This window comes from Salvia splendens, chromosome 8, assembly GCF_004379255.2.
Source record: "Salvia splendens isolate huo1 chromosome 8, SspV2, whole genome shotgun sequence".
In the NCBI taxonomy this organism is placed as follows: Eukaryota; Viridiplantae; Streptophyta; class Magnoliopsida; order Lamiales; family Lamiaceae; genus Salvia; species Salvia splendens.
In genome coordinates this window covers 30,437,917-30,509,626 of record NC_056039.1, presented here as the reverse complement: position 1 = coordinate 30,509,626, position 71,710 = coordinate 30,437,917, and the positions used below count along the sequence as shown (strand labels likewise).

The 71,710-nt window shown below is 40.0% G+C and overlaps 4 protein-coding genes across 11 annotated transcripts; 1 reads left to right on the top strand and 3 right to left on the bottom strand.

The window, feature by feature from the left end:
* Window positions 1-33,847: 33,847 nt before the first annotated feature.
* LOC121745573 (receptor-like protein 4) lies at window positions 33,848-40,187 on the bottom strand. The gene is made up of 9 exons (XM_042139529.1): window positions 39,871-40,187; window positions 38,265-39,323; window positions 36,998-37,145; window positions 36,071-36,142; window positions 35,772-35,843; window positions 34,977-35,048; window positions 34,820-34,897; window positions 34,396-34,577; window positions 33,848-34,297 (listed from the first exon to the last, which is right to left on the bottom strand). The coding sequence occupies exons 1-9, from the start codon at window positions 39,938-39,940 to the stop codon at window positions 34,176-34,178; spliced, it is 1,875 nt and encodes a 624-aa protein (XP_041995463.1). The 5' UTR covers window positions 39,941-40,187; the 3' UTR covers window positions 33,848-34,175.
* Window positions 40,188-44,829: 4,642 nt separating this feature from the next.
* Window positions 44,830-56,722, top strand: LOC121744489. Of its 8 annotated transcripts, none has more exons than XR_006038629.1 (9): window positions 44,830-45,245; window positions 46,964-47,101; window positions 47,256-47,463; window positions 47,596-47,789; window positions 47,903-48,864; window positions 48,959-49,051; window positions 54,470-54,615; window positions 55,411-55,727; window positions 55,811-56,165. XR_006038629.1 is itself a non-coding variant. In XM_042138035.1 (6 exons), the coding sequence occupies exons 1-6, from the start codon at window positions 44,918-44,920 to the stop codon at window positions 48,986-48,988; spliced, it is 1,860 nt and encodes a 619-aa protein (XP_041993969.1). In that variant the 5' UTR covers window positions 44,831-44,917; the 3' UTR covers window positions 48,989-49,179. The 8 variants fall into 8 exon arrangements, 1 of the variants encoding a protein (XP_041993969.1); XR_006038628.1 differs by lacking the exon at window positions 54,470-54,615 and adding an exon at window positions 49,132-49,164; XR_006038627.1 differs by lacking the exon at window positions 54,470-54,615 and adding an exon at window positions 56,171-56,722 and having other exon boundaries at window positions 44,831-45,245; window positions 48,959-49,164; window positions 55,811-55,996.
* LOC121746059 (protein MAIN-LIKE 1-like) lies at window positions 56,570-66,081 on the bottom strand. The gene is made up of 3 exons (XM_042139990.1): window positions 65,807-66,081; window positions 64,401-65,269; window positions 56,570-56,580 (listed from the first exon to the last, which is right to left on the bottom strand). The coding sequence occupies exons 2-3, from the start codon at window positions 65,260-65,262 to the stop codon at window positions 56,570-56,572; spliced, it is 873 nt and encodes a 290-aa protein (XP_041995924.1). The 5' UTR covers window positions 65,263-65,269; window positions 65,807-66,081.
* Window positions 66,082-66,820: 739 nt separating this feature from the next.
* On the bottom strand, window positions 66,821-71,116 carry LOC121743114 (putative E3 ubiquitin-protein ligase RING1a). Its single transcript, XM_042136301.1, has 10 exons — window positions 70,874-71,116; window positions 70,685-70,727; window positions 69,364-69,422; window positions 69,062-69,143; window positions 68,864-68,984; window positions 68,737-68,778; window positions 67,930-68,445; window positions 67,512-67,619; window positions 67,213-67,407; window positions 66,821-67,011 (listed from the first exon to the last, which is right to left on the bottom strand). Exons 1-10 carry the CDS (start codon window positions 71,007-71,009, stop codon window positions 66,970-66,972), a joined length of 1,344 nt encoding a protein of 447 aa, XP_041992235.1. The 5' UTR covers window positions 71,010-71,116; the 3' UTR covers window positions 66,821-66,969.
* Between the last annotated feature and the right edge of the window lie 594 nt (window positions 71,117-71,710).

The following is a 71,710-nucleotide window of genomic DNA, read 5'->3' as shown; positions in this document are numbered from 1 at the left end:
GATACTGTGATATCCTTACACGAAAAATATTTTTTTCCTGGGGGGAAGGTTGCGATTCCCGACGACCTTCATAGGGCTGACTCGCCGCCGGAGGGTTACGCCACCGTTTATGAAGCCGGCTTGGAATGCGGGCTTCGTTTCCCTCTTCCCCCTGCCTTTGTAGAGCTGCTAGATTTTTTTCAACTCCCTTTAGGTCAGGTGACTCCGAATTCTTGGAGGCACTTATCGGCCTTTGCTGCCGAACTGCGTAGGCTAGATAAGGATCTGTCTCTGAGGGCAATCCTTAATTTTTTCCAGTTTAAGAGGAAGGGATCTTGGTTTTACTTGATCCCTTTACAGCCCTTTAGAGCCTTTTGTAAAACCAAATGGCCGAAATGGCAAAATCGCTTCTTTTTTTATAATAGGACTTCGGCTTCGGACTTTTCCTGGAGAGGGCCGAAGTCCGTTATTCCTCATCCTCGGGTAGAACCGTTGGACGAGCTCGAGGCCGAGCTCAATAAGATTCCCATGATTAGGAAGCAGTACTCGGAGTCTGAGCTCGTCAAGGGCAACTTCGTGTTCGACTCCTCGTCTTCGGACGAAGAGACTGAGGGTGAGGATTTCTTTTTTATGCATTACTGCCTTGACGACGAAAACTAACCTTGTTTTCTTGCTTTTTGGCAGTGAACTTGCTAAACAAGATTAGCCGCAAATCCTCCGAGCTTAAGAAGCCGGAGAAAGAGAAGGCTACCAGCTCGGCGCCTGATGTCGAGAAGAATCCGAAGAGGCAAAAGACCTCTTCTTCGGATCCAAAAAAGCCGGAGTCGACTTCGGCAAAGGGGAAGGGGAAGACCCAGAAGCCCCCAAGAGCGCCAGAGAAAGACGTGGTCTTGGCGCCTCCTTCGGAACATATCTGTGAGCCATTTTTATGGCCCACGGATTTTGCCGAGGTGAATTCTCTTCTTGATTTTCTGGCCTTGCTTTTTTCCTGTATTTTTTTGGTGGCCCCTGTTGACTCTTTCCTTTTTCCATTTTCAGAGGAACGATATGCTCTCGAAGCTCGTCGCCGTTGAACTCTCCAAAGCGTCCAACGATTATGCTGAGATGCAGAGGAAGTTGGCGGCTGCTCGTCACCAGGCCGAACAGGCTAAGGCAGACTTTGAGAAGGCCAGAGCTGCTAGGATCTCGGCCCAGGATGAAGCCCAGTTTGCCAAAAACCAGCTCGTCATCCAGCGAGAGCAGACGAAACGGAGGGATGCTGCCGCCGTGGTTGCCCAAGGGGAGGTTCTCCGTGCTTTCGCGGAGAAACTCTTTCTGAGCAATCAATTTTCGGCCTTTGTCGGTGATCTGCTGAAACTGATGACCGATAATGCCGAGCAGGGGCCCGAAGTCGTTCTGCCGCTGTACGGCCGAGAGATAGCAGCTCGTCTCCAGAGTCTGCCGCTCCTTGAGGAGCTTGCTTCGTCCTCGGTCCTGCTTTCTGCTGACCGAGTTCGTAGTTGCCGAGCTGACCGGGACGAGAATATGGAGGCTATCTTTGCCTCCTTAGGGCCAGTTTCACCCGCTCCAATTTTCCACGGAGAGGGTGAGACCGAGCAGCCTGATCAGTAGACCGGAGACAGGCAGGCCGAGCAAGAGGTGCTGCTGATCGGTGATGGGGGCACCGAGCAGGCTGGGAGGAGCAGGGAGGCCGAGGTTGAAGCTGAGGCAGACAAGGAGAAGGAAGCTGAACCTCACCGAGGAGCCGGAGACGAAGCTGGCGGAGTATGATTTCGTCTCCCTTCTCTTAGTTTAGTTTCTTCCTTGTTGTAAAATGGCCTTGAAGCCCTCGTGTAAAAAAAATTTTTTCTTATGAATGAAAAAATTCTTCTTTCTGCACTTGTGTCTTCGTATAGCTTTTCGTACTCTCTTTTACTCCTGTTGTGGTTTACTACCTGCTCGGTAAAATGAAATGCCGAACTGATATAGCAGCTTTGTATTCTTAACTCTTAAGGAGCTGGAGGTACTTCACTGGAAGCGGCTGTACTCTTCCGCTTTAGACGAAGCTGAGAAAAAAGCCATAGCTGACCAGATGAAGAATGACGAACTCTTGGCTTGTTTAGTGAAGCTGGAGGCCGACAATAAGGACTTAGAGTCCGAAAAGAAAGATCTGGAGGCCGAGCTGAATACTGCCGTCGCTGAGAGGACTGCGTATGAGGATTTCATCAGCAGGCGCGGGGGAATGACCATCTCTGAAGTTCAGGAACGAGTTGACGAACTGTGGGAGGAATATCATGTACTCCGGAGGAACAATGCGCTGGAGAGCTCGGCTTGCCAACAAGTTGTGAAATCATTGCGGCGCTGGGCTTCTCGGTACGACATCGTTCTTTCCCGGCGTCCTTCAATCGAGAGATTCCTCAGGCATTTCCCGCCAACAGATGCTCATACTCCAGCTCAAACCTCTGATTCACTTGCTCAAAATCCTACTCCAAATCAGCAACGAACTCAGGAGCAACCGGAAACGTCAAGACGAGAACGTACTCAGGAGCAACCGGAAACGTCAAGACAAGGACGGACTGAAGTTCGTAGAGGAGCTGTGATTATGAGTGAGCAAGATCAACAAATGCTTCGTGAAGAGACTCTTCGCCGCCGAGGTGCCAGAACTTCCCGGGCTCAGGGAAGAGGCGGTAGGTCGATTAGAGCATCTCGTCGACCTGCTTATTCTTCAGCTGCCCGGAATGACCGAACTCGGCTTCACGAGGATTTTGTGAATAGATGGCTCAACTTTAGCAACCAGGGACAGTAGAATAGTCCTTTGTAATGGCGTAACGCCTTCTTCTAGGGCAGCAGAATTATATGCCGAACAAGATTTAATAAATGAAATTTTCATTTCGCTTCTATCACTGCGTATTTACAGCTCAGCGAAAAAATTTCATCGTGCTCGTCCTCGGTCTTATGAAGTAAACTTCTTTGACCGGACTCGTCCTCGGTCTTATGAAGTAAGCTTCTTTGACCGGACTCGTCTTTGGTCTTATGAAGTAAACTTCTTTGACCGGACTTGGTCCTCGGTCTTATGAAATAAACTTCTTTGACCGGACTCGTCTTTGGTCTTATGAAGTAAACTTCTTTGACCGGACTCGTCTTTGGTCTTATGAAGTAAATTTCTTTGACCGGACTAAGCTTGTGTCCTAATTTGGCGAGTTTTATCGCGTGGATCGGACTTTCCCTTGTCCTAATTCGGCGAGTTTTATCGCGTGGATCGGACTTTCCCTTTGTTGCAGTTCGTTTCAGACGGACTGCTTGTTTCTTAAGCTGAATTGTGGTCTTGTATCCTCCTTAGAAGCTTGGACTCACAATCGTTGGCTTATATATGTTCTAAAAAGGGGATCAGCCTTCGAAGAACAAGATACCTCAGTAACATTTGTAAGAGACGACACGCACATAGACAGACAAAACGCACATAGACAAATAAAAAGGACGAACAAGATTTTAAACTTTTATAAAACAAGCACAAAGAACAAGTAAAAAACAAAGAAAGCACATACCTCTAGGACCGAACTAGACACAAGACTGACTGACCGGACTGTCTCTTACAAATGGAACTTCTTAAGGTTGGAAATGTGCCATGTTCGGGGTACTTGTTCTCCTGACACGTGAGTCAATTTGTAAGACCCTTTGCCGAGGACTTCTGACACCCGATATGGACCTTCCCATGTGGGTTCGAGTTTGCCCAGCTTTTCTGCTCGGCTTACTTCGTTGTTTCTCAAGACGAGATCTCCCACTTGAAATTGCAGCTTTTTCACCCTTTGGTTATAATACCGGGCTACTTGCTCCTTGTACTTGGCTGCTTTTATGCAGGCCAATTCTCTTCTTTCTTCGGCCAGATCTAGTTCGGCTCTCAGTCCATCATCATTCATTTCTGAAGAGAAATTTAGAGTTCGGGGACTGGGTACGCCGATCTCAACCGGAATCACGGCTTCAGTGCCGTACACCAGACTGTACGGAGTTTCACCGTTGGATTTTTTGGGTGTAGTTCGGTAGGACCATAGGACTTGAGGGAGATTTTCTACCCATTGTCCCTTGGCTTGTTCTAACCGAGCTTTTAACCCTTTCACCAAGATACGGTTTGTTACCTCCGTTTGTCCATTTGCTTGTGGGTGGGAGACCGAAGTGAACCGCTGTTGAATATTCAGCTCTTGGCACCAATTCTTGAATGTCTTGTCGGTGAACTGAGTCCCATTATCCGAAATGAGGATGTGGGGTATGCCAAATCGGCACACTATGTTCTTCCAGACGAAATCCAATGCCTTCGAGCTCGTTATCGTAGCTAATGGTTCAGCCTCCACCCACTTCGTGAAGTAATCCACGGCAACGATAAGGAATTTCATTTGCCGAGGAGCTTGTGGTAGTGGTCCTACTATGTCTATGCCCCATTGCATAAAAGGCCAAGGGCTTTGCATAGCACATAGATCGGTCTGCGGCATCCTTGGGATATTTGCATGGATTTGGCACTTCGTACATGTCTTGACGAGCTGCACTGCTTCTTGTACCAAAGTTGGCCAATAATATCCCCATCTCAGAACTTTTTTAGCTAAAGCTCTAGCTCCGATGTGGCTACCGCAAGATCCTTCATGGACTTCTCTAAGGATGTAGTCCGTCTCTTCTGGTCCTACACATCGCAATAACGGTTGAAGGTAGGACTTTCTGTATAGGACTCCTGCATGAAGTTCATACCGAAGTGCTCGGCATGTGATTTTCCGAGCTTCTCTCTTATCCTCGGGCAGTTGTCCTTGATCTAGATACTGTAAGATCGGCGTCATCCAGTTCGGCGAGCTGGTTACTGAATATACCTCAGCTTCATCAATGCTTCGGTGTAGTAATTCCTCCACCTTTGAGCTCGGATATGAGGCCAACTTACTTAAAGTATCTGCTCGGCTGTTTTCCGCTCTGGGAATGCGGATTATCCGAAAATAAGAGAAACTTCGGCTAATGCTTTGCGCTTTGTCCAAGTATTTTTTCATCCTCTCATCTCGGGCTTCACTTGTACCCAGCATGTGATTCACTATGACTTGTGAATCACAATGGATTTTGAGAGATTTGACAAATAGACTTTGCGCTAATTGAAGTCCGGCAAGGAGGGCTTCGTATTCGGCTTCGTTATTAGTAGTTGGGAATAAGAACCGAAGTGAATAAGTTACCTCGTGTCCGTCGGGAGCGATAAGTAGAATACCAGCTCCACTTCCCGTCTTATTCGAAGCTCCATCTACGAATCCACTCCAGCAGTCCGGCGGTTCTACTTCGGATTCTTGGGGCTGTGTTAGTTCGTCATTGGCAGGATTTTTCTGTTCGGCAATAACAGGGATTGCTTGATCGAACTTTGCTTCTGCAAGAAAATCTGCCAAGGCTTGTCCCTTGATGGCTTTCCGAGGTAGATATTCTATTGAGTGTTCTCCCAACTCTATGGCCCATTTGGCGATTCTGCCTGATGCTTCTGGCTTGGTCAAAACTTGCCGAAGTGGCAGATCGGTTAAGACGCATACCTTGTGAGCATAGAAGTATGGCCGCAGTCTCCTTGCTGCATTTACTAACGCCAGAGCAATTTTTTCCAGAGGTTGATACCTTGTTTTTGGACCTCTTAATGCTCGGCTTGTAAAGTAGATGGGAAGCTGCTTTAGGCCTTCTTCTCGTACAAGCACCGCGCTAATGGTTTGATCTGATGCCGCTAAGTATAAGAATATCACTTCGGCATCTGTTGGAGCAGAGAGAATTGGAAGCTTGGCTAAATAACTTTTGAGCTCGTCAAAAGCCTTTTTCTGCTCGGCTCCCCACTCAAACTTTGGTGCCTTTTTCAACACTTTGAAGAACGGTAGTTGCTTTTCGGCTGCTTGGGAAAGGAATCTATTCAGTGCGGCTAGACATCCAGTTAGCCTTTGCACATCATGTATGGACTTCGGCATCGCCATGTTCTGAACAACTTGAACTTTTGAGGGATTTGCCTTGAGTCCGTCCTTTGAAACCCAACAACCCAGAAACTTTCCCGAATCTACCAAAAAGGTACATTTTTGGGGATTGAGTTTGAGGTTGGCTTTTTTGAGCACGTCGAGGGTGGATTTGAGGTTGTCTTCGTACTCCGAAGTGCTTCTGCTTTTGACGACTATGTCGTCGACATACACTTCAACCTCTTTTCCTATCAAATGCCGAAAAAGCTTATCTACCATCCTTTGATATGTGGCTCCGGCATTCTTTAAACCGAATGGCATCTTTTTATAAGCAAAGATGCCGAAGTCAGTAATGAAAGCCGTTTTTTAAGCATCATTCTCATCCATTAAAACTTGGTGGTAGCCTTTGTATAAATCAAGAAAACAGAAAATTTCGAAGCCGATCAAAGCTTCTACTTTTTTATCTATGTTCGGAAGGGGATAGCAATCTTTAGGACAGTGCTTGTTTAGATCGGTAAAATCTATGCACATCCGCCATCCTCCTTCTTTTTTCTTGATCATCACAGGATTGGCCACCCAAGAAGGATATTTCACCTCGAATAATACATCCGCTTTCAATAATTGGCGGACTTCGTCATGGATGACTTGATTTCTTTCTGCCGCAAAGAGTCTTTGCTTCTGTTTTATTGGCCGGACTGAAGGATCAATATTTAATCGATGAGTGATTACCTCAGGGGGCACTCCGGTCATGTCCAACGGAGACCATGCAAAGACATCTTTGTACTCCTTGAGGAGCTGGATGGTCTTTTCCCGGAGTAGGGGCGTTCCCGCGAAACCGATCTTGACCGTTCTGGATGGATCATCTTCGTATAACTGAACGGTCATTGAGTTCGACTCTGGTATGACTTCGGTCATTTCGCTTGCCTCTGACTCCGGCTGCTGTGATTGCTATGCTTGATGATGCCGATCTGATTGCTCGGCACTTTTAAGCGCAATCTGCAGACACTCTTTTGCTCTCTTTTGATCACCTCGGATGACCGCTATCCCACCTTTAGTGGGAATCTTGATGGTGAGGTGATAAGTAGAGCAAACGGCCCGAACTGCGTTGAGCCAGTCTCTTCCCAAGATGATGTTGTACGGGGACCGAGCTTTTACCACAAAGAACTCGATCATCGTACTGGAGCTTGTAGGCGCTTTTCCCACCGTGATCGGAAGGCTGATAATACCTTCAGGGCGGGTGTCCTCCTGGGCGAAACTTTTCAGAGGAAGCGGAGCCGGACTGAGCCGAGCTGGATCCACTTCTAGTTTATCGAAACATTCTTTAAAAAGAATGCTGACTGACGCTCCGGTATCCACAAACACTCTGTGGATCAGTTTGTTTGCCACTCCAGCTTGGATGACAATAGCGTCTTGATGAGGAGAGATGGCCGGGACGGGATCTGCATCTGAAAATGTAATCACTTCGTCCTGCTTCAGCCTTTTATGCGTTGGCTCCTCTCGATTGAAGTCTCTGCGCTCTGACTTCAGGGACGATTTAGTCTTCCCGGCAGGGAGAGCATCAATAGTCAGGATTACTCCATCATATTGCAGCTCGTCATCTTCTTCGGGGTCCTGTTGCTTTTTCAGATCCTGAGGAGCGCAGTTTGCACCTCTCTGCTTTTTGTTCTTTTTCGGCTGCTTGCTTTGGTATTTTTTTAACGTCCCTGCTTTCACAAGAGCGTCAATACCTGCAGCCAAATGTCGGCACTCCTCGGTATCGTGACCGTGGTCTTGATGGAAGGAGCAATATTGATCCTGAGGTCGACGCGCGGCCGATTTCGTCATCCGCTTTGGTTTTTCGAACATATCGGAATGCAGTTCGAAAATTTCCGCTCTCGGCTTGTTCAATGGTACGAACTGGGCGGGCGGCTTCTCGGGATTGAGACGTGGCCCCAATCGGTCTTGCACCGGAGTCCTTTGAATCCTTTCAAAAGGAGTTCGACGAGGATGTCCTTGATCGCCAAAAGGAGTTCGGCGAGGATGTCCCTGATCGCTATGATCGGGCTTCCTCCTGTCTCCTCGGGATGAGCTGTCTAAAGACCGTTTGCGACGGTCTGCCTCATCGGCACGGGAGAACTGGTCCGCAATGTCCCACATCTCTTGAGCTGTTTTCGGACTGCATTCCACGAGCTTTCTGTAGAGAGCTCCGGGCAGGATTCCATTTTGGAACGCCGAAATGACAAGTAGATCATTGAGATCATCTACTTGTAGGCATTCCTTATGGAATCTCGTCATAAAGTCGCTGATCTTTTCGTCGCGACCTTGACGTATAGAAAGCAGCTGAGCCGAAGTGATTCGGGCTTCCGCTTTCTGAAAGAACCTCCTGTGGAAAGCATCCATTAGATCTCGGTAAGATCTAATGCTGCCTTGGGGGAGGCTATCGAACCACCTTCTTGCGTTCCCGATAAGCAGCTCGGGAAACAGCTTACACATGTGAACCTCATTGAGACCTTGGTTCGCCATATTATACTGATAGCGTCCCAAGAAATCATGAGGATCCACTAACCCATCATAAGTCATCGACGGAGTTCGGTAGTTCTGTGGCAAGGGAGTTCGGGTGATATCGTCCGAGAACGGAGTCTTCAATGCTCCGTACATGGCGAACCCGACATCTCTTCGGTATGGAGGAGATGGAGTTCTCCTGTGATTCCGGTACCGAGGAGGAACAGGAACATGTCGGGGTTGAGGATTCTTTTTCCTGGAAGACACGGCACTACTGCGGTAGTGATTGGTCGGCTTTTCCCGAGCCGTAGGCTGGGGCCGAACTCTTTGGTAATGCCGAACTGATTGGTCGGCTTTTACCGAGCTGTAGGCTAGGGCCGAACTCTTTGGTAATGCCGAACTGATACTCTTCCTTGGGCTTTGGGCTGATGGGCCGTCACTGCTATTGGGTTTGTTTAGTACGTACCCCATCACTACCCCCCCCGAAAAGCGAAGTGAATCACTTCGGCGAAGCGAGTCACTTCGGCATTCTGGATAAAGGTACGGGGGAGGCTGAGGTCAGGGGACGTGCCTTGCGCGTGACTGCATTAAATGCGACAGTAAAATCCGGCCGTTGAATCCTGAAAAGGTGGGATTCGAAACGGTGCGATGATTTTGAAATCTTCTCCGAATCTGATAAATACGTCCTTTCTTCATCAGTTGAACACTTTTGCTATTGCTTCTTCTGCATTCTCTCTCTTTTGCGTAAAAATTTCCTTCCGCTTTCAAGAATTTCTTCAGAATGGTAGTAAATGCAGGTAAGGAATATAGATCACGACACAAAGAATTACGTGGTTCGATTTACTGAGGTAAATCTACGTCCACGGGGAGAAAGGAGGGCAAGATTGTATTGCTTGATCTGGTTTACAGCTTACAAATACAGACTTGCTATATGATCTTTTATGTCTAGAGAGCTCCCTTTCCTTCTGATCTAAGTTCTATTTATACATTGAACTAAGATCGTGGCTTGCATCACCAATAACTAGGTCGTGGCTTACATCACCACTAACTAGGTCGTGGCTTACATCACCACTAACTAGGTCGTGGCTTACATCACCACTAAGTATGTCGTGGATGTCGTGGAGGTCATGAGATCCTGCATGGGTCCACCACGAAATAGATCGTGTAGTGGAGGTCGTGGAGGTTCTGCATGGGTCCACTATCTCCCAGTTCGGTCGAATACTGAGACCGAACTGCTGAACTATTGCCGAGCAGCTTTTGCCGATCTGAGAGTAGAGCTTGATTGGTCGGCTTTTCCCGAGCCGTAGGCTGGGGCCGAACTCTTTGGTAATGCCGAACTGATTGGTCGGCTTTTACCGAGCTGTAGGCTAGGGCCGAACTCTTTGGTAATGCCGAACTGATACTCTTCCTTGGGCTTTGGGCTGATGGGCCGTCACTGCTATTGGGCTTGTTTAGTACGTACCCCATCACAAGGTTTTTTAATTTTTCTCCATAATTGTAAATTCAGTTCTTCATGACCAAATAATTAATGATTGAGCTTTGGTAAATGAACTATATTGAGAAAGTTGGATCCATTTAGTAACGCACAACATAAATTACATCATAAACTGGAGTGGTATAATTATCGTTTTTATTTATTTAGAGCATCCACAATGACACCTAGCGCACCGCCTAGCCGAGCGCCGGCGCTAGGCGGTCGCTATGCGAACCATTGGAGGATCCGAAAACCGCCGAGCGATTTTCCGGATATCAATTTCGCCTAGCGCTAGGCGGTCAAAAACCGCTGGGCTATGCGCTGGGCGATCCGCTCGGCTCCATTGCAGCGCCCGGATCGCCCAGCACATAGCCCAGCGGATTTTTTATTTTTTATTTTTAATTTTCGAAACACTATCTATATATACGCGATTTACACTTCATTTTCATTCGCACCACTTGTATTAACGAATACTCTCTCTATCTTAATTTCTGTACAAGATCAACACCGAGAAATGGATCTGAACAACGAGCCTGGTTCAGGGACGAGCGGTTCTCAAACTCCGTATGATCTTAATTTTAATTTCTGTACTTTTTCGATTTTGAATGTAATTTTTTTTATTAACGTACTTTTTTAAATTTTTTGTACTTTTTTTAATTTATTGTACTTTTTTTAAAAATTAAAATAGTATTATTAATGTTTCCCGTATATGTCTCGTAAATTAAATTTCGTATATTGTGTTATTAGTGATGTGGCTATTGATGTGGTTGGGCTATTTATGATGTGGCTAGGCTATGGCTGGGCTATTTATGACGTGGCAGGAGGATTTTTAGTATTGATGATGTGGCAGGAGGAGTTTGTGGCTAGGCTATGGTTGGGCTATTGCTGTGTTATTCCTATAGTGGATGCTCTTATGTGTTCTAATTAAATACGTACTACTACTAAAGTAGTGGACGGTGTCCGTCCAATCAATTATTTTAAAAAAATTTCCAGGCATTAACTTAATATTTTATTTTAGAATAAATACAGAAGCACAAAATCAATCGGCCACCGACCGTCATTAGTTAATTGACTCGGATATTAATTTCTGTTCGTATTTTAATCGTAGAGTTAATCCACAGCAGTGCAGTGCAGTGCAGCACATGATAAAATCGGGCATTGGATGTGAAGTCCACGCCGCCACGCTATCGAATAAAAGAAGGATAAAAACACGTCTCTCTGTTCCTCTCTCCCTTTTGTCCATCTTCAACATTAAGCTGCGTACAGACAAGACGCGAAACTATGCTGGAGTTGTTCCTGCTCGGGTGCACCGGAGTTGTGGTGTTCCTTCACGGAGCCTATTTTTTCTTCCGAGCTCTCTATTCGCCTTTCTCCCTCCGCCATATCAGGTGCTTCTTCATCTATATCTTTCCATCTCATTTTATCCATTTCTAATTTTCTGTCTGATGGGGTACGGACTAAACAAGCCCAATAGCAGTGACGGCCCATCAGCCCAAAGCCCAAGGAAGAGTATCAGTTCGGCATTACCAAAGAGTTCGGCCCCAGCCCACAGCTCGGTAAAAGCCGACCAATCAAGCTCCACTCTCAGATCGGCAAAAGCTACTCGGCAATAGTTCAGCAGTTCGGTCTCAGTATTCGACCGAACTGGAAGATAGTCAACTCATGCAGGATCACATGCAGGATAGTGGACCAAGCACAGAGATAGTGGACTCATGCAGGATCTCATGCAGGATAGTGGACCCATGCAGGATCTCCATGACCTCCACGACATTCACAACCATCATTAGTGGTGATGCAAGCCACGATCTTAGTTCAATGTATAAATAGAACTCAGATCAGATAAGGAAGGGTTAAGTTCTCTAGAGATCAAATATCAAATAGCAAGTCTGTATTGTAAGCTGTAGAAAACAGATCAAGCAATACAACTCTGCCCTCTTTTCTTCCCGTGGACGTAGATTTACCTCAGTAAATCGAACCACGTAAATCTCTGTGTCGTGATCTGTATTTTCCAGCATTCATCACCATCAAAAATTCGCCAAACCATCACTGGCGCCGTCTGTGGGAAACAGAGAACCAAATTTGTGATAAAGCGAATTTTTGACCCTTTTTCCACCCCAAAAAAATGCATACCAGATCACATACTACCCGTAATACCGTTCGTGAAAACCATGAGGAAGCTAGTCCAGCCCGCAGGTCCGGAAAACAGCCTCGGGAGACATCTACTTCCAGTTTTCACGATGAAGGAACAAGCCGCTCAAAAGGTCCACACACCGAGTCTTCCCAGCAGCCTGATTTGAATGAGGCTGTCAAGCTGTTCTTGGCTGAGAAGCAGGATGAGTTCTTAGCCTTCCTGCAAAAGAGCCAAGAACCGAAGACGAAAACGGTGGATTCTCCTTCCTCATCCAGACATGAAAGTCACTACCGCAGTAGTGCCGTGTCTTCCAGGAAGAAGAATCCTCAACCCCGACATGTTCCTGTTCCTCCTCGGTACCGGAATCACAGGAGATCTCCATCTCCTCCATACCGAAGAGATGTCGGGTTCGCCATGTACGGAGCATTGAAGACTCCGTTCTCGGACGATATCACCCGAACTCCCCTTCCACAGAACTACCGAACTCCGTCGATGACTTATGACGGGTTGGTGAATCCTCATGACTTCCTGGGACGCTATCAGTATAACATGGCGAACCAGGGTCTCAATGAGGTCCACATGTGCAAGCCGTTTCCCGAGCTGCTTATCGGGAACGCAAGAAGGTGGTTCGATAGCCTCCCCCAAGGCAGCATTAGATCTTACCGAGATCTAATGGATGCTTTCCACAGGAGGTTCTTTCAGAAAGCGGAAGCCCGAATCACTTCGGCTCAGCTGCTTTCTATACGTCAAGGTCGCGACGAAAAGATCAGCGACTTTATGACGAGATTCCACAAGGAATGCCTACAAGTAGATGATCTCAATGATCTACTTGTCATTTCGGCATTCCAAAATGGAATCCTGCCCGGAGCTCTCTACAGAAAGCTCGTGGAATGCAGTCCGCAAACAGCTCAACAGATGTGGGACATTGCGGACCAGTTCTCCCGTGCCGATGAGGCAGACCGTCGCAAACGGTCTTTAGACAGCTCATCCCGAGGAGACAGGAGGAAGCCCGATCACAGCGATCAGGGACAAACTCGCCGAACTCCTTTTGGCGATCAGGGACATCCTCGCCGAACTCCTTTTGAAAGGATTCAAAGGACTCCGGTGCAAGACCGATTGGGGCCACGTCTCAATTCTGAGAAGCCGCCCGCTCAGTTCGTACCATTGAACAAGTCAAGAGCGGAAATTTTCGAACTGCATTCCGATATGTTCGAAAAACCAAAGCGGATGACGAAATCGGTCGCGCGTCGACCTCAGGATCAATATTGCTCCTTCCATCAAGACCACGGTCACGATACCGAGGAGTGCCGACATTTGGCTGCAGGTATTGATGCTCTTGTGAAAGCAGGGACATTAAAAAAATACCAAAGCAAGCAGCCGAAAAAGAACAAAAAGCAGAGAGGTGCGAACTGCGCTCCTCAGGATCCGAAAAGGCAACAGGATCCCGAAGACGATGACGAGCAGCAATATGATGGAGTAATCCTGACTATTGATGCTCTCCCTGCCGGGAAGACTAAATCGTCCCTGAAGTCAGAGCGCAGAGGCTTCAATCGAGAGGAGCCAACGCATAAAAGGCTGAAGCAGGACGAAGTGATTACATTTTCAGATGCAGATCCCGTCCCGGCCATCTCTCCTCATCAAGACGCTATTGTCATCCAAGCCGGAGTGGCAAACAAACTGATCCACAGAGTGTTTGTGGATACAGGAGCGTCAGTCAGCATTCTTTTTAAAGAATGTTTCGATAAACTAGAAGTGGATCCAGCTCGGCTTAGTCCGGCACCACTTCCTCTGAAAAGTTTCGCCCAGGAGGACACCCGCCCTGAAGGTATTATCAGCCTTCCGATCACGGTGGGAAAAGCGCCTACAAGCTCCAGTACGATGATCGAGTTCTTTGTGGTAAAAGCTCGGTCTCCGTACAACATCATCCTGGGAAGAGACTGGCTCAACGCAGTTCGGGCCGTTTGCTCTACTTATCATCTCACCATCAAGCTCCCCACTAAAGGGGGGATAGCGGTCATCCGAGGTGATCAAAAGAGAGCAAAAGAGTGTCTGCAGATTGCGCTTAAAAGTGCCGAGCAATGAGATCGGCATCATCAAGCATAGCAATCACAACAGCCGGAGTCAGAGGCAAGCGAAATGACCGAAGTCACACCTGAGCCGAACTCAATGACCGTTCAGTTATACGAAGATGATCCATCCAGAACGGTCAAGATCGGTTTCGCGGGAACGCCTCTACTCCGGGAAAAGACCATCCAGCTCCTCAAGGAGTACAAAGATGTCTTTGCATGGTCTCCGTTGGACATGACCGGAGTGCCCTCTGAGGTAATCACTCATCGGTTAAATATTGATCCATCAGTCCGGCCTATAAAACAGAAGCAAAGACTCTTTGCGGCAGAAAGAAATCAAGTCATCCATGACGAAGTCCGCCAATTACTGAAAGCGGATGTATTATTCGAGGTGAAATATCCCTCTTGGGTGGCCAATCCTGTGATGATCAAGAAAAAAGAAGGAGGATGGCGGATGTGCATAGATTTTACCGATCTAAACAAGCACTGTCCTAAAGATTGCTATCCCCTTCCGAACATAGACAAAAAAGTAGAAGCTTTGATCGGCTTCGAAATTTTCTGTTTTCTTGATTTATACAAAGGCTACCACCAAGTCTTAATGGATGAGAATGATGCTCCAAAAACGGCTTTCATTACTGACTTCGGCATCTTTGCTTATAAAAAGATGCCGTTCGGTTTAAAGAATGCCGGAGCCACATATCAAAGGATGGTAGATAAGCTTTTTCGGCATTTGATCGGAAAGGAGGTTGAAGTGTATGTTGACGACATAGTCGTTAAAAGCAGAAGCACTTCGGAGTACGAAGACAATCTCAAGTCCACTCTCGACGTGCTCCGAAAAGCCAACCTCAAACTCAATCCCCAAAAATGTACCTTTTTGGTAGATTCGGGAAAGTTTCTAGGTTGTTGGGTTTCAAAGGAAGGACTCAAGGCAAATCCGCTAAAAGTTCAAGTTGTTCAGAACATGGCAATGCCGAAGTCCATACATGATGTGCAAAGGCTAACTGGATGTCTAGCCGCACTGAATAGATTCCTTTCCCAAGCAGCCGAAAAGCAAATGCCATTCTTCAAAGTGTTAAAGAAGGCACCAAAGTTTGAGTGGGGAGTCGAGCAGAAAAAGGCTTTTGACGAGCTCAAAGTTATTTAGCCGAGCTTCCTATTCTCTCTGCTCCAACAGATGCTGAAGTGATATTCTTATACTTAGCGGCATCGGATCAGACCATTAGCGCGGTGCTTGTACGAGAAGAAGGCCTAAAGCAGCTTCCCATCTACTTTACAAGCCGAGCATTAAGAGGTCCAGAAACAAGGTATCAACCTCTGGAAAAAATTGCTCTGGCATTAGTAAATGCAGCAAGGAGACTGCGGCCATATTTCTATGCTCACAAGGTATGCGTCTTAACCGATCTTCCACTTCGGCAAGTTTTGACCAAGCCAGAAGCATCAGGCAGAATCGCCAAATGGGCCATAGAGTTGGGAGAACACTCAATCGAATACCTACCTCGGAAAGCCATCAAGGGACAAGCCTTGGCAGATTTTCTTGCAGAAGCAAAGTTCGATCAAGCAATCCCTGTCATTGCCGAACAGAAAAATTCTACCAATGCCGAACTAGCACAGCCCCTGGAATCCGAAGTAGAGCCACCGGACTGCTGGAGCGGATTCGTAGATGGAGCTTCGAATAAAACGGGAAGTGGAGCTGGTATTTTACTTATCGCTCCCGACGGACACGAGGTAACTTACTCACTTCGGTTCTTATTCCCAACTACTAATAATGAAGCCGAATACGAAGCTCTCCTTGCCGGACTCAAGCTAGCGCAAAGTCTATTTATCAAGTCTCTCAAAATCCATTGTGATTCACAAGTCGTAGTGAATCACATGTTGGGTACAAGTGAAGCCCGTGATGAGAGGATGAGGAAATATTGGGACAAAGCGCAAAGCATTAGCCGAAGTTTCTCTTATTTTCGAATAATCCGCATTCCCAGAGCGGAAAACAGCCGAGCAGATATTTTAAGTAAGTTAGCCTCATATCCAAGTTCAAAGGTGGAGGAATTGATGCACAGAAGCATTGATGAAGCTGAGGTACTTTCAGTAGCCAGCTCGCCGAACTGGATGACGCCGATCTTACAGTATCTAGATCAAGGACAACTGCCCGAGGATAAGAGAGAAGCTCGGAAAATCACATGCCGAGCCCTTCGGTACGAACTTCATGAAGGAGTCCTATACAGAAAGTCCTACCTTCAGCCGTTATTGCGATGTGTAGGGCCAGAAGAGACGGACTACATCCTTAGAGAAGTTCATGAAGGATCTTGCGGTAGCCACATCGGAGCTAGAGCTTTAGCTAAAAAAGTTCTGAGATGGGGGTATTATTGGCCAACTTTGGTACAAGACGCAGTGCAGCTCGTCAAGACATGCACGAAGTGCCAAATCCATGCAAATATCCCAAAGATGCCGCAGACCGATCTATATGCTATGCAAAGCCCTTGGCCTTTTATGCAATGGGGCATAGACATAGTGGGACCACTACCACAAGCTCCTCGGCAAATGAAATTCCTTATCGTTGCCGTGGATTACTTTACAAAGTGGGTAGAAGCTGAACCATTAGCTACGATAACGAGCTCGAAGGCATTGGATTTCGTCTGGAAGAACATAGTGTGCCGATTTGGCTTACCCCACATCCTCATTTCGGATAACGGGACTCAGTTCACCGACAAGACATTCAAGAATTGGTGCCAAGAGCTGAATATTCAACAGCGGTTCACTTCGGTCTCCCACCCACAAGCAAACGGACAAACGGAGGGTAACAAACCGTATCTTGGTGAAAGGGTTGAAAGCTCGGTTAGAACAAGCCAAAGGACAATGGGTAGAAAATCTCCCTCAAGTCCTATGGTCCTACCGAACTACACCCAAAGCTTCCAACGGTGAAACTCCGTACAGTCTGGTGTACGGCGCTGAAGCCGTGATTCCGGTTGAGATCGGCGTACCCAGTCCCCGAACTCTAAATTTCTCCTCAGAAATGAATGATGACGGACTGAGAGCCGAACTAGATCTGGCCGAAGAAAGAAGAGAATTGGCCTGCATAAAAACAGCCAAGTACAAGGAGCAAGTAGCCCGGTATTATAACCAAAGGATGAAAAAGCTGCAATTTCAAGTGGGAGATCTTGTCTTGAGAAACAACGAAGTAAGCCGAGCAGAAAAGCTGGGCAAGCTCGAACCCACATGGGAAGGTCCATATCGGGTGTCAGAAGTCCTCGGCAAAGGGTCTTACAAATTGACTCACATGTCAGGAGAACAAGTACCCCGAACATGGCACATTTCCAACCTCAAGAAGTTCCATTTGTAAGAGACAGTCCGGTCAGTCCGTCTTGTGTCTAGTTCGGTCCTAGAGGTATGTGTTTTCTTTGTTTTTTTTACTTTGTCTATGTGCTTTTTGTTTGTCTATGTGCGTCTCGTTCGTTTATGTGCGTCTTGCTTGTCTAGGTGTGTTTTGTCTGTCTATGTGCGTGTCGTCTCTTACAAATGTTACTGAGGTATCTTGTTCTTCAAAGGCTGATCCCCTTTTTAGAACATATATAAGCCAACGATTGTGAGTCCAAGCTTCTAAGGAGGATACAAGACCACAATTCAGCTTAAAAAACAAGCAGTTCGTCTGAAACGAACTGCAACAATAAGCCAACGATTGTGAGTCCAAGCTTCTAAGGAGGATACAAGACCACAATTCGGCTTAAGAAACAAGCAGTTCGTCTGAAACGAACTGCAACAAAGGGAAAGTCCGATCCACGCGATAAAACTCGCCAAATTAGGACAAGGGAAAGTCCGATCCGAGCGATAAAACTCGCCAAATTAGGACACAAGCTTAGTCCGGTCAAAGAAGTTTACTTCATAAGACCAAAGACGAGTCCGGTCAAAGAAGTTTATTTCATAAGACCGAGGACTAAGTCCGGTCAAAGAAGTTTACTTCATAAGACCAAAGACGAGTCCGGTCAAAGAAGCTTACTTCATAAGACCGAGGACGAGTCCGGTCAAAGAAGTTTACTTCATAAGACCGAGGACGAGCACGATGAAATTTTTTCGCTGAGCTGTAAATACGCAGTGATAGAAGCGAAATGAAGATTTCATTTATTAAAACTTGTTCGGCATACAATTCTGCTGCCCTACGAGAAGGCGTTACGCCATTACAAAGGACTATTCTACTGTCCCTGGTTGCTAAAGTTGAGCCATCTATTCACAAAATCCTCGTGAAGCCGAGTTCGGGCGTTCTCGGCAGCTGAAGAATAAGCAGGTCGACGAGATGCTCTAATCGACCTACCGCCTCTTCCCTGAGCCCGGGAAGCTCTAGCACCTCGGCGGCGAAGAGTCTCTTCACGAAGCATTTGTTGATCTTGCTCACCCATAATCACAGCTCCTCTACGAACTTCAGTCCGTCCTTGTCTTGACGTTTCCGGTTGCTCCTGAGTCCGTTCTCGTCTTGACGTTTCCGGCTGTTCCTGAGTTCGTTGCTGACTTGGAGTAGGGTTTTGAGCAAGTGAATCAGGGGTTTGAGCTGGAGTGCGAGCATCTGTTGGCGGGAAATGCCTAAGGAATCTCTCGATTGAAGGACGCCGGGAAAGAATGATGTCGTACCGAGAAGCATAGCGCCGCAATGAATTCACGACTTGTTGGCAAACCGAACTCTCCAGCGCATTGTTCCTCCGGAGTACATGATATTCCTCCCACAGTTCGTCAACTCTTTCCTGAACTTCAGAGATGGTCATTCCCCCGCGCCTGCAGATGAAATCCTCATACGCAGTCCTCTCAGCGACGGCGGTATTCAGCTCGGCCTCCAGATCTTTCTTTTCGGACTCTAAGTCCTTATTGTCTGCCTCCAACTTCACTGAACGAGCCAAGAGTTCGTCATTCTTCACCTGGTCAGCTATGGCTCTTTTCTCAGCTTCGTCTAAAGCCGAAGAGTACAGCCGCTTCCAGTGAAGTACCTCCAGCTCCTTAAGAGTTCAGAATATAGAGCAGCTATGTCAGTTCGGCATTTCAGATTACTGAGCAAGTAGTAAACCACAACAGGAGTAAAAGAGAGTACGAAAGGCTATACGAAGACACAAGAGCAGAAAGAAGAATTTTTTCATTCATAAGAAAAAAAATTTTCTACACAAGGGCTTCAAGGCCGTTTTACAAGAAGGAAGAAACTAAACTAAGAGAAGGGAGACGAAATCATACTCCGCCAGCTTCGTCTCCGCCTTCTCGGTGAGGTTCAGCTTCCTTCTCCTTGTCTGCTTCAGCTTCAGCCTCGGCCTCCCTGCTCTCCCCAGCCTGCTCGGCGCCACCGTAGCCGATCTGCTGCGCCTCCTGCTCGGCCTGCTCATCGCCGGTCTGCCGCTCATGCTGCTCGGTATCACCCTCTCCATGGAAAATTGGAGCGGGTGAAACTGACCCTATGGAGGCAAAGATAGCCTCCATGTTCTCATCGCGGTCAGCTCGGCAACTACGAACTTGGTCTGCAGAAAGCAGGACCGAGGACGAAGCAAGCTCCTCAAGCACCGGCAGACTCTGAAGCCGAGCTGCTATCTCTCGGCCGTACAGCGGCAGGATGACTTCGGGACCCTGCTCGGCTTTATCGGTCATCAGTTTCAGCAGATCACCGACAAAGGCTGAAAATTGGTTGCTCAGAAAGAGTTTCTCCGCGAAAGCACGGAGAGCCTCTCCTTGGGCAACCACGGCGGCAGCATCCCTCCGTTTCGTCTGCTCTCGCTGGATGACGAGCTGGTTTTTGGCAAACTGAGCTTCATCCTGGGCCGAAATCCTAGCAGCTCTGGCTTTCTCAAAGTTTGCCTCAGCCTGCTCGGCCCGGTGACAAGCAGCCGCCAACTTCCTCTGCATCTCAGCATAGTCGTTGGACGCATTGGAGAGTTCAACGGCGACGAGCTTGGAGAGCATATCGTTCCTCTGAAAATGGAAAAAGCAAAAAGTCAACAGAGGGGCCACAAAAAATACAGGAAAAAAGCAAGGCCAGAAAATCAAGAAGAGAATTCACCTCGGCGAAGTCCGTGGGCCATAAAAAGGGCTCACAGATATGTTCCGAAGGAGGCGCCAAGACCACGTCTTTCTCTGGCGCTCTCGGGGGCTTCTGGGTCTTCCCCTTCCTACTTGCCGAAGTCGACTCCGGCTTCTTTGGATCCGAAGAGGTCTTTTGCCTCTTCGGCTTCTTCTCGGCATCAGGCGCCGAGCTGATAGCCTTCTCTTTCTCCGGCTCCTTAAGCTTGGAGGATTTGCGGCTAATCTTATTCAGCATGTACACTGCCAAAAAGCAAGAAAGCAAAGTTAGTATTCGCCACAAAAGCAGTAAGGCACAAAAAAGAATTCCTCACCCTCGGTCTCTTCATCCGAAGACGAGGAGTCGAACACGAAGTCGCCCTTGACGAGCTCAGACTCCAGGTACTGCTTCCTAATCATAGGAATCTTATTGAGCTCGCCCTCGAGCTCGTCCAACGGTTCTAACCGAGGATGAGGAATCACGGACTTCGGCCCTCTCCAAGGAAAGCCCGGAGCCGCTGTCCTATTATAAAAAAAGAAGCGATGTTGCCACTTTGGCCACTTGGTTTTGCAGAAGGCCCTAAAAGGCTGTAAAGGGATCAAGTAAAACCAAGATCCTTTTCTCTTAAACTGAAAAAAATTAAGGATTGCCCTCAGAGACAGATCCTTGTCTAGCCTACGCAGTTCGGCAGCAAAGGCCGATAAGTGCCTCCAAGAGTTCGGAGTCACCTGACCTAAAGGGAGTTGAAAAAAATCTAGCAGCTCTACAAAGGCAGGGGGAAGAGGGAAACGAAGCCCGCATTCCAAGCCGGCTTAATAAACGGTGGCGTAACCCTCCGGCGGCGAGTCAGCCCTATGAAGGTCGTCGGGAATCGCAACCTTCCCCCCAGGAAAAAAATATTTTTCGTGTAAGGATATCACAGTATCCTTACTCAAGATGCTGTGAAAATACTCTACGGTCTTCTCCCCGGATTCCTTCCGGCTAGAAGACCCCTTATCCCCTTTCCTACCGCTACCTGACTCAGAAGAAGAAGAAGAAGAAGACATGGTTCTTACTCTTTGAAAGTCTGAAGAAATTCTGAAGAAATTCTCGAAAGCGGAAGGAAATTTTTACGCAAAAGAGAGAGATTGCAGAAGAAGCAATAGCAAAAGTGTTCAACTGATGAAGAAAGGACGTATTTATCAGATTCGGAGAAGATTTCAAAATCATCGCACCGTTTCGAATCCCACCTTTTCAGGATTCAACGGCCGGATTTTACTGTCGCATTTAATGCAGTCACGCGCAAGGCACGTCCCCTGACGTCAGCCTCCCCCGTACCTTTATCAAAATGCCGAAGTGACTCGCTTCGCCGAAGTGATTCACTTCGCTTTTCGGGGGGGGTAGTGATGGGGTACGGACTAAACAAGCCCAATAGCAGTGACGGCCCATCAGCCCAAAGCCCAAGGAAGAGTATCAGTTCGGCATTACCAAAGAGTTCGGCCCCAGCCCACAGCTCGGTAAAAGCCGACCAATCAAGCTCCACTCTCAGATCGGCAAAAGCTACTCGGCAATAGTTCAGCAGTTCGGTCTCAGTATTCGACCGAACTGGAAGATAGTCAACTCATGCAGGATCACATGCAGGATAGTGGACCAAGCACAGAGATAGTGGACTCATGCAGGATCTCATGCAGGATAGTGGACCCATGCAGGATCTCCATGACCTCCACGACATTCACAACCATCATTAGTGGTGATGCAAGCCACGATCTTAGTTCAATGTATAAATAGAACTCAGATCAGATAAGGAAGGGTTAAGTTCTCTAGAGATCAAATATCAAATAGCAAGTCTGTATTGTAAGCTGTAGAAAACAGATCAAGCAATACAACTCTGCCCTCTTTTCTTCCCGTGGACGTAGATTTACCTCAGTAAATCGAACCACGTAAATCTCTGTGTCGTGATCTGTATTTTCCAGCATTCATCACCATCAAAAATTCGCCAAACCATCACTGTCTATTATCAGCAATTACATTTGGAATATTCCTTCTCGTATTATTTTTTAATAGAAAATAGTACTTAGTATTCTTTTATGTTTTCTGCATTAGTTTCTTGGGAGCTGCTGGTTGGTAGAAGGCTAATCCCCCATGGTGAAGAGAGTAATACCTATCGTGATTTTAGGGATCAATTCTTTCTACCACTCTTGCCATTGTATAACTTCACAATTTTGGCAAGAGTGCTATAAAGAATCCATAAATCAGTTCCTGATTTGATAGATTTATGTATTTTAGTTGTACATATTTACATTAGAGTTAATCAACAAGTACTACCCCTTCTATGACAATCAATCACTAGTCACTACCTTCATTATATGTTATTCTATCTGCCTACGTATATGAATTCCACAAAAAATACATTTGGATGGTGTTAATTATGGAGCCTAATTTATCTCCTACCATGTTTAGGATTTGTTTACTTGAAGTATTTTTTCCTTGTGATATATGTTTCCTAGTTTGACTAAAATTAGGGCTCTCTAGTTGCTTATAAATAAAGGTGCTCCCTCATTGTTAAATGATGTTTATTCTGAAATTATTTAGTGAAATCCCTGGCTTGGCATCGCCCCCAGACGTAGATACACATTGTATCGAACTGGGTAAACAATTTCTGGTGTTCATTCTCTTTCATATTCGTGATTGCCTGTGTTTATTTCCCAACAACTGGTATCAGAGCCTAAGGTTTAAGAGGCAGAAATCACGATGGGGATCGACGAGAAAATTGCTGTAGAGAAGTTCGACGGATCTGATTTCGGATTTTGGAAGATGCAGATTGAGGATTACCTGTACGGTAAAGATCTCTGGAAGCCTTTAAAAATCAAACCCGAAAAGATGGAACATGAGGAGTGGGAGCTGCTGGACAGAAAAGCGATGAGCGCGATTAGGCTATCGTTGTCCAAGGATGTGGCTTATCACACGACTGCAGCAAAGTCGACAAAGGAGATGATGAAGATATTGGAGGACATGTATCAGAAACCATCAACGGCAAACAAGGTACATATGATTAAGCGATTGTTTAATTTTAGAATGCAAGAGGGAAAGCTGGTGCAATAACATCTCAACGAGTTCAACATGATTACTTCGCAACTGAACTCGGTTGATATAAAATTCGATGATGAAATTCGTGCCCTGATTTTGCTATCATCTCTGCCTGAGAGTTGGGCTGGCACAGTGACAGCAGTTACTGCTGCAGAGACAAACCTAACAGTTGACAGAGTAAGAGATCTGATGATTGGTGAGGAAGTTCGCCGGAGAGAATCAGAATCTTCTACTTCGGGATCAGCACTGAATACAGAACAGAGAGGCAGATCGAAGGGAAAGAAAAATCGTGGAAGATCAAATTCCAGAGGGAGGAGCCAATCCAAGAAGGATTTGGATAAAGTTAAATGCTGGAATTGTGATGAGTTTGGGCATTTTAGAAATCAGTGTGAGACACCGAAGAAGTATAAGAATAAGGATCAGAAGAACAAGAAGACAGCAAACGCTACCATGTCTGATGACGATGGCGAGGCGTTGGTCTTGAGTGTCAGTAGTCCGATGGAATCGTGGGTATTCTGGAGCGTCGTTCCACTCCTGTAGCAATGTGGAGATAATGGAAGACTACGTTTCTGGCGATTTTGGGAAGGTATATCTGGCTGATGACGAGCCCTTAGATATCGTGGGAAAGGGAAACGTGAAGGTAGTGACGTCCAATGGATCCGTGATAAAACTGAATGGAGTCAGACACATTCCTGGATTGCAGAGAAGTTTGATTTCGATTGGGCAGCTTGATGCAGAAGGGTACACCGTGACGTTTGGCTGCAACAATTGGAAGATTACCAAGGGAGCTATGATAGTAGCTCGAGGTAAGAAGGAGGGTACGTTGTATACCACAACTAACTCCAAAGATTGCATTGATATTGCAAGTGAGGCAAATAATGCAGATTTGTGGCACTGTCGTCTTGGCCACATGAGCGAGAAAGGGATGAAGATAATGTGCTCAAGAGGTTTACTGCCTGGCCTGAAAACTGTTGAAGTTGGCCTGTGCGAGGATTGCGTGTTTGAGAAACAGAAAAGGGTGAGTTTCTCAAGAGGAGGCAGAAAATTGAAGACACAGAAGTTGGAGATGGTCCATACGGATCTATGGGGACCAGCACTTGTGAAGTCCCTAGGAGGCTCTGAATATTATATGACTTTCATCGACGACTCTACTCGAAAGCTATGAGTTTATTTTCTGAAGAGTAAATCCGATGCGTTTGATGCTTTTAGGAAGTGGAAAACCCTTGTTGAAACTGAAACCGGGCTGAAGGTGAAGTGTCTAAGATCCGATAATGGAGGAGAATATGAACTTGCAAAGTTCAAGGAGTACTGCGCCGAGAATGGAATCCGCATGGAGAAAACTGTGAAAGGAACTCCACAGCAGAATGGAATCGCAGAGCGCATGAACAGAACGTTGAACGAGCGAGCAAGATGCATGAGATTGAAAAGTGGATTGCCAAAGAGTTTTTGGGCAGATGCAGTCAACACAGCTGCATTCCTAATTAATAGAGGTCCATCAGTTCCCTTGGAGTTTCGGATACCCGAGGAGGTTTGGACAGGAAAAGAGGTAAATCTATCTTTCGTACGCATCTTTGGTTGTATTGCTTATGCTCATGTTAGTTCCGTTGAGAGAAGTAAGTTGGATGCTAAATCTATTAAGTGTACGTTCATTGGTTATGGAGGCGATGAGTTCGGTTATAGACTCTGGGATGAGCAGAACCGTAAGGTTATTCGCAGTAGAGATGTCATTTTCAATGAACAAGTATTGTACAAGGATAGATTGGAGGCGTCGAGTCCCAGCAGTTCTGAGCCACAAGTGGTCGAGCTAGACATCTCAAACTCGAGTGGGAGCAAGGAGAGTCAGAATGCTGAAGAGGTGCTTGAAGAAGAACCAAGCACTCCACCACCGACTATTCCGCTGCCTAAATCGACTAGAGAGCGACGTGCACCTGATAGGTACTCGCCCTCTAATTTCTATTTGTTACTTACTGATGGTGGTGAGCCCGAGTGTTATGCAGAGGCAGGAGAAGGCCCTGATAAACGAAGGTGGAAAATTGTCATGGATGATGAGTTTGCCTCTCTAATGGCACATGGGAGCTTGTGGAACTTCCCAAAGGGAAAAAGGCATTGCATTGCAAGTGGGTCTATCGAATCAAATGTGAAGCTGATGGTAGCAAGCGCTACAAGGCTAGGCTGGTTGTCAAGGGATTTGAGCAACGATACGGTATTGATTATACAGATGTGTTCACTCCTGTTGTGAAACTAACTACTATTCGTTTAGTGTTGAGTATGGTAGTTGCAGAAAATCTATTGTTACATCAGATGGATGTAAAGACAGCATTCCTTCATGGTGATTTGGAGGATGAGTTGTACATGACACAGCCTGAAGGATTCGTAGTAAAAGGAATGGAAAATCTTGTGTGCAAGTTGAAGAAGAGCTTGTATGGTTTAAAGCAAGCTCCAAAGCAGTGGTACAAGAAGTTTGATGGATTCATGATGGAGATTGGCTATAAAAGATGCTACGCTGACCATTGTTGTTACTACAAGAGGTTTGACAAGAGCTATCTTATCCTGTTATTATATGTTGATGATATATTGATCACAGGAGGTGATCAAAAGGAGATGGATAAGTTGAAAAGACAATTGTCTGAACGATTCTCCATGAAAGATCTTGAAGAGGCTAATCAAATTTTGGGCATGAGAATCGAGCGTGACAAGGCGGCAGGAAAATTGTATCTTTCGCAAGCTGCTTACATTAGTAAGGTTTTGGAAAGATTCAACATGGATAATTCGAAGCCAGTAAGTGTGCCTTTAGGCAGTCACTTTAAGCTGTCAAAGAAGGAGTAGCCGAGTACAAAAGAAGAACGTGCTGAAATGAAGAAAATTCCTTATGCTTCAGCAATTGGCAGTATTATGTATGCAATGGTGTGTACGAGGCCTGATATTGCACAAGTATTGGGAGTAGTGAGCCGGTTCATGGGTGATCCGGGCAAGCAACATTGGGAAACAGTTAAATGGATCCTTCGATACTTGAGAGGTACTACAGAAAGTGTCTTATGTTTCAATGGCAAGAATGTCGAGCTGGCAGGTTATGTGGATGCAGACTTGGCGTCCAATGATCTTGATGGGAGAAGAAGCACAACCGGGTATGTATTTACTTATGGTGGTACTGCTATTTCATGGACTTCTAAGTTGCAGAAGACCGTTGCTTTGTCTACTACGGAGGCTGAATATGTAGCTGCGACAGAGGCAAGCAAGGAGATGGTGTGATTGCAGAGTTTCTTAGATGAACTTGGGAAGGAGAACAAGAGTAGCATACTCTACAGTGATAGTTAGAGTGCTATTTTCTTGGCGGAGAATCCAGCATTTCATTCTAGGACAAAGCATGTGGAGTTGAAGTATCATTACATCCGACACCTAGTGGAGATGAAAATCCTGCAACTTGTGAAGATACTTGGAAGTGAGAATCCTGCAGACATGTTTACTAAGGTGGTGACCTTAGAGAAATTGAAGCTATGCATAGCTTCAATTGGCCTTGGAACTTGAAGAGAAGGTTAGGCGATGCTAAGCGGATGAAGGGATGAGATCACGAGGAAATGGTTGTTTAGGAGTTGTTAGTCTCCAAGTGGGAGATTGTTAATTATGGAGCCTAATTTATCTCCTACCATGTTTAGGATTTGTTTCCTTGAAGTATTTTTTCCTTGTGATATATGTTTCCTAGTTTGACTAGAATTAGGGCTCTCTAGTTGCTTATAAATAGAGGTGCTCCCTCATTGTTAAATGATGCTTATTCTGAAATTATATAGTGAAATCCCTGGTTTGGCATCGCCCCCAGACGTAGATACACGTTGTATCGAACTGGGTAAACAATTTCTGGTTTTCATTCTCTTTCATATTCGTGATTGTCTGTGTTTATTTCCCAACAGATGGTATGGTATATGAATGTGCAAATCCAACACAAGATGTTCACTTTCTTCATATCAATAAGAACCATCCTAAACTATAGTCAACAACGAGTACTTCACTCTGGTTCGGCCACCACCTAATACCTACCCCGGCGTATCTTCGGCCCTGTCACCATCTTCTCCGTGTCCACAAAATGCGCCAGTGAAGGCGGCCCTCCTGAGTAGACAACTGAATTCAAATACACCTTTAGAGGGTGCTCATAACTCTGGTCGGACAAAGAGATGGAGAGAGTCGGAGAGCGTTGATAGATGCTGCAGATGAATCGCCAAGTGATCGCACCTCTTGCCTCATAACTATTGTGGTGGTGGTTGTTATTTAAGGAGAGTATGCATTGGCTAGAAAAGTAGTACAACATCATGACTGGGTTATATTTACTTTCACAATATTGACATAGAGCTTAGGGCTCAATAGTGAGAATGAGAACTAGCTCATTATTGCAAACCATTATCGAATTTATATCACATAATTTTTCTTAGAACATATATGCATAAAGCACATAACGGAATTAGGTCATTTAAATTAGGTCATTTAAGTGTTGAGCATGCTACCAAGATGTCGTTTATTTCCAAACCTTTTCGTTCGACGTTTCTTCTTTCTCTAGTCTCTTTGCTAATATTTGGGTGTAGCTACTTTATAGCATTATAACACATCAATTTAAAGAAAAATAATACCACTATAAGCTAAACTCTTTGCTTTATTTATTACCTTAGACGTAAAGTAATTCCATAATTAATCATTTAAGAGCATCCACAATAGTGGACTAGCGCCGCCCTAGCCACAGACTAGCAGCTAGGGCGGGCGGCTAGTCCACTATTGCGATCGGCTAACGGTAAGGACGAGCGCGGAGCGGACGGGCGTGGACTAACCGGAAAGCCGATTGCTAGCCATCTATTGTGCAGCTATCCGAATTTTTTTTAATTTTTTTATTTATACTCTATATTTACAACTCATTGCATTTTATTTTTTTAATACTTGATAAACACCAATAACTAAAATGAATTAAATCGTATTTGCCAATTTATTTGTTTGGCTAGGACATTGGCTAGGCTATTGCTAGGCTGTTACTTGACTAGGGAAGTAACTAGGCTGTGAGAAGGGCATGATGATGTGACGGACGAAATATTTTGCTAGGCTATTGCTAGTGCACTCCTATTGTGGATGTGCACTAGATTAATTTCTCATCAACGTTCTATATTTATTCAGAAGACTTTAGAGTCTTAACCTAATTTTTTCAAATGCTATACAGGAAGTCTAGTTTACAAAGCAAAAAGATTCACTCGAAAATTCCTAGTGATTCTTTTTACCATAGACTACCAAATTCAAAGAGTTTCCGACAACATTTTCTAAACAAGTTTTGTAATTAGTGTCTCTACACTTTAATTCATCATAAAATTCCAGGAGCACATTGACACCATATAGTTAATTTGAAAATTACTTATTCGATTTTACCTCTAGCACAAGCACTCGGAATAATTTGAATAAACTATACGAAAATAGGACAGTTTACAAGAATTTCAACAGTTTATGGTGGTTTTGTTCAAACAATTTATATATATAGTAAATGAACTCCTAAATTTTCCATTAAAATAATCAGGGACCTCTAGACTCAAAAGAGTTACTTTTGAAATTGTTAAAGCAAGGTAGGTTTTTGCTATGGTAAATATGCTAAAGAATTCGGAATATAGGAATGAAAATAGATAAGTTAATCCTCTTCATGCTTTTATATCAAATTCTATTTTCATTCATGTTTAATCATCTCATTTAGGGGGTGTTTGGTAGGCTATACGTCTTAACACGTGATAACTCAAAGTGAAATGATTTATCTTAATTTTGTAAGATAACACAATTTTTACCTTAGTGTTTGATAGCTTAAGATATGAAATGAGATTATTTCGTTATATGTGTGAAAAAGACATGTATGCCATTATTATATTTATTTTTTGTTAATTGAATTTACTTATCACACAATTTACTTAGAAAGGGACGGGAATAGATTATCGAAATTTGAGGGAGGGCTATTAAAGTCAAGAGCATAAATTTGAAGAAATAGATACACAATCACCTCGTTTTTTACTGATTATTTATTAGAATGAGATAGTTATTTTGTGCTTGATTTGATCGGGTCGAGTATTTAACACGGGCACACTTATATTTTATCTAGGCTACCAAATGCCCATTTAAAGCTGATAACTTAACTATCTTACCTTATCTAACCCTACCAAACACCCTCTTACGATGTATCTTATCTAGCTTAAACATTCAGTCATCAAAACCATAAAATCTAACGAGTATTTTCAGTCCTCATGAAATCTTTACGCAAGAGTTGAATAGTAACTAAATAATTTATCAAAACATGTTTAAACCTACACAATAACCACTTATTCATCAACTACTCAAGAATTAAAATGATTATCCTACCACTTCCCAATTATTCGAACCTGCCAGCCCTTCGTCCAAATGCTACTTTAAAAATATGATAGCAAAATAAAGCTACCTCAAGAATGTTGCGGTTACACGTCGATTCACCGATAAAGTTAAGAAAATGAAAGAGGAATAGCCATGGTGACTTGAGGGAGGTGGCTGCCGATATGTACTAGCTTCTTCCGTAAACCCTATAGCTGGGTCGATACGATATACCATATCGAAAATGTTGTATCGTACGTATCGAAAATATCAATATGAAATAACTACATACTATTACCGTATTGATATTTCGGTATACCGTACTGAACTTCGGTATACCATTCTAAACTTAGGTTGCGCGCCAAGGACAAGGTTTCTCATATGCTTTTGGCTTCCTTTGTTTTTCTCCTTCTCCTTCCATATGGTGGCCTTGCTGAATTTTCGTCTCAAAATGTTAACACTGTCTTCCCCCGTTCTCTTCATCCCTGTGAGGATTTGCTTCCCAACGAAAAAACCTAAATCTCAACATATATCGTTGTAATAAACTCTATGGCAAAACTAACTAGAAATCTCCCAAGAAGGTTCAAAGAACACATGTTTGATTGCCCAGTGGATGATTGCCGTAAGAAGAAAAACAAGGAGGTATGTAACTATATGTGTAAGTTCTGGGGAAATTGCACTCGACGGGAAGTTGTTGGGTGCATGACGTTTGATCCTTGCTCGATGAAATTTGGAATTTCCAAAGATGATTTCGATTAGGTTCTGAAAAGGTTGCACGCCAAGGACAAGGATGCGTACTATATACCGTTCTAAACGGTATACCGAAGTTCAGTACAATATACCGAAATATCAATACGGTAACGGTATATAACTATTTCATATCGATAATTCAATACGTATTGATTTTCAATATACTCCCTCCGTCCCATAAAGTTTGTCTCAGTTTGACCCGGTACGGGTTTTAAGAAATTGTTTGACTTTGTATTAAATGGAGGTGTGTAGTGGAATAAGGGTCCCACATTGAGGAGATTGAAGATTGTATTTAGTGTCTATTTTTGGGTAGATTCCAAGTGGGACAAACTTTGTGGGACAGAATGAGTATTTTGAATATATCGATATACAACGGTATACCGCGTTATAAGAAAATTCATATCGTTACCGTATCGAAAACTTATGATACGGTATCATATCATACCAAAAACTACGATATAACGAAAATTTGATGTTTTTTTGGTATTTTTTTGTACGGTACAAGCGATATACCGTTTTTCGGTGTTTTGGCCAACCCTACATTATACATCTCATTCTCACTCCCACTCTCTATGCAAAGAATTTTCATACTCTTTAACATAGATTCACTCATGAACTCGTAAATCTCTCAAACTCTTCTTCATTTTACTTCTTCAAAGTTGCGTTTTAATTCATACTCTATCAAATATCTTGCTGTAGTTCACCTAATTCTTTTTGTGTTTATGTAGTGTTTTAATTTACTAATTTAGCTTGTGTTGCATTTTCATTTCTCGTGTGCTTTAGATTTACTAATTTAGCTTGTGCTTTAGTTCACCTTATTCTCTCCCAAGATCCCAAGAATGTCATTGCCGTTTTCTCGAATCATTAATCCTTTGATTGCTTGTTGTGATTTGTGCTTTAAGTGACACATTTTTTTCAATAATTTGGAACAAGTTGTGTATATTTATTTGGCGGAGAGGGGCATGTCTGATTTAGCTCTAGCATTTGCGAATCAGTGCGATGCGATGCCATTTGACTGCAAGTCGCTATTTACAGTATTTAGTCAAAGCTAGTGTATATCTTGAACTGTCTCTGTCTCTTGTTATTAACGCTATTTAGTTATATTATTGTTTATCTTGAACCGTCTCTATCTTTTATTTTGATATTTTGGTATTTAGTTGTACACCCCTCTCGTGATACCTCCTGTGCAGCCAAGACCCATTCTCCGAAATGCCTTGTATCCCTTTCATCCACGTCGTCCACCACCCCCCCTCCAAGCAACATATCCTCCTCTCCCAATTCGCCCACCTCTTCCACCACCACCCTCCAAGCAACATATCCTCCTATCACACTCCAAGCAACATATCCTCCTATCGCAACTCATCCACCTCTTCCACCACCACCCCTCCAAGCAACATATCCTCCTCTCCCAACTCGTCCACCTGAAGCAACATATCATCCTCTCTCAACTTGTCTACATCCATCTCTGCCAACTAGTCCACTTCCTCCAACTCCTCATCTCCCAACTAGTCCACCTACTCCACCTACTCCTCTCTCAGCTAATGATCATGTTAATGATCTTATTTATGTACTCCTTCCGTCCCACTTAAGATGTCCACATTTTTTAGTGACACGGAATTTTAGGAAGAGTTTTTCGGTGAAATAAGTATAGAGAAAAAGATAGTTGAATATTTTAATGAGGAGGGAGGAATTTATTTCCAAATATAGAAAGTGGGCATGTTGAGTGAGACAAACTAAAAGGGAAATATGAACATATTGAATGGGTCGGAGGGAATAACACATTTTGGTGATAACATATAGTTGGCTCCACTTATTTATTTTATATTCATATCGAATTAAAGTGGGATATTTAATTCTAATAAAGGAGGTAACAAACATAGAAATTATCCACGGTCCTACAATATGAGTCCTATTTGGTTTGGGCACGAGTTTTAAGAAATATGAAGAAAAGTGGGTTAAATAAGTTAATGGAACATTTTTCCCACAGTAGTAAAATGTGGTGGAATAAGTTGGTGGAATATGAGGCATACTTACCATTCATGGTAAAGTGAAATATGACTCTTATTGTGATTGACAGAAATGGTAAAATATGGCTCTTATTATGGGACGGAGGGAATAATTTTTATCTTTATTTTAATTCTCATGATTAGTTCTGGGTAAATATACGAAAAAATGGTATATTGATCGTATCGTACAGAAAAATATCGAATTTTCGGTATACTAAAATTTTCGGTACGATACAATACCGTATCGTTAGTTTTCGATACGATTACGATATGAATTTTCTTATACCGCGGTATACCGTTTTATATCGAATATACAATATATATCGATAATATCAGTATACAGAAATATATCGAAAATCAATACATATTGAATTATCGATACATACCGTTTATACCGATTATAATATAATAATATAATTTTTTTTTAAGATTAAAAGTTTAAAATTATAAATAGATATTCATTTAATTTATTTATATATTTAAAAAATATTTATTGTTCAATTCAATTATATGCTTATATTTGTGTACGATTGAAATTCCATTTTGAATTAGTACTAATTTATCTCTTAGTCTTGAATTTATGTAGGTTAATATTTTTAGATGGTTTCAACAAAATGAAGGGTTTGGTGCTCAAGATCAAGATGTTGATAATTTTTGCTAATTATTGTAATGCATTTTGTTCAGACTTGACTTGATTATGGTATTTTTTGGTGTTTTGTTGTGTTGTTTTTTTATTATGGAGATATGAACAATGTTTATTTCATTGTGTTGAAATTATATTTTGGTTTTGTTTTTCAGTTTTGAAATTATATTTTTCAGTATACAGGTATTCGAAATGGTATAAAATTTTGTTATATCGTACGAAATTTCTATATACCGTTTAAAACGGTATACCGAAGTTCAGTACGATATATCAAAATTTTGATACGGTAACGGTACAGTTTTTTTCCATACCGAAATTTTGGTATACCAAAATTCGGTATACCGATACTTTCGATACGATAACGATATGAAATTCTTTCATATCGATATTTCGATATGATAACAATATAAAATTTTTGATACGGTATATCGTATCGACCCAGCCCTACAGTCATGATCCTTATAATTAGTACTATATCCGGCCATAAAAAATAATCCAGTTTTTTTTTTTCATTTTGGACCATCATCAAAATTAATTTTTTCTATATTGCCTACTAACCCTCTTGAAATGTATTTTTAACCTTTCATATGTGTTTTTTTTTTCTTATTTGCATTTCTTGCACAATTTTTTTTCACAAATGGAATGCATATTCAAAAACTTCATTCGTCTTGTCATAATACTTCCTATTAACATGAAATTTAAGAAAATTATTTTTATGAAGTTAAATGTAAAGAATAAAGTATAAGAGAAAAAAAATACTAAGACAGATAAACATATGAAATAAGAGAGAGAAAAGGTATTGGTTTTTGCCAAATAAATATCAATCACTTGAGTGAAACAATCCAAAATAGAAATTTGATCTCTTGCAGTGAAATAAAGAGAGTACGGTCTATATATTCATGTATCCGCAGTGGGTTTTTCAAAAATAGTTCGTCTAGAAAAAACTCAAGCTTCTCAGTACTCACCCAATTAACTAGATAAGTTCAAGGTTACTTCAATGCTTTCCCAATATATCAAGTACTTTGTTTGGACTGTAGCAAGTTACCAATATTGTTGATTTGGTCAGAAATATAAATATAAATATAACTGTATATCATTATCAGAAACTACAGTAATCTACCGAGTTGTTCCGTGAAGAATGATCACTTCTCTTCCACAGACTGCAAACTGCATTGAGCTCTTCCGAGCTCTTTCTCAAAGTAAAACGTATGATTTGATGTTGTAGCATGGGAAGGCTTCTGCGTATTCACAAAATCATACATGAACTAATGCGTACATATGTCTCGTTGCTGGTCAGTTATGCCAGCAAGCTCGGCCCATTCTCAGCTGCTGTCTTGGCATGTTCTTGGCTTTGATGTCTTGCCATTTGTACATCACGATTGAAATGGGTCCTCGCTTTTGCATATGGCGCAGCTCTCGCTGAGCAAAGAAACAAATCAGCACGTAAAATAATGAAGTAATGGATCTGCCAAATTTAATGTGCTCCCAAGCAGTCTACATTCAAGAGAAATATTTACATGCGATTCTCTGAGCACGAAGAATGTTTTGCCGCCTTTTCCACCAACATGTCAAGCAAGTTGCTATCAGTACAAGGGCCACGAGGGATGCCAGTCCGATGCCAATTTTAGCTCCAACGGAAAGATGTGGCCCGCATGTTGCTAATCCAGGGATGCCACAAAGGCCTGAGTTATCCGTAAAGCTGCACAAAGATGAGCAGAAATATTCTTAGGGGACAACTAGAGAAGCCTTATCTCATAGAGGCATGATACTGAAGGTTGTAGTAAAATATATTCAGCCCAACAGCATAAATCGTGTTAGAGTCATCTCATCTAAGTCTAACTCGAATTCATGAAACATATGGCCCAAATTCATGAAAACTCAATTGATGGTCCAATCTAATAACGACTGAAGATATAAATTTGACAAACAGGTACAACATACTTGAAGCTAGCTCCATGCAAGAGCCTTCCCCCGAGTGCAGCTGGAACTTTTCCTGATAAAGAGTTTCCGTTCAGGTCGCTGTGAAAAAATAGCAACAGATTAGTCCATGTCCAAGAATTTTCATTGCGTAATCAGGTAACATCTTGAAATTTCTTACAGTATCCGTAGTGATGTTAGCTGTCCAAGACTTTCAGGGATGGATCCATTGAAAGAGTTGAATGATAGATCACTGTTGTTCAAAAATCTTGCTTCAGCATTTGTTAAGTGCATGAGGTAATTTAAGCATATTTAATTCAGTGCAAAATATGAGATAGTAAGTAGAAGGTAGTATTAAAATGATCTATCAACAGTAGATCATGAAGGAGAAAATGATTGACTGCATTTATCATATTGTCACATTGTCCCCTCTTAATGGTCTGCACACTCTATTACTCCTAAATGTTTATTCAGAGATCAGGAGTCTAATCTGGGATCAAAAGTTATCTATCAAAGGATGCAGGAGCTACTCTGGTGTGTTGCTATTCTGCTTTATACACGTACAGTGTTTGTAAGTTGCAGACTCTTATCTTACACTTCTATTTTACAGTTATGTACAATCAAACTAAAACAATCAAAGCCCCCAACTTTTTTGAACTCATTTCAACAACTTAATAGCAATTAAAACCTATTCCAAGTTTTATATACTAGGAAATAGGAATCCTATCAAACAGGCATAAATCAAAGAATTGTTTTGAAGATCATTCATTCTTTTGAGTCCATAGCTTTTGGTTACTTGAAATGGAGTAAAGAAAAAGAAAACATGACAGCTGCAACATCTACCGTTGTCCACTAACATAAAATATCAACAAAGATAAGCAAGTTCAGACTTCACCATTCTTCTCCACACTTCAGAGACGAGAAACCAAAGAAATAAATCTCAAACCAGGCTAACAATGGTGTAAATTTTACTCACAGAATCTCCAGTCTAGGAATTGATCCAAGTGAAGAGGAAATGCCCCCAGAAATGCTGTTCCCACTTAAATTTCTGTAAACGCACAATTTACATAAATATGAGAAAAATGTGAGAACATTTGTTTTACTGTAACGCAATGTTAAAGACTTTCTAAATCAAGCCATGCATATGAGTTTTATATCTGACGAGTGGAGAAATGTAGTATCATTCACAGTACCATAAAAAGAAACTCCCAAGACTCTGCTTATCAATTTATGCATAATTTATTATCATAACTAGATGGCCCCAATTTGACTTACATGCTCTGGAGATGGCGAAGATGAGATATATCATTTGGTAAGAAACCCCTCAAACCCTGATTGTCAAGAATTCTGACCTCGCAATGCAAATAAAAAAAATGAATACATTAAATTCGATCCATGTATGGAGAAAACAAAGTATAAGTGAATGGTACGATTTACATTAGGAATAATGGTTTTCTGATAAAAACCAGAAAACGATCCAACTAGACTACTATTGTGATAAGCATTTGGTTAAAATTTTCAAACTTTTATTGCTAAAACAGAAACACACGAAGGGATGTTGTTGAACACAAAATCAGTAAGTATGCATCTAGTCAAAGTCACAGTTACTCTTTGCCAGAAATAATCATCTAACAAATGATTCCAGGTAATCTTCCAAGATCTAGAAGGGGCAATTTCAAATAGCAAAAGAAGTCTATAAGTAGAAAAGTAAAAAGAGACTATCCTACCTGCAGCTCATGATATTCCTTTATCAGTTTATTACTGTGGATTTTCGTAAAGGTATCTCCTACAATTTTGTAGTGAGAACACAGCCCATGTCGTGGATAAATTTTATACGATCAAGGTTCAAATTCAAACAAGCCTTTAGAGACAAAAAAAAAACTTCTGTATGTTGGAACTTAAGATATTTCCTCCTCATAAAAGTATCAGGTTCAAGTATCAACCTTTGAATTCAATAGTTCTGATCAAAGCATGCCTAGTAAGAACCATATGAATCTAGTTCATTTTTTTCTTGGTAATTACATTTGTTTTTATTTTTGTCAGTTGCTTAATAATGCATCAAGTAATTCAGTCACTTCAATGGGCCTATATTTGGGCCAGTTAACAACTAAGGCATTTACAAATCTCATCTCTGCTTCAAAAAGGAGCAGATTTTTATATTTATTTTCATATAAAAGACCAAGGTAGGGATCAAGCGCATACAGCCCATCAATAACATGTTTACTGATACTTCTGTTATACTGACAGTCCACTCCACTCCATGGATGTTGTTCGGGAACACAAGGATCACCATTCCACCCTAAACGGAGAGGAAGACCAAGAGCGCCCTTCAACTTTTGCAAAGCCTCAACTACAAGAAAAAAGTTTTAACACTTACAATTCCAGAGGGATGAAAATACGCACAAAATGACATGATAGCTAAGACAGTCTCAAGAAACCATGAACAATTACAAAAAGGATTGTGTTCAATTGGTTTGAAAAGTGAGCGTTTTTATAATAACTATGGCCATCATCCAATAAAGAACACACTGCCAGTATCGCCAAAAAAAGAAGAAGAAGTTTTTGCCATTAATGCCTCTGACAACTATTGGTGTGCTTAAAAGCTCCATTTGCTTAGGTATGCATGTTCCAGTAGATACACTCAAGAGTCACTATTGGCCCATTTGGAATGCAGATGGTACACCTTGGACTAGGAAAGTTATCTTGATAGAGATTTTTTCTATGTTGCGTGATCGGGGTAGAGTTTCCAGGGTTAGAGTTAGCCGACAAAGTAAGAAGTTTGCCCGGGGCACCTGAATATCTTATATTACACACACCCCTACATTCCCATGATTGTGCCAGTTCTCTAAGAATCGAGGATAGCTGTAAGCATCAAAGCTAGGGGAAACAGAATATTAGATACATAAAAGAATTACTCCCTCCTACCCCAAGAATATTAAAAGGGAGTTATCTCTGGTCATCAACATTGTCCTAGAGATTCCACTATTGCTATTAATACTTACACAGCCCAGCTGGTGAATTTGTGGAATTTCCTTTTTTTTACAGAAGTTGAGGCAGGGGGTGCTGGATTAATATTGACTAATATTGTACTCTAATTAATCAATTACTACATTGTGTTGGTCAAAAAGGATATCCCTTTTCCTGAATGAAAGGAAGCAAATAAATCACATTCACTTTTATGAATGGCCAAAACTGGAAATGCATAAATAACTACAGGGAATAAAATTATGTCTTAACAGATATTGACTGAGATCCTAATTCCTCTATCACTTTGAAACTCAACAGAAGAAAAATATTTTCTTATAAGAGGCAGACCCATTCTATCATGTAAGACATGAGCTAGATGATTGCATAAGAAATACTCCATATCTCCATACCCCGACCATGATGTAAATCTAGGTGTGTTAAATAAGATGCAGAATATAATTGGAAACTCAGGTTTGATAAATATGATTTGTATTTGGCTTACTCTCAGCTGGCAGCGTTTTGGATTCAGCTAAAACAAGCTCCAAAAGCTCTATAGCACAGATTAAAGTATGATTTCCTTTGGTAGGATGCAAAGTTATGGTCAAACTCCTCCCACTGACAGCATATGTTTTGTTCAAGACAAGTGCGCTGTTTATGCCCCCAGACATACTAACAATGTCAACATCTCGAAATGCAAGGTCACCATTGATCAGGACATCAAATACCCTCTGTCCTGCTTCAGTGACTGAAGGATCTATTTCAGCAAAATGCAACCAAATGGAGTAATTCCTAGTAGGTTCAACCTCCATTGTGTACATTAAATCAAGTTGTGTATCAGTACTGATGAGAGCGTTTTGATAGAGAGCTTCTGGATAAAAGTTGGGCGGCTGCGAGCTCTGTTTGATGCTTTTCGTAGTAGATAGGATCTTATCAGAATTCTCACCAAATGTGGGGAGGGAATTCCAAAATCGGTCACCGCCCCACCTGTCTGCACTATAATCAGCACCATATTTTGGTTTCTCAGCACCACAATTAAGTCGCCTGTCGGTTCTGAGAATAGTTCCTTGACCATACCCACCGCCAAAGTAATAAGCCCTATTATCTATCTGAAGAATTTCAATGGAAAGTATAGCTGGATCTCCATGTCCAGTGCTATGAAAGCAAAGAGTCGAAGTTCCATCTTTTAGAAAAATGAGGCCTTCAACATATGCACGCTCATCATCACGGTTGCTCCAACCAGATGGAAGTGAATAAACCAATGTTCCCTCTATTGAGACATCGAACAAAGGTTCATTGTCAAAGCTAGGTTCTGCAAGCAATCCGAAGAAGATCCTTACAAGATAATGGCCACGGGGAACTTTCTTTATGTTGTAGCAGTTTTCAGTACCCTCAGACAAAGGAAAATGTCGGAGTGTCTTGAGTGGAGGAGAGATGTAACTAGGGACGGTCCCATTAGCAGGAATCCCTCCGGTGTATGCAAAATCCTTGTACCAGTGAGTATTTGTTGGAGAAGTATAAACATCATCACGAGCTCCACAGCTTATTCGCAATGCATATGGTGCTGTCAAAACACAAAATTCGTGAAGTGAAAAGGGCTATATAGCTAAGTAAGCATAAACACCTACCTATTAGAAGACATTCAAGAAACATAATACATTCATAAAAACTTCACTTGGAAATGCATTGTAAAAGACAACAATTACTAAATGCCACAGTTCATCAACACATACTGACGAAAAATCATCAATTGACTTGGGCGCTCTAAGTAGACCTCAGAACCAAAAGCTTCATGCTTGTGCTAAAGGTCCTAACACCCCCAACCATTATAAAAGCTTCTAACTTGGACTAGCAAGAGCTCATTTCAACAAAATATTGTTCAAAATCCTCACTCTCGACACACTTAATAACAAACCAAAACCAAAATTAAATCAAGTTACTCCCATTTCATCGAATTGATAACATCAAATAACCCCATAAGCTCCAGATTAACTCAACGCCCTAAAACAGTTCGTACATACCGCTGACTAATCGACCACATCACTTCAAGATGCACTAAGCGTGCAAAGCGTAGTTGTGTGTGAGTGTGTTTTAGAGTGAGAGAGAGGAACCTCGAGCAAGTGAAGGCTTCGGGGCAAATAAAAAGGCAGTCAAGACTAAGAGCACCCGAAATTCCAGCATTGCTGCTCCGACTTCAGATTAGCAAAAATGAACAAGCTTCTTCGGGTTAATCAAGGAAAAAAGTGAATGACATTCCGTCTTGGATCCCTTCCCTTTATTGTTGTGCCCAATCTTGGATGGAGTTGATTGAGATTCTTCAATTCTTGACCACGATTTCGCCGTAATATTAAAGTACTTATTGGAGAAAGGGAAGTTGTAGCGTGGTGCAGGTAAAACAGTTGACAATTTATTCTAGTGGAGTGAATGTCGACTGCTGTGAAAAAATAGAAAAAAAAATGGAAAATTTGTCTCTCCAATTTCAAGTCTATTTGACCCGTGATATGCTCTTCTTATTTTCCTTTTCGTGGACTTTTTGGCTTGCAATGGAGTGCTGGTGCGCTGTCTCATTCCGTAGAACCCACTTCTACCGAATACCACGCGACCATATTCTCGGATCGGCTTAAAAATCGGTTCTTTGCTAGAAGCCAAGAAGCAAAACACCTTATTCCACTCAATATTCAATTTTAATTAAGGAAAAGTTTTTTTTTTATATTATGGCAATGCCATAATTGAGTTGAAATGGTAATTATTAGTATTAATTAAAATTTTATTTTAAGTAAGTACTTTATTACCCTTGCATTAATGTCTTTATTATATGCACATTTTATTCACGCATTTAATGACATATGTGTTTCATATACTCTTTTTAAAATATGATTGGATAATATATTCTTTATCTCTTCCCCTTTTATTAACTCATACATTTAACATTCTAAAGCTATATATACTCTATATTCTTAATTCTTAATTAATTCTTTGATATATGATACATTAAAATAATGTAAAATGATAAAAGTGGATTCATCTAATTATTTTTGCATTACACAATATTCATTGATTTTTAATTTTTGAACCGTTAACTTGAATCTCATAAATTTTTTTTATATATTTTCAACTTATCTATTTAATATTTGAAAGCTATATAATTATATTCTTTTTGTTTTTTTAAATGTTAGAATTCCAAGCTCCAAAAAATATTACATGTAATAAAAGCTAATGAAAATAACATAACAATGAAAAAGATAATGCAGAAAAAGCTTCATCATAATGATTATTTTATGTTATTATAAAATTTAACTTTGAATAAGAAAATTATTAAATTATTAAAAATTTTCCATATATTAAATAAATGATTTCATTTCTATTGCATTGATAAAATATTTTAGAAGATTTAATGAAAAAGAACAAACTATGAAAGAATATCACAAAAGACAAAGAAAAAACTAAAAGTTACACTATAAAATTATTAAATAAACTATTGCTATTTATTTGAAAAATATACTATTGCCATTTAAGTTATCAAATTATTTTACTATTATATATAATGATTTAGTTATGTAGTGTGTTAATTAACACTATAATAATTAATTCGCTGAATTAATTTTTTTAAATAATAGTATTAAATTGACATGACAAGAATGAAATATATACCTTTGAAATTTTTTGAAATTTGTTACTTTAATGCATGATTCAAATTATCTCCAATTAATGATATGTACTATTTAGATAAGGATATTTAATGTCAGGGTAAATTAGTAGCAATATAAATTATACTTATGACAAAAAAAGATATTATGGCATAGTGATAAGGCTAATTTCATGCATAGATATAGGGGTGAAACTCATTCATTTGCGGGGTCTAACACATGTTTTAAGCCAGGTATGTAGAAGGTTTTCGCCAGATCCAGGAATAGAGAAAGACAATTGCATGGTCCAAGGAAACTGACGAATAAGTGAGCAATTTGAAGAAAAATTACAAGACGGAGGAAATCAAGGGGCTGAATGGTAGAATGGAGATTTCTACGAAGGCTTCTAGAAGATTATGTCCACACCTATATAAAGAAGAAAGCATGCAATCAGAGGGAACCTTCTCGGTGGAGGCCTTATGACCAGATTGCAGCTCTAGCTCACTCACTTATACATACTTTGGGTTTAATCGGGAAATCGTGGGGTGTTCTCGGGTTTATTTTGCTAGTCAGTAGTGGGTAACACCGTCCTTACAGAGGGTGAAGAAACAATTTAATCGTTTTCATTTTACTTTACTGTCGTGAATTTCACCGAGCTTCCCGCTCGAAGCTCGGCCCTGTTTGCTGTTGAAATTCCGTTGTTTATGAAATTTTTGTTTTTCATATTTGAGTTGCTGTTGATTTCGATTATGGATGTCATTTATCTTGAGCTAGTTGTGAATGTTGAATTGGATGTTTGATTTTCGTGTTGGTTGCTGAGTTTGAGTAGACTCGCTGGAATCTAGTGTTGATCGGAGCAGATCTGTTGAATCGAGAATCATGGATTTGATTCTGGTTGTTGTTGGGACCGGATTGCTTGGATCCGGAGTGGATTAAGCACCCGTCGTTGAAGCTGAAACAGAGTGATCGTGATTCATGCCTAGTTTTCGTGTGTTCATTTCATTCCGTCTAGTATATGTAGATCTATTTTATTTCTGGCTAGTCACAAGTTTCCGACGTCCGAACTTCTATATTCTGTTCGAATCTGGGTATGTGCTCTGTTTTCTTCATATTCGTATTTGATTTAGCCGATGAGATGCATGTTGCTGTTAGTTAAATCCTTAGTTAGTTAGTTAGTTGCAGCTTTTCTTCCGTACTTGATATTTCTGGGAGTTGGTCCCCACTTTTATTTGCGTTCTGTTTAGCTACAGTTGGTAATTGTTGCTCGGTCTAGGAAGTTAGTTTAAAATTACGTAGCCCTAAGGATGTTCGATCTCAGCATGACGTTTACAGTTTTCTAGGTCTAGTGTTTGATTTTGTGCCTAGGTCTAGCCGTAGTTATACGTCAACCCAAATTTGCGTGGCAGCAGCCGCTTTCTAAACCAAAGTCTCTAGATGCTTTCTTACTCGTCCATCTTCGTGGGATCGACCCCTGCTTCTCTGTGCTAATCTATAGTATAACGTGTTGAGGGATCTTTGAAACGCAAGAGTTTGTGTGTTCATAGACAGAGTCTTCCGTGTCACCTTGAGTTCCTAGACCTAGTATTTAGTGGATTCATTGGACTTGGTAGCTCGACCTAGAAGTTTATTACACATACACTCACACGACAAGCTGCCGTTTCACATAGAAATATTATGTTTCAAAATCACTCCATTTCGTTTGATTTTTAACTAATAATACTTGATTAATTATATATTTTCGCTAGATTCATTAACAAATCAATAATCTAGTTTAATAAGTCAACAATCAAATCATAATACTAAATAGAATTATATACATATGTATTCATTTTTTTGTTTGATTCTTAAGTAATAATACTTGATTAATGGGTCATGTTAGGTTGAGATTTTTTAGCTTAATTGAAAATTGAGATGTATTTTCAATCACTCATCCACAACATTTTCGAATATCAACTACAAGTAGATTATGTCAACTCGGGGTATTATCGTCAATAGCTTGTACATCAAATGTCAATAGTCTGCATATCAAATGTCAACAACATATAGTTGACATTATATGTGTGTAGTTGACATGAATTGCATATGTAGTTGACATTATATGTGTGTAGTTGACATGAATTATATATGTAGATGACAAAAAAAATTTAAAAAATAATTTTTTTTAAAAAATTTAAATTTTAAAAAACGTTTTTATTGAATAAAATGTACCATGAAATTACCATTATGCCCTTTCATAATTAATTATTCTAAAAATATTTTTCATGTGGCAATTCTGGACCACTCATTTAATAAAATTGAGTGGCTGGCATCTCAATTCTCAATTAGGCTAAAAAATCTCAATTGATCACAACTCTTTGATTAATTATATATTTTCGCTAGATTCATTAACAAATCAATAATCTAGTTTAATAAGTCAACAATCAAATCATAATACTAAATAGAATTTTATATATATATATATATATATATATATATATATATTTTGAATGTAGTAAAAATGTCATTTTACAATTTACCTGCTTAATTTACACAATTGAAATCTCATTTATTTTGATCTTTCATGTCAAACAACACTACTTATAAATCATTATCTTGCTTTTTTTAAAAAAAATCTTAAATCCTTCACAATTTCACAAATTTGGCAATGGATATAAAGTGTGCCATTATAATTTTCATTTTTTATGTTTCAAAATCATTACATTTTATTTGATTCTTAACTAATAATACTTGATTAATTATATATTTTCACTAGATTCATTAACAAATCAATAATCTAGTTTAATAAGTCAACAATCAAATCATAATACTAAATAGAATTAAATACATATATATTCATTTTTTGAAAGTAGTAAAAATGTCATTTTACAATTTACCTGCTTAATTTACACAATTGAAATCTCATTTATTTTGATCTTTCATGTCAAACAACACTACTTATAAATCATTATCTTGCTTTTTTTTAAAAAAATCTTAAATCCTTCACAATTTCACAAATTTGGCGATGGATATAAAGTGTGCCATTATAATTTTCATTTTTTATTTTCTAAAATAATTTGAACGGATTAAGCGCTAATTATATAATGAGATCGCGCTCTTATGCGAGTCAATACCATTAATATGTAATGAAAGCTATAAAACGCTAATTATTTTAAGAGATCGCATTTTGTGCGCGCCTAAAATCTATAAAACGCTAAAAATTTTAAGAGATCGCACTCTTTTGCGCGCCAATGTCACAAATATGTAACTAAACCGTTAACGACGTGCGCTCGGCAAACGCGCGCCAATATTATGAATAAGTAACTAAACAGTTAACATGTGCGCTCGGTAAGCTTGCGCTTATAGAACTTTTCCTCTTATTCTAATACAAAAGATCTCACAAAAATGTGATCCCCAATCTATTGAGTTCAAACAAGTTTTAGATTGTGATCCCTAATCTATAGAGTTGAAAATAAAATTTCTTAAGCAATAGCAAATTAGTACTATTATTTAGTATTTTCAATTTTGTACTCCTATATAAAGCAATAAGGCATCGATGTTGACACCAAATTCACTAATCAATAATATCATCACCCGAGTACGCCGCCGCCGCCTCTTGTGCCATTGTAAAGCCCTAATGGTTCCATCCTCCGCCATGGTCTCGCCGAAACCATCGATCCCAGAAGGAGATGATGAGGAGTACGAGATCGTGTACGAGGAAATCGAAGAGGAAATCGAAGAGGAAATCGAAGTGGAAGAGGAGATTGAAGTCGAGGAAGAGGTAGAGGAAGAAGACGATGTCGGAGCCGATCATGTCGAAAGTCGAAGGGAGGTTGAAATTGGGGAGGATCTAACTGCTTCGAGCCTAAAAAATCTGGAAACTGGTTAGTTTTGTTTTTCAATGATTGAGCCCTTTCCTTATTTTTGTGACTATTTCTGGTGCTATCCTTGTTGAAATAATTTCGGATTGCATGCGTGTATATGTGCTTGTTGTTGGTTCAGTTGTTGTGTGTTTTAGTGAAACGTTTTTTATCAGAACTATATACTCAATTGAAATTTCAGAGCTCATTATAAATCAACACAAGTACTTTGTCTGGAAAACAATGCAGCACTCATATTTCCCGTTTATAGTCGTAGTTTGAGAGACATGTTTATATTAGTATTAAGATTTATGTTTTGGACTGCAGCCTTATCAGATTTAGGGAACGTTGAAGCTTCTCATAGCCTTTTATGATCTCGATTGACTTTTGCTAGCTCCATCAGTTATATACTGTGCTTGGCGGCTTGGCCATTGCTCTTGACCTCTCAATGAATTCAACTAACTCAATAAATTTTCCTTTTCGCAATGAGACACAACTGATAAAAAATAGTAAATCTTTACACCAACTGAAAAATACAAGCAAATAAGACCCAATAAATACTTATATTCAGAGTCTTATATGTATAAATTGTTTCTTATTTAATCCACCACACGTCTACCATAACCTGTTATGACATCTGCCATAACCTTATGGTGGGTTTTCGGCATATTAAGACAACCCACCATCCACCATAACCATATGGTGGTTTTTTTTGTCAAATTACCATAACCCTCCATCCACCATTGTTAACATTTGTTCTAGAACTCCCTTGTCTGTCCTCAATGTAGTGCACCTGCCGGTCTTTCCCTTGACCTCTTTCCTTGGCTTGTCGGGTTGTTTTCCTTCATTGGAATAATGCTAGTTTTAGCTCAGTGCTATGATTTTCATCTATTAGAATTCTCTAGTATAGTGTCAACAGAAAATGAAAGGATGGAATTCTTGATATGAAAAAGAGGAAACAGGAAAAGATTTGATTTGATGATAGAAGTTGTGGCTGGAATTAGACAGATTTGCCTTCCATTTGTCATTGAATGAGAGACAAAGGTGTATTGTTTAGGAGTTGGTGGTACACAAGAAGGTATATGATATTTTCATACACATGGCGCATGCATGCGATTTGATGAGGAAAACGAAGAGAGAAAGTTTGAAGGTAGTAAGATTTATAGATGCCATACTCAATATTGGCTGCATGACAAGCACGTATTTGGTGTTGCCCCTCCATGTTGATATCCTGTTGCTATCGATCTATACACCTTTGCATTGTTTGGGGTTAGTGTACGTTTGTAGGAATTTGAGACTGTGGAGCCAGCAAGCCTGTGTGACCATGAGCCAAGTTGCAGTTAGGGTGGTCAGTTGGTTGGCCACTTGGCCTACTAGCCAAATTACAGCTCTACTCTCAAACTTATATTTTTACCTATTTTATTCCCATTAGAAGTGTTAAATGTAAGCTTTAGAATTATGGACTTTAACCTTTTAATGTAGCTTGCCTGTCCAGAGATACTGGCTATGAATTTCTTTCTGATTTTAGATGGTCAAACTTTTCTGAGATGTTTCTCAGTCCACATCGAAGTCCTTTTCTTTTATCTGCTTTGACCAGTCCAGTCATGCTTTATTACTCCATCGACCAGTCCTATAATATCTTCCTTCAGAAATCTGTTAGTTATACTACTATCAGGATGCTTTTAGGTAGCATGTCTGGTGCAGTCTGATCTAATATGTCTTTGTTCTCTTTCTTATTGTAGATACTGGTAAGATTCTAGAGCTTGATGAGCAGAAAGACCATAGACAATCAAGTTCCTCTACTGAAGAATTTTTGGTTTCAAAAATTGGAGATGTGAAACCTTTTGAGTCACATGAAAAAGAAGAATTATATGGCAATGGTGAGGATTCTAGCATTTTATGACTCAAGGGGTGATTTTAAGTAGAAAATTTCTAGGTTGATGCCACTTCCACATCATATTTTCAGTCTTGTATCAGCCATTTCCGCTTGCTTTTGCGAACCACATTCGTCTATAACTTACGGTGTTCTCTCAGGGGGAGAAATCTCTAAATACAATCAGGAAAAGATACCTTTGAATGACAGTGGAGAAGTAAATCATGCCAAAACCTCTAATTCCATTGGAGATGTTAATGCCACATCCACAGTGGTTAATGCTTCTGGGGAGAATGTTAGTGCTACTGCATCAATCATGGAAAAAACCGACCAGTCTGCTTTAGAAGGTGTTGGCAACATATCACCCAGGTTAAACTTCTTATTGAATTCCAGATGTCATACAACTTTAACATTGCACCTAAGAGATTTAGTTATAGTCACATCTCACCTTTAGTCATTCTTTATGGAATTGTAACCTGATGGTAGCTATAAGTTTCTCAGGTTGCATGCTGCAAAAATAAGGTTAAGGGATCCTTCACCTAGTGCTGAAATTGATCGTGAGAGCAAAAAAATAAGGATGGTGTGTGAATTTCATGCCAAAGGATGGTGCATCAGAGGAAAGTCTTGTAGGTTCCTTCACATAAAGGACGCACCAGATGCAGTGATGATAAAAAGTGAAGCCTTGGGGAGGGAAGGTAACTTGTATATTTTATGTAGCAAGACATCTGATACAAGCATGCTGTGAAGTATGCTTGTGTTTTGTGTTCATTAGATATTATAAGCCAACCATTTTTTTGTGTGGCTGTAGCAGCATCTTCTAGTGCATTTATTCCACCCCTACAAAGTGGGGACGCAAATTTAAGTAGTGAGACAGAAAAGCTGGTTCTTCCTGAAGATGGTACCTATCCAGGTGCTCCTACACAGGAAGATAGATGGAGTGTCAGGCACAACTTGTATCTGGATAATTGTCAGAACAATGGCAGTCCTCCTGTCCAAGGAATTTTAAATGCTAGAGATGGTCTGGAGCATCATGCTCACATATCCTCTTCCATGCAACAAAGTATTCCGCAAGCTTTTAGTTCTGAATCAGCTTCTCTGTTGCGTGATGGTAGTTTCAAGGAACCCAAGCCACCCAAGTTGGAGGCTACTTTCTCTTCTTTTGATTGGCAGACATCTGCTCCTTTCTGCCCATCTCATGAGATAACTCGAAGCATATTGCTGAAAGAATGTGGCTATAACAGTGCTGATCAGAAATATGTTGCGGATATCCAGGCGATTTTTTCACATTCTGACCAGGGATCATCTGTTAAGAATGTAACTGTTCAGTCAAGCAGTCCTCAAGGGGAGGCAAAACTTTTGAATTGTGTTCTTGCTGGTGATAATGGGAAGGAAAATATATTGAGCTCTAGCAATGATGAAAAAGTGAAACACAATAAGACAGTGAATGGAACAGTGGACGGAACAATATCTGAAGCTGGCGGATCAGGCACAAAATATGATATTGAAGCTGACTTTAGGCAAGATGATCATGTGCAAAGTGATACGAAGGCTTTCAAATATTTCCAATCTGCACTAATAGAATCTGTGAAAGAATTAGTGAAACCATCTTGGCGGGAAGGCTTTCTAAGCAAAGATGCTCATAAATTGATAGTTAGGAAGGCTGCCAACAAGGTTCTTAGTTCTTTGCCAGCCCACCAAATTCCTAGCACAGAAGAATCTGTCCAGTCATATCTTTCTTCATCTCAGCCCAAACTTGCAAAGCTAGTTGAGGTTAGTCTTTTCAGTAAATTGATTGACAAGTATTTAAATCAAATTTTACACCTTGTTAGAAACAATCCTTGATATCTGGTCATTATCGTTGCAGGGATATCTCAATATTTATGGCAAAATTTGAGAGTGTTGAATGATTATGCTTGTGCTGTACTCTCCGCAAAAGGAAAATTTTGAACCCTTCATGGTGGGCCCTTTATGCTTTTTCCTTTTATCAAAACCAAAGGCTTCATTTTTAAGATATCTAATTTGTTGGTGAAACTTCAGAAACCTAGATCAGGTTCAAGAGATATATATAGTGTAAGTTTCCAAACAGAATCTTGGTAAATAACTTGCACAAATCTGCACTTGCACAAATCTGCACATAGGTTTAAGCATGCACAAATCTGCACATAGGTTTAAGCGTGTATATCTACTTTTCTCAAACAATGGCCGATAAGTAATGGTTTATATATTTGGTTGGAAACATAGGTGTCATGAATGTGTGCTATACTCTATTTTCGCCATTAATGTGCCAACTCGTGGAGAACCTATATTGAGTTACTCTGCCCCCTCATCAATATGTGTTATACTCGTTTAAACCACCCTACAGTACATACACAAATCCAAACATGAAGCATTTGTGTGCCCCAATTTGTGGGGCGCATGCTCATCTTGCGCCCCTAATTTCACCTAATTGCCATGGAGCGCCCCTCGCTCCTAGTCAATGTTATTAGCCATGGCATATTTTGGTAAAATGCCATTGCCACGCCGATTTGTTTGGGTTTTTTGTACCGGCGGCCATGACAGTCAATTTTGACTTTTCAGCCCGACCTTTTACACGCATAGCCCGACCCATTTACCCAAATAATCTGACCCATATTTCAATTAAAAAGAGATTTAAGTTCAAAAATCAGAACGGTAAACCCTAAATCTTTTCTCTTTTACCCAAATTCTACCGTAGTGGCACCAACCACTGCCTGACATAGGCCCGCTACCCTCCAGCACCGCCCCTTGACTTCTTTTAGAATCTTCGCAATCCTCCAACCTCCATCTTTGCCCAGCACGGCCAACGCCCCTCTAGATGAATCAATGGATGTCGATGATAAAGATGAGGGTGAAGATGACTATGCTGTTGGGAATGATGACTATGTTGTTGGGAATGATGACTATTGTGTACAATTTTAATGAAGACATTATTATTATTACTCCCTCCGTCCCTCTATAGCTAAGTTGAATTTGTTTTTGGGTTGTCCCTCTTCTCTTATTTTATTCTCTCTTTACCTCTCTACCTTTTTCTTTTCTACTTTATTCTCCCTTTACTTAACTCATTTAAAACAATTTTTTAAAAATCCCTTGTTGAAAAGATACGCCTCTACTACAGAGGGACGAGAAAGTATTAATTATCATGACTTTATATTTTGTTGAACTAAGACTTTGGTTATTAGGCATATTATTATATGATTTTTTGTGACTTTATGCTTTACTAATGGTTTTAAGAGTATAGATTTTACATTTTTATTACAACACCTTTTTTCTCTATCTTTTACTTTATTTTCCATTTTTTTGTTCTCTCTTTATTCTCATACTTTTTCCGTCTCATACTTTATTCTTCTCACTTAACTCAATAAATATGATTTTCTAAAATCTAGTGTTGTTCACTTGCGGCAGGACAGATGAAGTATATATTAATACTCTATCCGTCCCTGAACTATTTCACTTTTAGCCTGTCCCTGAAAAGTATGAATTTTTAAATTTCGGAAACTCTTTTCTCTCTAATGAGGTGAGATTCATTCTCAACTAACAATACTTTAATTACTTTTTCTTTTTATCCCTCTCTTATTTTACTAATTATGCATGAAAACCGTGCCACACCAAATGTTCACTTTTCAGAGACAGAGGGAGTAATAATTTATATATTTATTTATCAATTGTTGTGTCCTGCCATATCGATACGCCATATCCCTGAAACGGTTTTTGGGCTCACAGCCATAAGTTGCCATTGACAACATTGCTCCTAAAAACATTGCCTATATCTTCGTACTAAATCAATGTTTAAAATCGAGTTGGTGATGATCCGGCAAAGCCATCGTTTCACGGTTCAACTGGTTGTTACACCACTGGTCAAATCGAAATACTTAACAAATATATATACTACCTCCGTCCCACATTAAGAGTACACATTTGACTCGGCACAGATTTTAAGAAATGTAAAGAAAAGTGAGTTGAAAAAGTTACTGGAGTAAGAGGTCTAACTTTATATATTAGTTTTATAATGAAATGCGTATGGAATGAGTTGATGAAATGTGAGGTCTACTTAACATTTATAGTAAAAGTGAAAATGGACTCTTATTATGGGACGGGCTAAAATGGCAAAAATAGACTCTTATTGTGGGACGGAGGTAGTAGAATTTAATACTCCATCCATCCCATAGAAATAGACTGATTGGAAATGGCACGAGTTTTAATGTGTAATTGGTGAAGTAAAAGAGAAAGAAAAAAATTGTTGAAATGATGAAGTGGATGGTGGGACCCCTAAATGCTAAAGTAAAAAAAAGGATAAATTCCATAAATGGATTTTGTGGACTAATTCTATTGGATAGATGAAAAAATAAATTCAGCTTATTTCTATGGAATGGAAGGAGTATATATTGTACAATTTTTTTTATATAATTTAGTGAATCATAAAAATATTATTAACACTAGGTTGATAACTATTACCAAATCTAGTCCATTCGATTTGAAAACAAACGGCCATGATCAATTTCCACGCAATGTGAACTAGTTATTTTAACAATGTCAATCAGAGGGTATCGATGTCAACTCGATGTGTAAATAATGTCAGTCGAGGGTATTAATGAAAATTGTATTTTGTTAGTTATAACTAACTATTAAAAAATATCTAAAACTCTTAACTCATATAACTATCTAGATATTTTTTAAAATTGCAAAACATATATCAAATTAAATGTAATTTTATAAGAATTCGAACGAGATCCTAATTGCATATGTTCGCATTATAAATTTTGATAATTTATTTGACTTTTTAATATTTTCAATAATCAAGTTAATGTCAACACATACTACATGTAATATCAATGTACAATGTCAATCAAATTTAGTTATTCAAGTCATTGAGTAGACATTTTTACAATACTGTATTGACATACCAAAATTATGAAAACTGTCATGTATAAGAAATGACTAAAAGACAAATTTTGAATTAATTATTACAAAGTGAATTTTCCTGTGACACCAATACAACACTGCATAAAATTCTGTGCCAGAAACCAAACGTTTCATATTTACTGTCATATTGGGACGAGGGGAGTATAATTTAGTGGATTATAATTTTAATATTAAAATTAATTAATTATTATAAGAATATATAATTGTATGTGTGGTAAAAAGGTTTTTGAAAATAAAAAGTGGACCAAATTTGTGGGACAGACTTAAATGGCAAAAGGAGAATGAGGGAAAATATAAGTATAATTTAAGCTCATATTATTTCAAAAAAGAGCTTGTGAGGTGAAGTTGTGAAAATGTTTTTAACCTAGCCAAAGGTCAAGTGTTTAAACCTCATCAGACATCAAATTGTGATTTTTTTGAAAAAAATAAGAAAATTGGTTCGACCAGTCACCGGTTCATCCGAATCAAAGTGGTTTGTAGAGCCACTTGTTTTTATATGTAAACAGGACCGAACAAGGCATCGAATTGGTCCGATCCGTTTTTTTTAGTTGTACTCCATCCGTCCCATAATAGATGTCACACTTTCCTTTTTAGTTTGTCCCACAAAGGATGCCACATTTCTATTTTTGGAAAAAGTTCACTCTTATATAAATATAAAAAATATATTTTCTCCCTCCATTTAGCACACAAAACAAAACCTCCTAAAATCTCGTGTCATCTAACAAGTGTGAGATCTTTTATGGGACGGAGGGAGTACTAAACAGATATTAAGGTATTTAGTTTTAAATTACAAAAATAGGTATTATATTCAATTAAATTTATAATCGGAATTAAACTTTTTTAGTAGAGAAAAAAAATAAAATTAACTCCCTCCGTCCCATACAAATATGAGCGTATGATATGACATGAGAATTAAGACAAAATTGGTAAAGTAAGAGAGAGGAGGGGAAGGATTGTTTAAGCCCTCCGTCCCTTAAAAATATGGGTGTATGATATGACACGAGAATTAAGACAAAATTGGTAAAGTAAGAGAGATGATGAGAATGATAGTTTAAGCAGTGTCAGTTGATGGTGGGACCTACATTATTAAGGGTTTTAATAGTTGTATAAGTTATAAATAAATTGATATATATGGGTAATGAATTATGATAACTTTCCATAAATAAAAATGTTAATATTTTTATGTGACAGACGAAAATAGAAAGGACACATATTTTCATTTTGGACAAAGGACAAAGGGAGCAAAATAATACTCCCTTTGTCCTACTATAAGTGATCAACTTTTCATTTTGGGTTGTCTCACCATAAGTGATTGGTTTCCTTTTTATTTTGGCAAAAAACAACACTTTTATCTATGTTAATTTATTCCATCTGTCCTACTTTATTCTCTCTTTCTTATTTTATTCTCTTTTTTACAATGTTATCAAATAGCAGATATGGCGGTGCCATGACGCTATGGCATGGCGTTCGGTGATGGAAACGCCATAGTACCATGGCGCTGCCATAGCACCGCCATATCTGCCATTTGACAACATTGCGTGTGTACTGCATTTAGGAATGGGGCATTATGCAAGAAACACGGAGGTTAGAGTTGTATTTTATGCTTTTTTAATTGTTTTAATAGTTTTAGATGTTATATTTTTATTATTTTCTAATTTTTGAATTATATATAAATATATAAGTATTATTTTATTTATTTAATTATTGACCGCTATATCCACTATACTAATACGCCATATCCCTGTGGCGGTTTTTAGGCGAACTGCCATAAGCCGCCATACGAGATTGATAACATTGCTTTTTTATCTCTCCTACATTTTCCCCTCTCTACTTTATTCTCTTCACTTCACTTCACTCAATAAATATCATTTTCTTAAAATATCGTGCCCAAAAGAAACTCCTCACATATAATGGGACGGAGGGAGTACTCATTAGTAAAATAAAATTCAGTTCGTCGCAAGGTAGATGTCAAACTTTCTTTTTTAGTTTGTCTCATAAGACGTCACATTTCCTTTTTTTTAAACACTAATTAATACACTCAACCATCATTTCTCTCTCTTCATTATTATTTCAGTTACCTTTTTCTCTCCATTAATATACTCAATTACTTTTTTTCTCTTTATTTAACACACTAAACAATATCTCTCCATGGAAAACAATTCACATGTGGATATCTTAACAATTAATACCTAACTAAATAAACAACTAAACAATGTAGAAGAACTTGTCTGCTGGTTCTCTTATCTTCAATGCTGCTAAACCTAGAGCTGTGGAGCTATCATAATATTAGTAGAGACATGATCTAATTATGAATCTTTCCATTGCCATTTCGTCTTAGTAATTTAGTATGGCCTAGTTATGCCTCTAGCATGAATGTTTATCATGAATTTGGTCAATTTTGTGCTGTCACCCTAAATTAAAATAAGGGACTTTGTAGAGGGTCATCAGGATGCTACACCCCGTGCATGTGCAACCAAGATAAGCATAAACTCGTCCAGATTTTCTCATTAAAGACACTCACTCATTAAGGTGCATGGAAAATTGGCAATCAAATGTGAAGTCTAAAAAATGCATGTGCACCAGGTAGAGCATCAGCAAACCCTTCTTTGAGAATCAGGTTCTTCTGTTGGTGTGGTTAGTAATTTAGTATGAAGCAAAGAAGTCTCTCATGGGCTCTTCCAGTTTCATTTATATCTGTTAATTGTCTTATTGCCTTGGGATCACTGAGTAGGATTTAATACTAGGTAATATTTTTTGACCTTATGCTGACAGCTCATTTACTGCACGGAAATCATAGACCACTGAAATTTGGTGTACAACTGTACATCCGGATTTCACATAAATCTGAATATGCTATCCTATGAAGTTTGCTATAGAAGCCTTGTAAGTTTAAATAGGAGGAGATAATTCTGGGATGTTGGTTTTGCAATTGAAAGAGAGGAAAGTATAATTAATCTCTTCTATTGTTAATAAAGAAGTAGATGCATTGGTCCTCATGGGCTTGTGGTCATCGGTTGTTGGATAAATGAATTTGAATGTTGAGCCACTCTGCAACGTACATCCATTGCTGTTAATATCATGACTTGGTTTGTCAAGAAATCTACTTAATAGTTCTCCCCACTTCAGGAACCAATGAATTTATCGTATTCACAAGCATTAGTTATGTCATTTTCCTTAAATGAGCTCCTCTTAGTTACTTCCATTAATTACTGGCTTCATTATGCTTTTGTGGTCATGCAATAATTGGTTACAAAATATTGATGATTTGATTGATGAAATGTTCTGATTTACTACTCCTAAGAAAAAAAAGGTTCCTTCTTGATAAGGTTATATTCTGGAAATCTGGTGATGTTTTCTTATCTTGATATGCTGCAACAGATCAGCTGACAAGCCATTAGCAATTGCAAGCTCGGCTGATAGAATCGATTAGCTGTGGAAAGTGAAGTCTGTTGTTGTATACTTTCCTCACTGCAACTTGTGTTGTTTGATGCTTTGGGTTGGTTGACTGGAACGACAATCTCTGCACGGGGTGGCAAATGATGAGAACAGCTTCTGACTGAAACTTTTGTCTCCTGCCGACTGCTTCTCATTTGCTCTCCTTTTGGCTTGGGAAACTTGCTTCCTGCTGCTACTCTGCTGATTTGGCTGCTTCACATCTCTCCTGCTCCGAGGAATTTTTAGGAAACTCTCCAGAGGTACTTTCTTAGAAGCTCGATGCCGTGAACTCCGTATTGTAGTCGCTTGCTGGTAGTTTGAAATTGACTTACCAGGTGAACAGTTGTTTGGGCTCACATTCGTCGAGCCAGCATTGGAGCGGCTGAATTCGACCTCCTGGTCTTCCTTTTTTTCTTTTGAGCTGATGAGGCCTGCGAAGGAAATCGACTCGCTCGAGGGGAAATCTGCTGCAACATCTGGGAACATTTTCTTCGGCATGGTGAACTACTGGAATTGTGTTGACAGATAGGTAAGCTTGCCATAATTTGTGGGCTTTATATGCAAAGCTAGGATCCGATATTTTTATTTTTCCTTTAATTTTGTGATTTGAGGTTTTCCTTCCCAGAGCATTATTTTCTGTTGTCTATTTCGATGTGTACAGCTCTGTCACAATTTAAAATAATTTTCTGATGCCTCAATTTAGTTGCTGAAAGAAAAGATGATACGGAGAAACCCGTATCAATGATAATTGGCGAGAATTCGCCGGATATTGAAGGTCCGTTCGCGGGATCCTCCCGTCGAGCAACCAATGAACAAAGATGGAAAAGTAAGTTGTAGAAAAATAAAAGACGGAACGATAATAATAATAGAGATATGTGAGATATTTTGGAAGATATAATCGTATCAAAAGAAGAGTGTTGAATAAAGGGTTTGTTGATGCATACGAGGTTGGATGTGGGAGACTCCGAAACAAGCTTGAAACCGACTCCAAATATTGGTGCTACTGCCTAAACTCATCTACTGTCACTTTCAAATGGAGTTCGGTAAAGGTGAATTTTCCAATGTGATCTGCATCCTAGCTGGCCTTTGTGTAATTACTTGTTCAAACTTTAACTGTTGTTATGAAAATTTGCAAATCAAATGAGCAGAACGATTTTTTTTAGAATATGATCAATAATTGTTCTTCATTTGATTTTGCGGTTGTGGTGACTCGTTACATTCTTATTATTAGTTGGAGGATATATGTTTTGATTAACTATGATGCATTTCATCTTCTTCTTACCTCTTAAATAAATAAAATGTTACTGTGGTTGGTTAAGGGAGATTATAAGAATGAAAAAGTTTCTTGCGAATGACCAAACAATACTCCTATTGTTTAGTAATAGTTAAAGCGTTTCTTTTAAGCATGGGGATTAAGAAAAAAAATATTACAGTAAAAAAATATAGTAGAGAGAGAATAAAGTAACATAAGAAATGAGTGAAAATGAAAATAATGAAAAAATGTGTTATTCATTATCATATACTCCTATCTTCATTTTTTAAAATAGAAACTTTTGGAATTATATGAGTTTTAATGCATAATAATTGGTAAATTAAGAGAGAAGTAGAAATAAAAAAATTATTGAAGTATTGTTAGTGGAAAATGAGTTTCACCATATCGCAAAAAAATTCTAAAACGAAAGTTTCTAATTTTAAGAGACAGACCAACATGAAAATAGTTTTTAATTTTAAAGGATAAAGACAGTATAAAAATGACTCAAATATTTTTGGAACTTTTCAAAATAAAAAATTATTCATAGTGAGGGTATGTATTTTTATTTTACTTTATTTCTGTGTTTTTTTAGCTAGTTGGGAAGGACTAGGATTATTGTTTTTGTATAATGTCTTGACCTCGTAGTCTACAATTTGGACTTACCACACTCTTCAAAGTTAACTCTTTTACAACAAAAAATTGTCTTTATTTTAAGAATTACATTTAAGGGCCCCGCAACGGTGGGTGTCCCTCATCTCGTCCCTCCGAGATGAGACGGGCGCGGGACGCGTTGCAGCGTCCCGTCTCGTCCCCAACCCGCCGAGACGCCCCGTCCCTCCGAGATGGCGCGCGAGCTGTCTTTCCACGCGCTTGCGCGACGTGGCGTGCTCTGGCGCCATGCGTGACGCCCACTCGCCGACCCGCGAGTGGGCTTCGTCACGCTGACGCAATAAATCATTTTTTTAAAAAAATTCGAATTTAAGAAAAAAATTAAAAACGGTCATATGACCGTTCAACGGTCATTTTTCTTTTTTATTTTTTTATTTTTTTACTCTATAAATACTCCTATTTCATCCTCATTACACATAAACACACATCTATTCTTCTCAAATGACCTCCATTTCCTCTCCAATTTTATTCTTCTACCAAAGTTAATACATTCATGGATCCATTTGAGCAAATGCGTCGAATAATGGAAGAATCACTTAAAGAAGATCGACGTAGGGCGGCGGAGGAAGCCGCGCCGCCCCAAAGACGATCCCGGACTTACATCTATCGTAACCAGGAGGAAGCCGCCGCAAGGTTAGTACGCGACTACTTCTGTGATAACCCGGTATGGGGAGATACCTACTTCCGTCGCCGTATCCGCATGCGGCGACCGCTATTTCTCCACATGGCAAATACATTGGCAGCCCGGGAATAGTTATTCCAAGAAGGGTTCGACGCCGTTGGCCGTCCCAGCCACACGACGCTGCAGAAATGTACTGCAGCAATCCGTCAGCTTGTGACTGGACAAACGGCGGATTTGTCCGACGAATACCTCCACATTGGAGAAAGCACTGGGAGAATGTGCTTGATGCAATTCTGCAAAGGCGTCCGTGCAGCCTTCACCGGCGAATTTCTCCGGAAGCCAAGCACGGTAGATTTTCAGTTTCTGCTCCACCTTCACGAAGAAGTGCACGGATTCCCCGAGATGCTTGGCAGCGTCGATTGCATGCATTGACAATGGAAGAATTGTCATGTGGCGTGGAGGGGGTCATACACGAGCTGCCACAAAGGCACCCACCCCACCGTTATACTAGAGGCCGTTGCCGACTACCGGCTATGGATTTGACATGCGTACTTCGGGGTCCCCGGATCGAACAACGACGTTAACTTGCTCAACCAATCCAACCTCTTCGCCGAAGTTTTGGATGGTAAAGCGACGGCCATCAACTTCATCGCTAACAACCGACGGTATAAAATGAGGTACTATCTTGCCGACAACATCTATCCGAAGTGGCCAACCTTCGTGAAGACGTTCAACAAGCCGGTAAACGAAAAACAGGCTCTTTTTGCGCAGAAGCAGGAGGCTGCTCGCAAGGATGTGGAGAGGGCGTTCGAGGTTCTCCAAGCGCGCTTCAACATTATCAAAGTCGTACGTGGTTCATGGAGAGTATGGTCGACATCATGTATACGTGCATAATCTTGCACAACATGATTGTCGCCGACGAAGGACCTGAGGCGGGAAATTGGTTCGACCCTGAAACCCCCGGAAGCTCTACCGCAAGTAGTCCGCCTCGCAGTGGAGTGCATCCGTCTTTGCAAGATCGGTTGTCTATTCGGGCAAGGACACATGATTCTACCGCCCACGCCCAACTCCAAGATGATCTAATGGAGCACATTTGGGCAAAATTTGGCGGAAGAAATTAAATTATGTATTTTTCATTTTTTTAGGATTTTTAATTGTGTTTTTTTTTAAAGAATATTAAGTTGTAATTTTATTTTATTTAATGAAATGTGTTTTATAATTGAATTTGTTGGAAATAAAAATAAAAAATGAAATTGAATGAATAGTAAGTTAAGTGATGGAGGGTTGCAGGTTCTGTTTCTTAGTTAAGAGATGAAGTGAAAAATACAGTGAGACTCACGAATAGTTAAGAGATGAGATGATTAAGAGACGGATAAGAGACAGCATTGCGGATGGCCTTGGAAGTAGGCACCAACCACTTATGTTATAAATGTGATGTGAATTATCGTGTCATTGCTTACACATTCCTAAATCCTAACTGTCTAATAATTGTTCTAAAAATTCATTCAATGCTCAAATACAAGATGATGACTCACGCGTAAATAACAAGTGTCCGTCATATGCTGTATTGAAAATGGCATTCATCTTAATTAAAAATCTATCAAAGCACATGTTTGAATTTATAATAGGGTAAATTTAGAAATACAAAGTTTAAACTCTAAACTTATAACTTTGTATTAGAAATATGAGCAATATAATATGTAAAACATGATGTTCATTCATACTAATTCCAGAAGAAACTAAAAGCAATTCAAAGTGAGAAAATCGTGCTTCTTGATCAGCAGTGGGACGATGTGTTTAATTTGATGGTTAGATGGAGGAGACTAGAGTATGGTGCATATATCGTGGTTAGTTGATTAAAATAGCACAACATTCTTACATATGTAAATATGTGATTTCAACAGTCCTATTTGATACGAGTACCCTCGTATCGGTTCCGGCAGCGCGAAGTCACCGGAGAAGGGTTAGGTTCGTTCGCGGGATCCTCCCGTCGAGCAGCCTAGGGTTCTCGGTCAATTAGGGTTTGACGAGATGAACTTGCGGAAAATAAAGTACAATAAAAGATAAAGTAACGATAAAGGATAAACTGAATTGATATTTCTTGAATGAATGATTCAAAAGATAACAAAGACTTCTATTTATAATAGGAATAACCTAACTTAATGATCAAGAAATAAATATCCTAATTATATAGAAAAGATATAGAAAATCACTAATTAACTAATTAACTAAATAATAGAGATATGGAGGATATTCCCAAAGATATAACGCGTATCACTATTTCTCCATCATAGTAAAATTAGGTCATTCCTAAGTAATAGTACGATTTCAATAGTGAAGTCTGTGATACTTGACTGATGTGATGATTTCATTTTATTTGTAGGCACTACGGTAGGGATACAGGAGCAAGTAGTGTTGCCCACGGTTCACGAACCGGCGGTTCCGGTTCGGAACCGCCGGTTCCGGTTCGGTCGAAGGCGGAACCGGAACCGAACCGTGAGGCTATTTCACGGTTCCGGTTCCGGTTCGAAAACCGGCGGTTCCGGTTCCGGTTCGGAACCGCCGGTTTTTCCGGCGGTTTAGGCGGTTCCGGTTCGGAACCGGCGGTTTCGCGGTTCCGGTTGTATTTTTTTTTTTTAATTTGAAATTTGGATTTATACAACAAATTGGAACAAGACAATGTATACTTCAAATAGAAATAAGACGAATAAGGAAGAAATGATATCTATTTTATTGAGTTTGAGTTGTAACGGACAACGATACATTACAATTTACAATATGTATACAAGTATACAACATACAATAATGTAATATAAATTTGAAATTTGGACTTATACAATAAATTAGAACAAGATAATGGATAATTTAAATTGAAATAAGACGAATATGATGAAAATGATATCAATTTTATTAAATTTGAGTTGTAACGGACAACGATACATTACAATTTACAATACATATACAAGTATACAACATAAGGTGAAAATGATATCAATTTTATTGAATTTGAGTTGTAACGGACAACGATACATTACAATTTACAATACATATACAAGTATACAACATACAATAATGTAATATAAATTTGAAATTTGGACTTATACAATAAATTGGAACAAGAGTACAAGACAATGGATAATTTAAATTGAAATAAGACGAAGAAGGTGAAAATGATATCAATTTTATTGAATTTGAGTTGTAACGGACAACGATACATTACAATTTACAATACATATGCAAGTATACAACATACAATAATGTAATATAAATTTGAAATTTGGACTTATACAATAAATTGGAACAAAACAATGGATAATTTAAATTGAAATAAGACGAATAAGATGAAAATGATATCAATTTTATTGAATTTGTGTTGTAACGGACAACGATACATTACAATTTACAATACATATACAAGTATACAACATACAACAATGTAATATAATTTACAAATAAAAAAACATGAAATGGAGGGAAAAATGGAAGAACTACGGGAACAAGTATAAGTGTATAACAATGCGTAATAAGAGTAGCACTTGAGTAATTAAATGGAAGCACAATAGCACAAATGAGAAATTGGAGACAAAGAGAGAGAATTGGGAGATTGAAGAGAGAAACTCTTATTAACATAAGAGTGTGGTGAATGTAAATGAGAATAGAGGGGGGTATTTATAGATTAAAAAATGGGGGGAAATGGAAGAATTTAATTTCAAATTTATATTACATTATTGTATGTTGTATACTTGTATATGTATTGTAAATTGTAATGTATCGTTGTCCGTTACAACTCAAATTCAATAAAATTGATATCATTTTCACCTTCTTCGTCTTATTTCAATTTAAATTATCCATTGTCTTGTACTCTTGTTCCAATTTATTGTATAAGTCCAAATTTCAAATTTATATTACATAATTGTATGTTGTATACTTGTATATGTATTGTAAATTGTAATGTATCGTTGTCCGTTACAACTCAAATTCAATAAAATTGATATCATTTTCATCATATTCGTCTTATTTCAATTTAAATTATCCATTATCTTGTTCCAATTTATTGTATAAGTCCAAATTTCAAATTTATATTACATTATTGTATGTTGTATACTTGTATACATATTGTAAATTGTAATGTATCGTTGTCCGTTACAACTTACAACTCAAACTCAATAAAATAGATATCATTTCTTCCTTATTCGCCGTATTTCTATTTGAATTATACATTGTCTTGTTCCAATTTGTTGTATAAATCCAAATTTCAAATTAAAAAAAAAATACAACCGAACCGCGAAACCGCCGGTTCCGAACCGGAACCGCCTAAACCGCCGGAAAAACCGGCGGTTTTGGCGGAAAACCGCCGGAACCGCCGGTTTTCACGGTTAACCGCCGGTTTCCGGTCCAAAAACCGCCGGAACCGGCCGGTTTTGCCGCTGAAAAGCTGCCGCCGTCAGCCCCATCCCTGACGCCTTGATTTACGCGCCCGAACCGGCGGTTCCGCCGGTTAACCGGCGGTTCCGAACCGTCCCGAACCGCCGGTTCGGTGACGGTTCCGGTTCGAAAAATCATGAACCTGAACCGGACCGCGACCCGAATTGCGACGGTTCCGGTTCGGAAAAATTGCCACGGTTCCGGTTCGGAACCGGAACCCGCCGGTTCCGGTTCGCCGGTTAACCGCCGGAACCGGAACCGGTGGGCATCTCTAGGAGCAAGCATGGTTGAAACTTGCTGATCTTTGAAACGGACAACAAAAAGGTGCATTTGGAGTTGGAGAAAAACGCGTTTATAGGCGATTTTGCCTTTAAAATAACGCAAATGTACCCATTTTGTTATCAATTCCATTTATGGGAAAAACGCTGATGAAGTTGGCGTGTTTATAAGTAAAAACGCCAGTGAGATTGGCGTGTCTATACGCAAAAACGCCAACATAGTTGGCGTTTTACAATGCCACCGTATCTTGCTCGTATTTTTAACCAAAATACTTAAATTTGAACACGCCAATCTTGATGGCGTCTTTACTAAATAAAACGCCAAGGTCATTGGCGTGTTTAACGTTAAAAACGCCAACATGATCGGCGTTTTTCGGTTGAACCATATATCTCAGATCTCCCCCAAAATCGCAGACCCTAATCACATTTCCTCCCTCCCCAAAACGCGAAAAACCTTCCCAAAGCTGAAAAACGCGAAAACGCTTGCCTTGGTCGGGTTAACCCGGTGGTGGATTGAAGCGTGTAGATTTCTATTTTCGCTCATTTCTTCCCAATATTAGTACTCGCAATCGGTTAGTATAACTAATTTTTAACTCCCAATATTAGTACTCGCAATCGGTTAGTATAACTAATTTTTAACTCATTCTTCCAAACATTAGTCTACCAATATCAATATTTGATGGATTATTATGATAGTATATATTGTAGTGTAATTTATATAATTATTTGATGGATTGTTATAGTATTATAAATTGTATTGTAATTAATAGAAATATTTTGACCAATTGTTATGGTATTATATGTTGTAGTATATCTAATTTTTTACCCATATTTGATAGGTTGTTATGATAGTATATATTGTAGTGTACTGTAAAGAAATATTTTTGACCAATATTTGTGTTTGACATTAATGCAGATAGTATGACGTGGTGTGTCCATTTATATTGGGGTGGAAATATAATTCCCGGAACAGTTATTTCATATGATCCTCCTTTTGCAAAAGGATTGATTATGTTGGATGAAAGTATTTCCTACGAAAAGCTTGTGGAAACAATTTGTGAAAGAATGGGGATAAACATATTTGAAAACAAACTTCAAATAGTATGGAAACGTCATATATTCTATGGATCTTCAATCACGTATATAGGTATTTTACTAGAAGAAGTATACATGCCACTAATGTTTAGTGAGAGTATGACTACAGGAGGTCAAATTGAATTGTATGTTGAGTATTCGTCAATTACTCAACAACATAGTCATCATCTCATGAGTAATGATGTTGGTACGTCTACGAGAGGCCGAGAACCATATTTCGCTGCAACACAAGATTTTGATGTTGGTACGTCTACGAGAGGCCAAGAACCATGCTTCGATACAACACAAGATTTTGATATTGGAGGCGTGCATTTAGGGGACAGTGACAACCCAGCTGTGGTTGAGGACATAATTGGTCTTGATAAAGCCGACTTTCTTGATCCACAATCACCTTATGATTCTGAAGATGTCGATCCGGATAGTACAGATTCAGATGGTGCTTCGTCGGATGAGGACCAATTTGTTGCTCCAAGAACATCCATTCCGGTTGGAGAAACAGTGGTTGGCGAAACATCAATTGGAGGAAGAGCAGTACGAGAAAGAGTAGTTCCACAGTTCCCACAGCCTGGTATGAACTATTTTCGCACCTTACCAGGTCCATATGATAGTTTTGGTAAGTAGTCTACGGGCGCGGGGTTCAGCATCTGCGGTCTAATAATTGGGATTCTTTCCCAAGCCCACAGCTGTAACAATGTAAGAGCTCCCCTGACATCGGTCCTCTTACCAAGTGCAGCTTCACATAGATTGTGGTACAAGCAGGCAAGAGTCGCACCTCCCCAGCTATAGCTAGCACATTGTTCTATATCCATGAAAAACTGAAGGTAGAAGAAGGGAATTTTATTACCGGTAGCGTTCGGGATCAGTAGACCACCCAGTAACAGCAGACAATACACACGAGCACGTTGATTGTACATGTATTGCTCGTGGTCATCACTCAACTCAATCCGCAGTTGATTTGATAAGCTTGTCTGCTTCCAGTTCAATTCTTTTAGATCAACTGCATCTGGAATAAAGCCAAGAAAATCCAAACAAACATCCTTCCAATAGTTGACATCCTTACTGGGGATGTAACCCGTCAGAGGCTCACCGTCAGTTTTGAGGCCCCATAAGACCTCCACGTCCTCTAAGCTCACAGTCGCTTCACCGACTGGAAAGTGAAACGTGTGAGTCTCTGGCCTCCAACGTTCAATCAAAGCGGTGATAAGATGGTGGTCAATGTCTTTCGGTTGACCACACCTCAACATCCCGCCGAACCCCATCTCATCTATAACCGCCAAAACACGAGGATTTATGGGAACATCCCATATGATTCCTTCGTATCTTCTACACCGTACGTCTTCCGATGGCACTCCTGCCCATATGTTATTAGAGACGTGTTGTCTCTGCAGATATAATACGGAGGGGTCCTCAGGACCACATAAGAGCCGACGACGAGAAGTTGAAGAAGATGCCATAAATCACCTACACAACATTCATATTCCAAATTAAACAACAAACAAACCTAAACAAATTCAATAATTACAAACAATTTAATACAATATCACAAAATGGAACACCTATATCAAACATTTCACAATACACAACTTCAACATCATAACACAATTCACCTACAAAAAAGTAACAGTTCAAATAAACAATATACATCAATTTTCCACCAATTCAACTTACCCAATTTTAGTTTAACCAACCTAACAATTTCAATTTCAACCTAACAATGTACACAAAATTAACATTTCAAACTAAAAAAAGACATTAACCAAAACCCACATAAACCAAATCAATTTGCCCAATTTTTAAGCTATCAAACCCTACGATTTTGGTTTATAATCAAATTTATACACAAATTCACTTAACCCAAACAATCCAACATAATAATCAACACTACCGTCATACAAATAATCCATATGCACAATATTTCAACTCAAATCGCAACACATTACAAACCCTAGCTAAGTATCCAACAATTACTCTAATAATGTAAAAGATAAGCATACTAACCGAATAAATTGGACGAATTTGGGGAAAACTAGCACCGATTGATGAATGGAGGGCGAAATCACAAAGACACGGACGAATTTGCGAAGGATTTGGCCGCTGCTAGAGAAAATTTGCGAAGGATTTGGTCTGTGAGGTTAATTTTTCGCGACTGTCTGCTGCTATTATATGCTTCTGAACAAAGACGCCAATGGTGTTGGCGTCTTTTAGTAAAGACGCCGATCAGGTTGGCGTTTTTAACGTTAAACACGCCAATGAACTTGGCGTTTTATTTAGTAAAGACGCCATCAATATTGGCGTGTTCAAATTTAAGTATTTTGGTTAAAAATACGAGCAAGATACGGTGCCATTGTAAAACGCCAACTATGTTGGCGTTTTACAGTATAGACACGCCAATCTCAATGGCGTTTTTACTTATAAACACGCCAACTTCATCGGCGTTTTTCCCATAAATGGAATTGATAACAAAATGGGTACATTTGCGTTATTTTAAAGGCCAAGTGGCCTATATACGCGATTTTCTCTTTGGAGTTGGCTTCTCTATTCTACTTATTGATTGATTATAGTAGGACTAGTACAACTGTAACTCTCCAAAAATTTCACAAATATTAATAGAAGGAAGATCAGACGTGAAATATGGTTACTACCTTTCAAAAACTGTGCCAAGGCAAACAAATAGAAACTGAAGAAGAATGAATGAAAATCAAAATATTTGGAAATGGGACATTCATCTGGTAAAATAGATTTCAACTGTTATATATATATATGGTAGGAATACAGTGAAAATAAGATTTTGTGAGGAATGAGAATGAGAAAGGTAGTAACGAAAGGATATTAAATTTTCGTCTGATGAGACTCAAAACACATATGTTACACTCATCCAAAAAGGAAAATGCATACAACATAAACCTTTTTTTGTCAAAGAGCTGAAAATGATTCTCATTTCCCTCCTATATTTGTAGGGCTCACCCGATCCTCCTTCCTATATATATATATATATAATGTGAGGCCGCCAGATATAAACTTACACTAGAATTGATTGTACAAGAGTCATAAATTTATCGGTATGTAATATCCACAAAATATGCAGTTTTAAATATATAAAAAAGCAGATTTGTTTCCTGCATCATAGTTCATTTCAGAGAAAGATGTAAGCTCCATCCCAGTCAATTACATGCGCCTTGCACCTTCTGCCGGTATGCAATAACCTGAACAGATATAGGTCATCACTAGTTAATAATCTCTTGTATATTCCTGGATGGTAACCATGCAAACAAGTTAACGGGCAGGTGAGCGGGTGGGTGTGCAGACCACAAGCATCATGTTCAATCTAATGTGCTAAAGTGAAATCATGCACGCAAAATAGAATCAGAAGAAGTCTTTGTACATCACAAGAGAACAAATCTTACCAGATTCTGCTGAGTAAAACTGCCATGAATTTCCCCCAATGTCTGATTCTCGTTCAAAAGCTGCAACTCATTGTGGCAAGTATTGAGAATGCCAGGCTCACTTTTGACACTTGAAGAGTTGTTTACAGGATGAAAATCTTTAATTATTAGTATCTCAATCTCATTAGCTTCAGTGGATGTCTGCATAGCAACATACTGCAAGAGACGGGTATAAAAATCTTTCAGGTCTCCACTTTATTTGAACTCAAAATTTTCTTCAGCAAATGAAAGACCACACAGCAAAACGCAGGAGAAAATACCTGGCATAAGTGTCTAACTGATGAACGAGGACTGCAGCAGAGGTAAGGTCGCTTCAGGCTGGGCATTTTGTCCTCAAGCAATGACACAAGTGTCAGACTTACTTTCAACTGAAACACGAAGATAAAACCCTTTTAAGTTCCCCTAGCAGATCAAATGGCAACATGCAAAAACGTTGATGAGGCAATCACACAAACTCACAAACTTAAATTTCACATTTAATACACAGTAAGCAATCAACTTATTCCGGTGTATGGAGGTTCCGAGGTTCATTAGTTCCAAATCAACACTATCCACACCCTATCACATCCCCTTGTACAGCCTCTCTTAATATAATGACCAATTAAATGAGAAGCTAGATAAGAACAAGAAGTGAGGGTCAGGATTTGCGACGTCAAAAGCACAGACTATAGCTACAACCTCTTCATTTTCCTTTGAAGATTGGAGATGATCAACTAGCTTTGAAAGCCGGTTATTCCTGGAAAGTTTGATGTTGTCCCAACAATGACCACCATGCCGGCCATTACTGCGCACGCCACCTCGTCCCCAGGCAAAAACTTCTGTACCTCCAATAATTCCAGCTGAAGCACTTAATAATTCTCTGTTGGTTTCAGAATTATTATCATCAGAACCTCCATCTGCATTTGCTCCTGATGTTTGTGAAGTCCGAGTTCCACGCCGTCTTTTATATCTCTTAGATTTGATGTCTGGAGAGCGTTCATCAGCTGATGACGAGTCTTTGCTACCATCATTTCCATTAGTTCCATCCTCTTCATCAGATCCTTGGTGATCAGCTGTCCGATTTCGCCGGCCTCTCAAATTTCGATAGTTGCCCTGTCGCCTGACAAACGCTGCTGCTGTAACTCTGGCTGATGTTCGCTTCTTTCCTAGTGCTTCAGCTTGCCGACGAAATGTTTGGGAAATAGAAGCTTGTATCTGTCAGCACACAGAATCACTAAGCCAATTGTATTTGGTTTGTAGGCAATTCTTAACTACAAATGCTGAGGAGCAACAGTTTACTAGTCATTCGTGGAGAATAAGTATAAGCACATAATTAGGATTTGTAGCCAAAAGGGGGGGGGGGGGTTGAGGGGATCCAGGCATCTTTAAGGAATACAGGCTACATATATTTAAGCTATCTAGAAGAAAGCATAGTGTGTACATATGATTGCACTGCATAATCCACAACCAGAAGACACCTCAGTCGAAAACTGAGAGAAACTCTACCTGCTTATTGCGAGCATTCTCCTCCTCATGGAAAGCCAATTCCTGAAAGAAACAAGAAGGATGTCTTGATGAAGAAAATAAAATTTTATATTGGAAAATAAGAGGCAAAGCATTTCTCAACTAGTACCTCCTCCTCATATTTATCAATATCAGGATACAGAGTGGCAATTAGGGCATCATAATTCGGATCATCTCTCAAGGATCTGCGGCTAGCACAATGTGTGCGGCAAGCTGGACATTCGTTGTTGCTGCATCAGTAAACAGCTAATTAGAAGGCGAGAAAAATCCAATCTTCATACCATATATAGAACATGGAAGCAAGTACCCTAAGCGCATGGATTTGTCAATGCATTCTCTGCAGAAACGATGTAAGCATTCCATGACTGTCCTTGTCTTCCTAATTATACCTGTGCAATGAATAATGAACGGCTATGAATTACTTATGTAGGGAAAGAGAGATGGGTGGCACCAAATATATTACCATTGTCCATTCCTGGCCACATTATTAGCAAGACAGCATTTTCAAAGTAATCAAATAGCCAATATTAACATGTGATATCTGACACTTTGTTTGCATAAAAGAGTTTTTATATGCAGATGTCACAAACTGAGATTCAAGTACTGTACCTAAACATATAGGGCACTGCACTTCCTTGCGTATTTCTCCCAACTTCACCGTAATAAATCTGGTATAGAACAAAATACGTTTCAATAGTAGTTTACACACATTGCAACGTGCAAACATGGCCTAACATAGATTAGTGCAAACAAAAATATTATCTGCCACATTGCGGCAACTGTGGAAGTCATTAACTCCTCTAATTAATATCTCCATACTGTAGTTGGGTATTTTATCTCCATCCCAAACATAAAATGAAAGTGAATGCCTTTCTGATTCTGAATTCCTAGTTTCTGCAGCAATGGACACTATACTATAACGCGTATTTAATCTTAAGAACACAATATCATGTCACATGATGGGACAATGATAGGTCCAAATCTATCACAATTACAAACAGCTTCACAATTTTCCCAAGCAAAACAACCAAGTTTCCTGTCCTCGCATAATCACATTTATTTTCTACTGCATTTGGCTTTTCAATATAGAACATGCTCATTAACATTTCATAACAACTAGACGCCACCACCAATTAATTTGGCCACACCAAGGAAAAGCATGGTTTACTACTTAATTATGTGCATGACAATCACAATGCAACTGCTACACTTCCGACTAGGACGACATAAAAGACTTCTAATATGCTTAGAAAACATAAACGGGCCCGATGCTTCTCATGGACATCTATTACAGCCGATGTCTTCTAAGTGAGCTCCTTCTCCACTTCTAGAAAAATATCAGAGTGGTGAAAAAATTATATGCTGGATGACCATGCCAGATTGTGGAGCAGCAAGAGCAACTAACTTTTGTTGCCATGAAATTACTATTGAGAAAGACAAATACTATTGTACGGTGACAAATAATTTCAATAGTTAAGCTAGCAAGTACTTTTGGTCCACATGAGCAGGAAACTACACGACCTAATCAAATACAGAATCTTGATTTCTGGACGAAATTATCAGTAGAAAACCCAAAGCCATTAACAAAATTGATTTCAATTTTATCTTGTAAGAGTTCAGAGATGAATTGCGGATTTCATCACAGGAGATTAGAATGTCAAATTGCTTCATGTATTTGCCAGACCTCTTCCTCCTCCGCGAACCAAATCGTAATGAATAACAAAAGCATGCAGATCTCAAGCTATACCAGCTAATTCACACATCAAACCAGGCCAAAATTCGCAGCACTGGCAAACCGGACAGAAATTATACATAAATAATACGAACATCTATCTATACGCCTGCATCAGTGTTCGTGCGTGTCTGTTTATGCGAGTTCGCATATGGAAAAGTAGAGAAAAGGAGAGGGAGAGAGAGAAAACTGAGTTACTCGTCTTTTTCTGCATCACTAGAGTCAGAGCTCTCGTCGGAATCTGAGAATCAAACACACGTAAAAATAAATAAGTAAAAGAAAAATACATATAGGAGATTCTGATTGCTGGCCGAAGGTCGAATTCACTGGAAACTAAAATAGAACTTGTGCGAATACGTATACATTAATAAACATCCGAGGACGTACCGCTAGAGTTCACGGTCTGCTCTTGGTTGTGATTCTCGCTTTCCTGGAGCGAATCTTCGGGTTTTTCTTCCTCGAGCGGTAGCGGAGGAGAAGGAGGCGGAGTGATGGTCTCGGTCGGACGCTTTTGGGCCGGCATTGAGTTGAGTTGGTGGAGGAGTAGCTTCGCGGCGGTGGCGCGGTGGAGAGACGGAGTCAGCGAAGAAACGAGGAAAATCGGAAATTGAGTGTGGTGTGGCTGCTTGTAGAAATGGGTGCGTTTATATATATTTCTAATTTGAGGCGATATATATCAACCGGTCAATCAAGAGCATCAGCAATGGTGCCCGTCCCGGTGAAATTTCGATCGGCGTGCCGGAATTCCACAGCGGACGTCCGCCATTGTGCATGGTATGGACGGATACGGAATTCCACCGAGGATACCGTAGTTCCGCGGCGTTATGCAGAATTCCGTCGCGACGGGCGTGCGGACGTCCGCCATTGCGTTCACTCCCAAGGACGTCCGCGCGGAATTCCCGTTTATTGCATTAAAATTTTTTTTGGGAAGTCCTTATAATGTGACAATGCAGTGGAAAGTCCGTATAACGTGGCAGAAGGTGTTTTTGGGAATTCCGCATAGAATTCCGCCGGGAATTCCGCGTTACTGGTGATGCTTTAAACAAATTATATTTCAAACAAAATTGTCTATGTGGTTACTTTCTATTTTGACTAACATTTATACCATTCTCTAGTTATATAGGTACCTCACTTAAACTCGTTTGTGTTATAGTGAAACATGAATTTATTTATTTCTCAAATTGGTTGTGTTATGGTATGAGATATGAATTAATCAAATTTATA

Excerpts from the sequence above, each read along its gene's own strand:
- LOC121744489 (XM_042138035.1), top strand. The coding sequence starts at position 44,918 with ATGTTGACACCAAATTCACTAATCAATAATATCATCACCCGAGTACGC. Across the intron at positions 47,102-47,255 it reads AGAAGAATTATATGGCAATG|GGGGAGAAATCTCTAAATAC; the intron begins GTGAGGATTCTA and ends GTGTTCTCTCAG. Across the intron at positions 47,790-47,902 it reads TGAAGCCTTGGGGAGGGAAG|CAGCATCTTCTAGTGCATTT; the intron begins GTAACTTGTATA and ends GTGTGGCTGTAG.
- LOC121746059 (XM_042139990.1), bottom strand. The coding sequence starts at position 65,262 with ATGGCATCTTCTTCAACTTCTCGTCGTCGGCTCTTATGTGGTCCTGAG.
- LOC121745573 (XM_042139529.1), bottom strand. The coding sequence starts at position 39,940 with ATGCTGGAATTTCGGGTGCTCTTAGTCTTGACTGCCTTTTTATTTGCC. Across the intron at positions 39,324-39,870 it reads GAAGCCTTCACTTGCTCGAG|CACCATATGCATTGCGAATA; the intron begins GTTCCTCTCTCT and ends GTGTTTTGACAG. Across the intron at positions 34,298-34,395 it reads TCGTGCTCAGAGAATCGCAT|CGAGAGCTGCGCCATATGCA; the intron begins GTAAATATTTCT and ends TTCTTTGCTCAG.
- LOC121743114 (XM_042136301.1), bottom strand. The coding sequence starts at position 71,009 with ATGCCGGCCCAAAAGCGTCCGACCGAGACCATCACTCCGCCTCCTTCT. Across the intron at positions 69,423-70,684 it reads AGTGATGCAGAAAAAGACGA|ATTTATTACGGTGAAGTTGG; the intron begins GTAACTCAGTTT and ends GTTCTATACCAG. Across the intron at positions 69,144-69,363 it reads GCAGTGCCCTATATGTTTAG|GTATAATTAGGAAGACAAGG; the intron begins GTACAGTACTTG and ends TTCATTGCACAG.